General features: G+C 48.6%; 7 protein-coding genes and 1 pseudogene across 16 annotated transcripts in view; 4 read left to right on the top strand and 4 right to left on the bottom strand.

The window, feature by feature from the left end:
* Positions 1-11592, top strand: part of LOC101764808 (ABC transporter C family member 2) — a 13140-nt gene extending 1548 nt beyond the window's left edge. For all 5 annotated transcript variants that reach the window (XM_004976787.2, XM_022828432.1, XM_012847668.2 and 2 more), the window contains 27 exons: positions 603-784; positions 898-937; positions 1022-1181; positions 1280-1394; positions 1465-1545; positions 1625-1649; positions 1773-1829; positions 2040-2105; positions 2237-2311; positions 2751-2858; positions 2990-3124; positions 3792-3898; positions 3986-4079; positions 4213-4380; positions 4672-4812; positions 5477-5683; positions 5761-5859; positions 6061-6213; positions 6778-7172; positions 7320-7500; positions 7586-7909; positions 8207-8963; positions 9062-9183; positions 9523-9768; positions 10229-10330; positions 10503-10824; positions 11093-11592. In XM_004976787.2, the coding sequence (XP_004976844.1) occupies positions 603-784; positions 898-937; positions 1022-1181; positions 1280-1394; positions 1465-1545; positions 1625-1649; positions 1773-1829; positions 2040-2105; positions 2237-2311; positions 2751-2858; positions 2990-3124; positions 3792-3898; positions 3986-4079; positions 4213-4380; positions 4672-4812; positions 5477-5683; positions 5761-5859; positions 6061-6213; positions 6778-7172; positions 7320-7500; positions 7586-7909; positions 8207-8963; positions 9062-9183; positions 9523-9768; positions 10229-10330; positions 10503-10824; positions 11093-11187 (4557 nt within the window). In that variant the 3' untranslated portion in view covers positions 11188-11592. The remainder of the gene's footprint in view (positions 1-602; positions 785-897; positions 938-1021; positions 1182-1279; positions 1395-1464; positions 1546-1624; positions 1650-1772; positions 1830-2039; positions 2106-2236; positions 2312-2750; positions 2859-2989; positions 3125-3791; positions 3899-3985; positions 4080-4212; positions 4381-4671; positions 4813-5476; positions 5684-5760; positions 5860-6060; positions 6214-6777; positions 7173-7319; positions 7501-7585; positions 7910-8206; positions 8964-9061; positions 9184-9522; positions 9769-10228; positions 10331-10502; positions 10825-11092) is intronic.
* A 3255-nt stretch (positions 11593-14847) lies between these two features.
* LOC101764409 (BAG family molecular chaperone regulator 1) lies at positions 14848-19258 on the bottom strand. The gene is made up of 4 exons (XM_004976784.2): positions 18728-19258; positions 16612-16868; positions 15989-16135; positions 14848-15227 (listed from the first exon to the last, which is right to left on the bottom strand). Exons 1-4 carry the CDS (start codon positions 18981-18983, stop codon positions 15090-15092), a joined length of 798 nt encoding a protein of 265 aa, XP_004976841.1. The 5' UTR covers positions 18984-19258; the 3' UTR covers positions 14848-15089.
* Positions 19259-24906: 5648 nt separating this feature from the next.
* On the bottom strand, positions 24907-26480 carry LOC101763596. The gene is made up of 2 exons (XM_022827911.1): positions 26172-26480; positions 24907-25807 (listed from the first exon to the last, which is right to left on the bottom strand). Exon 2 carries the CDS (start codon positions 25795-25797, stop codon positions 25363-25365), a length of 435 nt encoding a protein of 144 aa, XP_022683646.1. The 5' UTR covers positions 25798-25807; positions 26172-26480; the 3' UTR covers positions 24907-25362.
* Positions 26481-33732: 7252 nt separating this feature from the next.
* On the top strand, positions 33733-37198 carry LOC101763996 (probable receptor-like protein kinase At1g30570). The gene is made up of 2 exons (XM_004976783.3): positions 33733-34115; positions 34262-37198. The coding sequence occupies exon 2, from the start codon at positions 34298-34300 to the stop codon at positions 36848-36850; it is 2553 nt and encodes an 850-aa protein (XP_004976840.1). The 5' UTR covers positions 33733-34115; positions 34262-34297; the 3' UTR covers positions 36851-37198.
* Positions 37199-42988: 5790 nt separating this feature from the next.
* LOC101763188 lies at positions 42989-45153 on the top strand (annotated as a pseudogene).
* Positions 45154-53822: 8669 nt separating this feature from the next.
* LOC101762518 (cold-responsive protein kinase 1) lies at positions 53823-57164 on the top strand. 3 transcript variants are annotated; one of them, XM_012847926.3, is made up of 7 exons: positions 53823-53854; positions 55282-55393; positions 55484-55590; positions 55683-55893; positions 55982-56219; positions 56304-56454; positions 56562-57164. In XM_012847926.3, the coding sequence occupies exons 2-7, from the start codon at positions 55342-55344 to the stop codon at positions 56916-56918; spliced, it is 1116 nt and encodes a 371-aa protein (XP_012703380.1). In that variant the 5' UTR covers positions 53823-53854; positions 55282-55341; the 3' UTR covers positions 56919-57164. The 3 variants fall into 3 exon arrangements, with proteins under 3 accessions (XP_012703380.1, XP_004976838.1, XP_022684396.1); XM_004976781.3 differs by lacking the exon at positions 53823-53854 and adding an exon at positions 53871-54173; XM_022828661.1 differs by lacking the exon at positions 53823-53854 and adding an exon at positions 54249-55176.
* A 944-nt stretch (positions 57165-58108) lies between these two features.
* Positions 58109-61234, bottom strand: LOC101761559 (F-box/kelch-repeat protein At5g60570). 3 transcript variants are annotated; one of them, XM_004976779.4, is made up of 3 exons: positions 61105-61234; positions 60876-60976; positions 58109-59782 (listed from the first exon to the last, which is right to left on the bottom strand). In XM_004976779.4, the coding sequence occupies exon 3, from the start codon at positions 59718-59720 to the stop codon at positions 58368-58370; it is 1353 nt and encodes a 450-aa protein (XP_004976836.1). In that variant the 5' UTR covers positions 59721-59782; positions 60876-60976; positions 61105-61234; the 3' UTR covers positions 58109-58367. The 3 variants fall into 3 exon arrangements, with proteins under 3 accessions (XP_004976836.1, XP_004976834.1, XP_004976835.1); XM_004976777.4 differs by having other exon boundaries at positions 58109-59727; XM_004976778.3 differs by lacking the exons at positions 60876-60976; positions 61105-61234 and adding an exon at positions 60568-60855.
* Positions 61235-66162: 4928 nt separating this feature from the next.
* Positions 66163-68179, bottom strand: part of LOC101761035 (SART-1 family protein DOT2) — a 6265-nt gene continuing 4248 nt past the window's right edge. The window contains exons 10-14 of one of the 2 annotated variants that reach the window (XR_215571.4): positions 68153-68179; positions 67662-67882; positions 66993-67074; positions 66651-66893; positions 66163-66575 (exon numbers count right to left, since the gene is read on the bottom strand). The exon at positions 68153-68179 is cut by the window's right edge and continues 329 nt beyond it. Coding sequence is in view for 1 of the 2 variants with exons in the window: in XM_004976776.4 (XP_004976833.1) it covers positions 66813-66893; positions 66993-67074; positions 67662-67882; positions 68153-68179 (411 nt within the window). In the remaining variant the exon portion in view is untranslated. Of the gene's footprint in view, positions 66894-66992; positions 67075-67661; positions 67883-68152 lie in introns of both variants that reach the window. The other variant, XM_004976776.4, reaches the window with a different exon arrangement.

Genomic DNA, 68179 nt, shown 5'->3' with positions numbered 1-68179 from the left:
TTACAAGTATATTTACTGAGTGCTATTATGTAGTACTTTGTAGGACCTACTTTCTGCTGAGTTATAGAAAGTCAGTGTTTGTAGGCGCATCTCACAAGTACTGGTAGTATACATTTTTGGGGTACTACTGCTCAGTTCCATTGCAAAGATCACCAAGTAGGAAAATACCATCCAAGTAACTAAATGTGGCCCCTTGAATCCTCGCACTAGATGGAGCTTTCCCATTTATACTTATTGATGGCAGCAAGCTAATTTTCTCTTCTACTTTTGTGTTGCCAGTGAATGATAGTAATAAGAGTTAACTGCGATATACAGAAAATGCGGATACATAGATAACCATAACTCAAGTTTGAACGCAGTTCCTCAGTTGTTATGGAATTATGTATACCACAGTGTAACTTTACTTATGTATTCTTGTTGAAGAGGATTGGGAAAAGTCTGGAAGTCTATTGCTTCTTTGTGTCTCTTGATACATATACTATACACTCACCGACATAGCTCTTGGGCTCTAACCCATGGGCCTAACAAAGCACTACACAGTCACTTGCACAGTTGTACATTAATGGCCTTTTGGGGCATTTAAAAATCTGCATTTTCTACAGATCGTCTCATTGATCATTGAGTCTGCTGCTTGGTGCTGTATGCTTGTAATGATTCTTCTGGAGACAAGAATTTATATCTATGAGTTCAGATGGTACATCCGGTTTGTGGTCATTTATGTGTTGATTGGGGAAGCTGCTATGTTTAATCTTGTGCTCTCAGTGAGGCAGTACTACAGTTCGAGGTACAGTACATTTGTAACATCTATTTTGTTGATGAAACTATTTTTGCAATGACTCAGTTTTTATCACACTAAGAAATTTACATATAGGCTAACTTGGTGTTTTCCCTATGCAGTTCAATCTTTTACTTATACTGCAGTGAGATTGTATGCCAGGTCTGCATCTTCATTTCCATAGTTGTCCTATAACCATATTTTGGTGTTATCTCTGCCATATACTGAACCTTTTTTTTTGTACAGTTCTTGTTTGGAATTCTCATGGTGGTTTATCTGCCTAGCTTGGATCCTTATCCGGGTTATACCCCTATCAGGAATGAGGAGCTGGTCGACAATACTGATTATGAACCTCTTCCTAGTGGAGAGCAGATTTGCCCTGAGAGACATGCCAACATATTTTCCAGTAAGTGATTATAAATTCTTCCACATTATCCGATACATACATAATTAAATTTCTATCCCTGTTTGATTTCAGATTTTGATATCGTGTTACTTTGCTAGGAATATTCTTTTCATGGATGACTCCTCTAATGCAACAAGGATATAAAAGGCCCATCACAGATAAGGATATTTGGAAACTAGACACCTGGGATGAGACTGAAACTTTGTATAGCCGGTATGTTTTCCCTTTCTACTTGTTGAAATGACTGTTACCTGCAAATCCTAACAAGGTGATCCTATACCAGATTCCAGAAATGCTGGAATGATGAGCTTCGAAAACCAAAACCTTGGCTGTTACGAGCTCTTCACAGCAGCCTTTGGGGAAGGTATGAACAATTGTACACTGATACCTATATGTCTGATTTGATTTTTGTGCATGTAGTGATTAATCATTTTCACTTTCAGATTCTGGCTGGGAGGGTTTTTTAAGGTCAGCATTTTGTCCATATCATTTCATTAGACGATTTTCCCTGTTTTTTCTTTTTCATATTTTTTCCATTATAAACATTATGTGTTATTCTCAGCAGCTCATATGTTTCCCTCAATTTTGTAGATTGGCAATGATGCTTCTCAATTTGTTGGTCCACTCATATTGAACCTGTTGTTAGAGGTATTGCTTCTCATTTTGTGACATTCCAATGTCAATAACATGGAAATGCTCATTTTATCCTAATATGTTCCATTTCATTAATCACCTGTAACTGTCGATAACAGACTAGTAAGTGCATTGATTCTAGAATAGACCATGCGATTGTGCAAATCTTACACTATGTTTCTTTTTTTTCCCTTTTCACCACTAAACTCTTTTTTTCCCTGATAGTCTATGCAAAAGGGTGATCCATCTTGGAGCGGGTACATCTACGCTTTCTCAATCTTTGCCGGAGTGGTACGGATCATTTTCGTTTCTTGCATGTTGTGCACTGCATTTCTTCGTTGTTTCAGTGTGTTTGAACTTCTAAGCAACAATTGTGGTACTTGTGATTCAAAATTGAATAATCCTTTTGCTTCATTTTTCAGTCACTGGGAGTTCTTGCTGAGGCACAGTACTTCCAGAATGTCATGCGTGTCGGTTTCAGGTTGAGGTCCACATTGGTACGTGTTTCTTGCATATCAAGAACTTTATTTCCCTTCTGTTAAGAGGTTATGCAATCAGCAGGCATCCATGGAATCTCTTGTTCCCTTCTTGAGATCACTCTTCTACTTATGAACCTATGGTTGGCTTGGGATTACAATTCCTGATATGTCAGATAATAAGCAAGTTGAATAGGCAACTGGGCCATGTATACCATATTAAGCAAAGTAGCCCTAACAGATAGTTGTAGGGAATTTAGTGAGAGAATGGGGAATATTTGTTGCAAAATTTCCTTTTACATTATCTGGTTTTGTTGGTTATTGTTTTACTTTTATATGAAATTTGCTTTAGCATCTAGAAGATGGACCCTTCTATAAGGTCTCCACCTTGTTTTCTATTATTCCTCTATGTATGGTCATCAAAGTTTTTAACAAAGTTTAGCTTCTTGTTGTCACACAGATTGCAGCTGTTTTCCGCAAGTCCTTGCGACTGACTAATGATAGTCGTAGGAAGTTTGCTTCTGGGAGGATTACCAATTTGATTTCGACTGACGCGGAGTCCCTTCAGGTACCCGCATTTGTGTTATTAGATTGGCTCACTGTTAGGAAGGAGGGAGAAGTGTGTGTCGATACTATGCATCCTGTTCATTCGTGTGTGTTTGTTTTCAATCCTTCTAATTTATATTTGCACCTTTGCAGCAAGTGTGCCAGCAGCTTCACAGCCTATGGTCTGCGCCTTTCCGCATAGTTATCTCCATGATCCTTCTATATGCACAGCTTGGTCCTGCAGCATTAGTTGGTGCGCTCATGTTGGTTCTTTTGTTTCCAATTCAGGTACATTTCTCTTTGTGAACTTGCAATCCTGAAATTTCTTATGTTGCATGTCTATATGTGCCTATGCTGTCTGTTTTAGTGACAGTTCCATTGTTACTAGTGAATTGGCTGCTGCATTATTAGAGAAAAGATGTTCATCATATACGCATTCTTCTAATTCCTGTAATTATGCTGTGAGCTTTTGATTTATTTGTTGGTGTGGTAGACTCTTATGGATTGCACATGTTCGTTGGGGCTTCCATATGACTTTGTTCAGCTCCTATTTAGAAAAAAAAATCAATTAGTATTTATTTGTTATCACGTTGAGATTTCTATGGAAAAACCATTGGTTATGGTTCCTGTACTTGTTCTATCCAGTATTCTACAATTACCAAAAATTAATAACCTGAAGCTGTGGTTGTTCAGTAGTTATTTCACATTATATATAGATGAACTGGTCTTGGAACTAAAATTTTACGATGGATCTATTCAGTTGACTCCCTATATTTTTCCCAATTAAGGTCATAACTCAGTTTTAGCTGTATCATCTTTATCACATTCTATTTGTAAACTTGACACATCTCTGCCAAATAAACTGTGACTGTTGAAGTTTCTGTAAGTTCACTGCTTTCAGAGTTCAACAGTGACTTTTATGGTTTATCGTTTCTGTATTTGTTTTCTTTTTCAGACAGTCATCATCAGCAAAATGCAAAAACTTACCAAGGAGGGGTTGCAAAGGACCGACAAGCGAATCAGTCTCATGAATGAAGTGTTAGCTGCTATGGATACAGTCAAGTATGTTATATTCATTCTTTATTTCTTTATTACTAACACCTAGCTTTGGTTATAACTCTTTTAATTTTCAAAAACTTATTTTGTTAGGTGTTATGCTTGGGAGCAAAGCTTCCAGTCGAAGGTGCAGGACATCCGCGATGATGAGCTTTCTTGGTTCCGCAGGGCTCAGTTGCTTGCTGCGGTATATTCCTTATATTTTTGCACTAGTTTAAAAATTGAAATTTTTGTACATAACTTGACTCGTGAGAAGTTTTATTTTGCACCATATTTTTGCCTTTGCGCTTACTCTTTATCATTTTTCTTGCTTGTTGCAGCTGAATAGCTTTATCCTGAACAGTATCCCGGTTATTGTCACTGTTGTTTCATTTGGTGTATATTCTCTACTGGGAGGTGACTTGACACCAGCAAAGGCGTTTACTTCTCTTTCATTATTTGCAGTCTTAAGGTTTCCACTTTTCATGTTGCCGAATCTGATAACTCAGGTGTGTAGGATAATGTTTTTTCCCCCCTTTTATAAGTTATTTGTAAAGCTACTTGGAAATTACAAAGTATCCCAATTTCTGAATATAATTACTAGATTCTTAGATAGCTGGTCATTCATTTTCCCCTTATTGTCTGTTCATATGGCTTCGAAAAATTATCTAGCTAAATTGTTTTGGCTTAGAAAATTTATCTAACTAAATAGTTGGAATGGAATTTTGATTCATTCCAATGATGGCTTGATTTACTGCACAGTTGTCTTACCATTGTTGTTTTTCATGTAAATTCAACAGGTGGTTAATTGCAAGGTATCATTGAAGCGCCTGGAAGATCTCCTGTTGGCTGAAGAGAGATTGCTTCTGCCAAATCCACCTATTGATCCTGAGCTTCCGGCCATTTCTATCAAGAATGGGTATTTTTCATGGGAATCACAGGTAAATTCATGTTTCACATATTTTTTACTTGCCACTTGCATTTGCTTATTTTTCACTCTTGCAACTGCAGCCCTAGGATTTATAGTAGTCGACTTCTTTTCTTCTGAAATCAAGTCATTAGCACAACTCTCTTCTTGTTGGGTCTGCAGTGGTCAGTGAATCGAAGGATTTGTTGGCTAGCTGCTTCATGGGTATGGGTGAGTGATCAGGACAAGAGATAGAAATTTGTTACCTGTATAGCCCACTGGTTTCATAAGATAGCTAAAAGTAGATGACTTCTGTAGATATATTCCTAGTACATAATAGGACTCTGTTATCTCTTTTTTTTTTCTGGAACGACGCAGGAGAATTGCGTGTTATTTCATTGAGAGAAAAAAAACGAAAGTACAGAAAGGTTAGAAAAAGCTCCCAACCTTAGCACACAGCACACCCCCACACACAGGAAACAAACAAAAACTAAAAACACGCCACAAACCAAAACTAAAACATGACCAAGACCTCCAGGCCTAATAGGCCTGGGTTAGCGACCTAGTGAGCAGCTTCTTGCGTGTTTGAAGGATCTCTATTATCTCTTATAGTCTTATGTCGAGATATCCTTCTTTTTTCAAGATGAGTATAAAGATGTTAACATTACCTTTTTCCATCTGATTTTAAATGTTGGCAGGCTGAGAGACCAACTTTATCAAATGTCAATCTGGATGTACCTGTTGGAAGTTTAGTTGCAATAGTAGGAAGTACTGGGGAGGGTAAAACTTCTCTCATATCTGCCATGCTTGGAGAAATACCACCAGTGTCGGGATCAGATACCTCAGTGGTCATTCGTGGATCGGTGGCTTATGTTCCTCAAGTTTCGTGGATCTTCAATGCCACCGTGAGTTTCTCCATTGTTTAGTTCTGCTGAGCTGAACCTCCTATAACTAATGCAGATATCTAACTGTGACCTCACAGGTCCGGGACAACATATTGTTTGGGTCTCCTTTTCAAGCCCCACGCTATGAGAAAGCAATAGATGTAACTTCATTGCGCCATGACCTTCACCTACTCCCAGTAAGTACAAGTATTCAAATTTCACTGTGCAGATGAAAATTTTGGAACTATAGGTTTCATTTGATAAAGAGGGAGCTTCCTTGGGAACATGTTCCTTTATTTGGCATGTTGTAATCTAGTTGCACCTTTCTTGTTTCCTAATATTGGTGCATGGTGCTTTAATTTTCTGCTGCAAATTAATGAATAATGGATTGCTATCAGGGAGGCGATCTCACAGAGATTGGTGAAAGAGGAGTTAATATTAGTGGGGGACAGAAGCAAAGAGTTTCAATGGCAAGAGCTGTGTATTCGGATTCAGATGTATACATATTTGATGATCCACTCAGTGCATTAGATGCCCATGTTGGCCGTCAGGTGCATTCACTATCAATTATATTCCATCTTGTTTATACTACCTATTTTTATGATCTATGCTCACATACTGAAACAATGAGCTATTGATAGTTGGAAATGATGTTTCTACATGAGATGTCCCTGATCCTTATTTTTAGGTTCCATCTATCTAGGAAGCATAGTGAGTCTGGAAGACATTGACCCTTCCCCACAGAGCCTATAGACCAGACCCCAGATTTACTAATAATTCATGTCCCTTGACACATGGATTTGTGCAAAGTATAATTTGAAAATCAACAACCATCCAAAATTCATCGCAGCCTGACAATAGATTATAGTCAACCATTCACAGAGTTACTTGAAAAATAGTTATACAACTGATATCAAATGGGCTTCTGTGGATGTTCCATGTGTCACATCATATGGGTTAGTATTGACACATAGCACTGTCTGAGATTAGTGGCCGCAATTTGTGTTTCCACTGTTAGAAAATAATTAAGCTTTCTGCAGTGTTTTTTTCCTAAATTTTCCTTATTATACATGTGCTACTACAGAATCTTGTCACTGACTTGAGTACATGTGCAGGTATTTGACAAATGTATCAAAGAAGAACTACAGCATAAAACACGGGTTCTTGTTACCAATCAGCTGCATTTTCTGCCATATGTCGATAAAATAGTGCTGATTCATGATGGTGTAATTAAAGAGGAGGGCACTTTTGATGAACTTAGCAACAGCGGCGAACTCTTCAAGAAGCTTATGGAAAATGCTGGGAAAATGGAGGAACAAGTAGAAGAGAAGCAGGATGAAAGCAAATCACAGGATGTTGCAAAACAAACTGAGAATGGGGATGTTGTAATAGTTGATGGAGGTTCGCAGAAGAGCCAGGATGATTCTAATAAAACAAAACCGGGTAAATCTGTTCTTATTAAGCAAGAGGAAAGGGAAACAGGAGTTATCAGTGCGAAGGTCCTTTCACGGTAAAAGATAATATTTTATGTGATTGTAACTAGTGTTTAATATTTGAATATTCATTGATACTTTGAGGCATTCTTAATATTGTAAAGCGTCTTTACTGAGCATGGTGGTCTGCAATATATGCTTACTCAGTATCATTATCTTTGCAGTTACAAAAATGCACTGGGAGGGGTGTGGGTGGTATCCATACTCTTCTTTTGCTATGCACTGACTGAAGTTCTTCGTATTTCAAGTAGCACATGGTTGAGCGTTTGGACTGATCAGGGTTCTCTGAAAATTCATGGCCCTGGTTACTACAATTTGATCTATGGAATTCTTTCTTTCGGACAGGTATTTATACCCATTGTTTACTTCTTTAATATGTTGTGCTCTCTTTTGTGTCTGTTTGCTAATAAAGTGAAATCTTTTGCTTTAGGTTCTAGTCACTCTCTCAAACTCTTACTGGTTGATTATATCAAGTCTTCGGGCAGCAAAAAGGCTGCATGATGCCATGCTTCGGTCAATATTAAGAGCTCCCATGGTATTTTTTCATACCAACCCACTTGGACGGATCATCAACAGATTTTCAAAGGATTTGGGTGACGTTGACAGGAATGTTGCTGTCTTTGTCAATATGTTTATGGCACAAATATCTCAATTGCTCTCAACTTTTGTTCTCATCGGATTTGTCAGCACTATGTCTCTCTGGGCCATCATGCCGCTCCTGATTTTGTTTTATGCAGCTTACCTCTATTACCAGGTATGCCAACCAAACATTATATATGACTGAAATCAAAGTTTTATTGTGGAACACATGCTAAAAATAAGCACCAACATGACCCGAAGTTCCATCTCACCTAGAAATAAGCTCTGCCAGTCACCACTAAAGCAAACAATTTCAGCTCTCTACATTGCATGAAACTAGTAGCATGATTGCTTAGAACAGTCAGGCATGTATGAAAGGAAAAATTTTCAAATGATTTCTTTCCTCAATAGTATAGAGGAATCTATCGTTACCTTTTGCCTTGTTGACACTTTGTAAATGTATTCATCTCAGACAACATCTCGCGAGGTGAAGCGTCTGGATTCCATTACCAGGTCTCCCGTGTATGCTCAGTTCTCAGAGGCTCTGAATGGTCTGTCCACAATCCGTGCGTATAAAGCCTATGATAGAATGGCAAACATAAATGGGAGATCAATGGACAACAACATTAGGTTCACACTTGTGAACATGAGTTCAAATAGGTGGCTAGCTATTCGTCTGGAAACACTGGGTGGCATCATGATATGGTTCACAGCAACTTTTGCTGTTATGCAAAATCAACGAGCAGAGAATCAGAAGGCCTTTGCATCTACAATGGGTCTACTTCTTACTTACACTCTCAATATTACCAATTTGCTCACAGCTGTCCTTCGTCTTGCTAGTCTTGCTGAAAATAGTTTAAATGCTGTTGAACGGGTGGGAACATACATTGAGTTGCCTTCTGAAGCTCCCCCTGTCATTGAGGACCATAGGCCACCCCCTGGTTGGCCATCATCAGGTGTCATCAAGTTTGAAGATGTCGTTCTTCGATATCGACCAGAACTTCCTCCTGTTCTTCATGGCATATCTTTCATTATTAATGGAAGTGAGAAAGTAGGAATAGTTGGCAGAACAGGTGCTGGTAAATCTAGCATGCTCAATGCTTTGTTTCGTATCGTGGAGCTTGAAAGAGGGAGGATATTGATCGATGATTGTGACACTTCCAAGTTTGGAATTTGGGACCTGCGCAAAGTTCTAGGAATAATACCACAAGCACCAGTTCTATTTTCAGGTATGATACTGAAAAATAAATGTTGGCACTGTAGGTGCTGTATGTAAATTTGTTATTTCTAGCTTTTATGTGGCAAATGTTTACGTTTGTCCTTTCAGGTTCTGTTCGATTTAATCTGGATCCTTTTAATGAGCACAACGATGCGGATCTCTGGGAGGCTCTGGAAAGGGCTCATCTAAAGGATGTTATCAGGAGGAATGCTCTTGGACTAGATGCTGAGGTACGCAGCATGCATACTTTTGTTTATGCCAAAAGTTCATGGCCATTAATTTATTCTCGCTTGTGTTTTCTTTTACAAATGATGTATGCTTGTACAGATGCCATAGTTGGCATGTGATAGCATTTGGTACTCTAACCTTCCTTAATTACTTGTGAATGGATATTTGATGTCAAAGAAACTTTGTTTTATAGAAGGAATTACTAAACAATATAATTGTGTTGCGCTCTAGAAAGTAATCCTGAATAAAATTATTTGCATATGTATTAAAGATCTTCGTTTTTCCAGAATGAGCAATGCGGAAAGTTTTCACTAGTTTGAGCTTTTTTTTTATTGGCACAGGTTTCTGAAGCTGGTGAAAATTTTAGTGTTGGACAACGGCAGCTGTTGAGCTTAGCTCGTGCGCTGCTGAGAAGAGCAAAGATACTTGTTCTTGATGAGGCGACAGCAGCAGTTGATGTACGGACTGATGCTCTTATTCAGAAAACCATCCGAGAAGAATTCAAGAGTTGCACAATGCTCATAATTGCTCACCGTTTGAACACTGTCATTGACTGTGACAGGTTGCTTATTCTAAGTGCTGGGCAGGTATGTTCTGCAGTAAACCTTTTGTCTTTTTGTTGTTGTGCTTGATTCTTATAGTGTCAGTATGTATAGTATTTTCATATCATGTGCTGATTATTGCAACTTTTAAAGTTACCAGTACTTGCAGATTTTGGATAGATACTAATTGTTAGACCATTTTAGTTTCATTTCTTTATCAATCCGAACAACTACTAAATTTAATCACAGTGAATTTAGTTATTAGGTTTTCAAAAGACTAAAATCAGGACTAAAGAAGCTTAAGTAGCTCTCATAATTTGGATGTCGCTGTTTGTAGTTGGTAATGTGCTTCCTTCGTCATATATTGTCCGTGATGTACAGGTCTTTATTTGCTGTGTAAGCATCAATCATTTCTTTTCTCATCAGTGAGATACCTAAAAACTGGAGCACACTTCGTCCCATCACTATATTTGTTGGCATTCAGTTTCATAATGTTGTGTTTCAGGTTCTGGAATTTGACTCACCTGAGAATCTTCTGAGCAATGAGGACAGTGCTTTCTCCAAGATGGTGCAGAGTACAGGACCTAGCAACGCAGAATATCTCAAGGTACTTTGCATCTAATATTGTATTCATTTTGCTAATCTTGCCATGTTGTGTCAGTGACAAGAACTAACATGTGTGCATGCAATCCTGTACGTGCCCTTTTGTGCTAATCTACATCACTGGCTTCAGAGGTGTGCTAACTCATCTTTCTTTGTGAATAAAAAATGATCAACAGAGTCTTGTATTCGGAAGTGGAGAGGAGAGATCACGGAGAGAAGAAATCAAGCTGCAAGATATTCAAAGGAGATGGGTGGCTTCTAATCGATGGGCAGAAGCTGCCCAATTTGCGCTTGCTAGAAGCCTCACATCATCACACAGTGACCTCCTCGCCCTAGAAGCTGCTGAGGGAAATAATATCCTCAGGAGAACAAAGGATGCTGTAATCACTCTGCAAAGTGTTCTAGAAGGGAAGCACAATTCTGAAATTGATGAATCCCTAAATCAGTATCAGGTCCCAGCTGACCGGTGGTGGTCATCGCTTTACAAAGTCATCGAAGGTATGGTTGTTTCTATACTCTTACATGTCTGACACAGTCATGCTCATTGGAACTAAATAACAGATGAAAATTAGTAAAAACCAATTAGTAGTTATCAAAGACATGTCTTGCCAAAATTATATGAAATGTCTTCTATCTGCCATGCCAATTTTACTCGGGTATCAGCTGTATATGCTCAGAACTAGCCTTCAATTAGAAGAAAAGAAATTGCTCTGCTTATCAACTGCTACTAATTTTTTCTGACGCAATTTATATGCATTGCTTTCAGGCCTCGCCACGATGAGCAGATTGGGCCGCAACCGCCTGCAGCAACCTTCCTACAATTTTGAGAACAACGGTTCTATTGACTGGGACCAAATGTAGATGTAGAATTCTGGAGTAGAAACACTGATCCCTGAAGTTGCATTGTGGAGTAGGTTGGAGGTGCTGTTATTTCTTCTAGCGGATTTGATTCCTACTGTGTAGATGCTGCCACGGACATATGACGTGCAAGCTTTAAGTAGTAGATTCACGGCCCTGACGCCGCTCTGAAAATGAATAACGAGCAAGTTTTGGCACAGAAAGACGTTGCCGTACCGTCGTCCGCGAGGATTGTAATTTCTCAACTCACGACATCAGTATATGCTAGATTTCTGTAACTTGTGTCAATGCAAGTCTTTTCGTGAGGGGACGATTGCGTGCAAAGGTTAATTTCTGCTGATCAGTTATAGCCCAATGTTGTAATAACGATATGGTTCCTAATTCAAAATAAGTGCTAAAGTCAGTGCAGACTGCAGAGCATACCTCTAAACTGTTATTTGGCCCAGATACAGAATCGTTGCCTCTACCAAAGCGCCAAACCATCTTTTGCTGCCAAGGACCATGCTCTCGCCGCTGTACTGTCGATTCAGTCGGAGTGCTCGCGTCGAACGATCTCCCGTAGTCCGCTTTCGTGGCCAAGACGACGGCCCACAGCCGTGCATTGGAGACCTTGAACACGTCCAGCGTCTCCACTCCACGTATTTCTGCAGCCTCTTCGCCTGCAAAAGCCAGTCAGATTTAGGAGGCACCATTGCAACAAGGCCATGAATCAATGCTCCAAAAGTCCAAATGTAACCACGCCGGAGTATGCCCTCTTCCCATCATTTCCACAAGCAAATCGATGCAGCACATGTGGTTCGCCTCATAATTGTCCGAAAAGAATAACCTAATCGCGCTTATAAAGCTCGGCGCAGCGTACAGAGAAACATGCATTTTGTTCGCCAAATGTAATCGCATAAGAGGAACTGCATCTCCTCGGAGTTCTTGCCAGAAACACAGCCCACAAGATGGAGGCATGGATTCACCAGGTTGGGCTTGCCGACGACACCGGCAGGGCTCAAGAAAGAGATCGATGAGAACGGGAGGCGGAGGTAGGGGTGGTAATGGATCATGATCATTATACTTCCTTCACAATCTAATTCAACCCTATATATATTTAATTCAAAGTTACTATATATATTTAATTTAAAATTATATAGTATTTAAGCTCGATGAGTTTAGGAGAGGCTCGCTCTTCTTCCTCTTCCTTTCCTCCCTTCTCTTCTCCCTTCTTCCTCGAAAATCATGGAGGGGCTAAGGGGAGCTCCATTGTCCAAGCCGGCGGGTAGGGGGGTGGGGGGCGCTGCTTGAGCCCCACGGCCCCACCCACCCCACTAGATCCGCCCTTAGTAGGTTAAATTAGAGTGCTCTATACCCCTAGGTGGAGGTGGCGGTGGACGCTCTCGATCATTTCAAGTCACTGCTCAATGACGCCGAGATGATATTGTCGACGAGCTCGACTACTTCAGGCTCCAGCACCAAGTCAAGGGAGGTATGTATATGTTGCGACCAAGGACGGAGCTGGGATTACAGCATTAGAGGGGCCAAGCAAGTTATAGCTTACAAACTATTGAATGCAAGGGACCAAATACTACAAATTTGAGCAATTTTATACAGCCATATAGTGCAAATGTTTTGAGCATAGGGGGGCCATGGCCCCTGCCAGCCCCTCCCTAACTCCGTCCCTGGTTGCGACTCTCTGTGTTATGCACATCGATGCTTTACGATGGAAGTAAAATAAAGCTCCTCGCGCGACACCATTAATTTTCCTGTTCTAGCTAGTCCGCATTTTGTTTTGGCACAGGTACGATTGCTAGGGATATTCATGTAGAAAGTGAAGCAGATGCATCGAGGAACACCACTGGCATATCCAAAAGAAGTAAGGCATGGGTGATTTCACGATAACGGAGGAAGGCGCTGACGGAAAGCCTTTGAAACCACAATGTAATTACTCCGGGAAGGTGCTTGGATGCGAGACTAGTAAAGGAACATCAGTTCTGCACAATCATCTCAAGAGTGGGAATTGCAAGAGAAGTCGTGCAGCAAATGAACAACGGCCACATCCTACAAGGTCAATATAACATTTGTTTTTCAAATATTTCATTTTAATGCTCTATGCGTGGTTGTTCACAAAATTATTTTTTTGAACTTGTACATTATTGCAATACTTTTGGTGTAGAGATTCTTGGATATCAATTTATAGGAAAAGTGAGTTTGGTATTGGATGTTGTGCTATTAAAGAGATATGAAAGTAAATGAGTCTTAAATTATGTGAATAATTTCTAAGATATGAAAACATTTTGATCCATAACTCTATGCCTATCTATTCAAAGATTCATGAACATCATCTGGTTTGTTTTATGACTTAAATTTAATGCAAGTGTTACCAATTTGTTCAAGGATGTATAAACATTTATTTTTCTTTATAACTTCAATTTTAATGATATTGTATCGGTATGAAGATTCTTGAACATTAATTTGTGTTCATAATTGGCTTGTGATATGCTATAAAAGGGAGCATGCTAACATAGAAGCCATACTAACATCAATATCATACTAGTACACATGGTGACTACAAAAGTAACCATTCAGCTTTTGATCTTTGTTTCAGTTTTTGCTGCTTTTACCATGCACTAAACTCGAGGTGATCAGGATTGTTACGAGCAAAAAATTGAGTTTTTGCAAGAAAACCATAAAAAGGGCTCCCGAACCTATCCATATAGAGGCTGATTGTCGTAAGACTGTGGAAAAAGATGACGTGGACATGGCTTGTATCTGTCGTCTCATCACCCCTAAGGACGAGGAGAAAATAGATGTGGAGAAAATTGTTTTTATTGCGCACATTTGCCACAAGCGGGTGCCAAAGGGAGAGAAATGCGTAAGTAAGTATCTAACACTGTGATGTTTCTTTGAAGCACGCTCCATACCAATATTTATTTGTCCTCATCAAGTAAGAAATGCACAAGTTGTTTTTTAGATTTTCATGAGCTAATATAATGATATATATATATAACCTTTATTTTTCAAGGCTTTACTGTTCCGCTGACCGAGTTTGATGGTGGTGTCGCTGCTGCAAGGGCTCATCTCAAGAGTTCTTAAGGGGTTGGACAACAATAAAAGAATAAAGCTATGCTTACCTTGATGTCGCATCTGTTCTTTTTTATCTTAACAATGTATTCCCTCTATTCCAAATTGTAGGTCGTTTTAATATTTTTAAATTTATAAATTTTGTTATGCATCTGGATATATATTTATATTTAAATATATATTAAAAGTTATGAATCTACAAATGCTAAAATAACCTACAATTTGAACAGAGGAAGTAGTAATCATTACCATTGCTTGTAGATAAATTCCCCTTTTATATTGCCGCATTCATACATCCTCACCATGCAAATTAACAGTCGGGTTCTTGTTACTATGCGATGCGTTGTAAACAGAAGCTGACCTCCGCATCTCGCGCACTCGGGAGAGCCACCGTGAGGTAGGCTTTCAATGTCTGGACTCTTAAATTCTAAAATAAATTTAGAAAAATGCGAGCACCAGTGCTAAGTTGAAGACTCGAATGTTGATGGCAGCTGAACTGTGCTCAGTTTGCCGTTCACCGTTTCTTCTCATGCAAATCTTTAGAGTTTTTTTTTTCCGCACGCACTCTCTGCCGTCAGCGGATGACTCTGTACGATATAAAAAAAGAACGGTGATGCTTTCCTTTATTATGCCGACCAATCGACTACAGCCGGCGGGGAGGAATGGTGCTGTGATTACAAACAGTTAATAAGTGGGGTTTGGTTCTCCTAACATTCTAACCTAGCGGCTCACCACGATCACAACGAATGGGCAGTTGGGCACCAAAAATGAAACAACACGGAAAGAACACACACATCGCACGTATACACGTATCCTCTTAATTTACTGATCGACGAATTTCAGTCGAAGAGCTCCCACTGTGTGGTGGCCGGCGCGTCGAACGTCTCCCATTTCGTCGTCACGACGACGGCCTGCAGCCGCGCGTTGGAGACCTTGAGCACGTCCAGCGTCTCCACGCACTTCTGCACCCGTTTCGCCTGCAAAAACACATACTATGCATGTCAGAATTAGGAGGCATTGCGTATTTACGCAAGAGATCATTCATTTGTAGTAGTATAAGTGTTCCTGAATGAGATCTTTTTTTATTATGCCATCGTTTCAGTTTCAGAGAGAAAAGGAGTAAAGAAACTGCTGTCCCCTCCTAATCTTGAGGTGGCATGAAGACACTATCACAATCACAACCATGATAAAAGTCTTTGCACTTTTTATATCTCTAATCATCTATGCCCACGAGGCACCAGCTTGTAGCTATCTTGCCGTGGCAATTTGCGTTTCTTGCCATACACTCTTTGTATGTAAACCTAAAAGGCACATCCTTTATTCATAAAGCCATTGCTCAGGACCTGAATTCTTGACAGAACAGCCTAGGAGCAAAGTTTGCTGGCGGTGGCGCCGAGGGGCAATGCCTGACTGACATTACACTTGCAGCAGGGAAAAGGTTGTGGGTGGAATTCTTGCGCCTGGACCAGTTGTTCTCTAGAAAGAAGCTGATGAAACCTGTGACGCTTCCACTCACCATCCGGCGACAGGTGACAGGCAGCTAGCTGCAGTCCCATCTCATGAACACTTGCACTGCTTGTCGTGACACTGCTTGCATTGGCCACTCGCAGGCCAGATCATTTTCTATTGATACCAATGGTACACTGCTACTGTAACCAATAGAACGGTGCCCCTGAAACTGAGGTCTGGATGCTCATGCCAGTCTGTAGCCTGATCCCTGCAGTGAGTGTGGGTGTACCTGGATGTTCCTCTGCGAAGAGGAGTCCCCGACTGCTGGTATGCTCTCCAGCTTCACCGCGTGCCGCATCAGCAGCTCGATCAGCGTCGTGATCTGCACCTCTGCAACCTTGTTCCCTCTGGAAATCGATTTCTCGATGCTGGTTACCTACGAACAAGAAAGAGAAGCGTTTCTCCTGATCAGCATTACCAGAATGACGTCACCGTTCATCAGAGAAACAGCAACATAATGAATGATACCCTGCAGGAGCGCATCGTTGTCAGGGATTCAAGCTGTGTCCCTGTTGGAACGGATGGCTATTCTAGTTAAATGGGCTCGGGGACCATGTGGGAAATTCACTGCTCGGCTCTACATGACCACATCGGCAGGACATCCATTCATGCAAAATCAATTTGCTCACCTAATTCCTTGGACAGGATACTCAACTCACCATTCAATGCACCATCCCAACCCCCATGCTTACATGTCCGAAGCAGCACGGATTCGGCACTGACTCCCACAAAAACAACAACCATTCTCTATTTTCTTTATATGAAAAGGCCATTATCTTAGCAGCCTGCAAAGCTCATGATCTCGCACTGACACATTGCCATCGGTGATGGAAGTGAAACGGCGATGCTAACCTGATCGGCGAGCTTGTCGACCTCGAGCGCGATGGCGCCGATGGCGCGGTTGGCGCTCTCGATCTTGGCGTTCTTCTGGCGCTCGATGTACCGCCGCTCAAGGCTGGCGGGATCCTCGGCCAGCACCATCTTCGACTTGTTCTTCACGCCGCAGGCGTCCAGGTACTCGGTGTTGCCCCGCGCCCGGCCCTTGTAGGTCAGCTGCTGGTCCGCCGGCTGCAGCCCCGTCCTCGCCGCGAGAAGCTTCTTCAGCTGCCCTGCACGCACGGACGGTACGGATGGCGCAATTGGTTAGCACAGTGCCCTACACCTGATTGTTCCTGACCTGCAACCACTGCCTACTGCTCATCACCAACATTTTGGTGCTAATATTATAACGCGTGCGATCAATGTTCGAGCGGCAGGCATTGCTCGGTACTTGTTGCTCTGCTGGTGATGGTTAACACCCACGATGGATTCTGTGGCACATGGTAGCAGATCCCAGCGACCAGCAGGACTGACACTGTATGAGCCAAAATTTTGCAAAAATATCTGCAATTTCTTTTTTGCATAAATCACAAAAAAATAGCCATAGACAGCATATGTTTTGGGGACGTCATTTTCTTGAGCTTTTTAGCAACATGGCAGCACTATAGAAGCACTGCAAATTTGCAAGACCATTTCCACTCCCCTCCACCAAAAAATAAAGGTTGCACTGATTTTAAAAGGATAACACACATGGGTTCAAGTTCAACGAGAGAGGATGCTAGAACGTGCAGCGCATACGACTCCCAACACCCACAGCAATTCTACCCCCATTCTCTGCAGGACACAACAGTCTACGCGGTGAACGAAGCAGCGTGGCGTTCACTTGCGGCCAAAGGTGTCGGTGCAACGGGACAAACCAGTCAAAAAAAAACCTCCAACGTGCCGGTGTCATGGCTCGACTCCAGAGTACCTCACCACCGTCCGATATGGCCGGTCCGTACACGTGGGAGCCCATCCTGCCCCTGGATTCCCCGCATCCAGCACTGGCAGCGCCCCCGTCGCTTTGTCGGGGAGAGGAAAGGCGCCTCTTCGTCCGTCACTGCCGGTGCCGAATAATGCTGTGCTTCCAGCGAAGTGAGGGCAAAGCAAGCCTCACTGATCACTAAACTGATCGATTAATTAGCCTCGTGATCTGCGACTAAGTACCCCGCACTTGCATCGGCGTTGAAGCAGGCAATGCCGGGATTCCACGGAAGGAATCGTTCCGGTACGGCTCCGGTGAGTAAACTCAGATTTGTTTTACCACTTCCATAAGCACGGATTTATGGAAGTTTCAGAATCCAACGGTTTGCAAATTTTCAGGCACGCTCGTGAATTACTCGGGCTGCGTGATGGGCACTGAAGACGGTGGTCAAGGACAGAAAAGGATTTGGATTTTGGAGCAGAGAATTTTTCGCCTCACGAAGCAAATTCTCGGCAGATCATGTGGCACGCATGTACGAGATATTCCTGGCGTTTTTGTTTCTTTCCTGTTGAATAAGAAGAGAGATGCTGCGAAGAAAATGATACAGGTAGGAAAAGGGGATGATGATGTCTCTGCCCTAATATCGCGGCGGCGCTAATTCCTCCACGCGGCACCGCCGGAGCTCATGGCGATCTTTTTAAAAGCCATTTGAAAATCAAGAGCCCAGATTTTTGTCATAAAATATCTCGTGCAAGCCACGATTCTACACCAGCAGGAGTTTTAAGCTATCATGAGGCCAACTTTTACAACAAATAAAATGGGGAGTTTGAAAAACAGGAAAATCAAAGTTTTCTCAACTACTTGATTAGGTTAGGTTTTAATTAATCGCCACGATTAGCGAAGAAGCAAACGGCTCTACCTTCCGGTTTCACCCGCCCTAGCGAGGAAGGGAAAAACATCACGCGCTAAAAGATGCAGTTAAAGTCTGATGAAAAGAAGACGAGCGAATTTTCAGTTTCTGTCTCATCTACAGCGAAAGCAAAGCATCGATCGACGACGACGACAGGGAACCAAGTTAATGGAGCATCAACTAGGCACAAGCGCGGTTACTACTCTAGATAGAGAAAGCGGCTTTAGCGAAAGCCAATGCAAGACGAGCCAGGACAAGCTGTCACGAAAACTCACCGAACGTGGCAATGGGGGAGACGGAGACCTCGTGCCGCGCGCCGCCGTACTTGACGCGCACCCTGATCTCCGGCGGCGGCGGCCTCGGCGGCGCCCCGCCGCCCGGCCCGTCCTCCCGCGCCTGCACGACCATCCCGCTCGGCCGCACCTCCCACCCGGCCCGCTCCTCCGCGGCCGCCGCCACCGCCGCCGCCGCGTCCGACCACCCGCTGCTCGACCCGCCGTCCGAGCTCGACCGGTGCATCACCGACGCCATGGAGCGTGAGAGCGACACGCTTCTTCCGATAGTGTCCCAGGGAAGAAAGGAAGCTTCGGCGCGCGGCGAGGGGAGGGGCAATTGATGCGAAGTGCGCGCGGTTGGTGCAGTGCCGTGGAGTGTGGGTGGTGGTGGTGGTGGTGGCGTGGGGGAGGGAGAGAGAGGAGGAGGACGGCGGAGGAGACCCGCGGGGAGAGGGAGAGGAGGCACGGCACGAGACGGGTGGGGGACGCGCTTCTTCGATTGTTCCCCGCCCTCTTCTCTTCTTCTTTTTTTCTTTTTAGCCGGTTTCGTATATAGGCGCACGTATCCAAATGGGCCTCTGGGTTTTCTTGGACGGATTTGCCCCTGCGGCGTCCGGGAACATGTCGATTCTGTTTCCGTATTTGCCAGCGGGTATGTTCGATGGTTTTGGTAAACTTTCTGGTTTCGTTGTGGGAAGTTCCAGTTTTTCAGAGGAGAATCATGGTCAGGAATGGGGGGAGAGAGACGTCAATTGCCGTTTCATATTGCTATTTGTGAACATTGTCTGCTTCGATGCGGGATCAATTTGGAGATCATGTTAGGTTGGTTTGGTTCTATATGTTTCTCGCATTTTAATGCTAGATCAATGGATAGCACAGTTAGATGATTTTCTTCTATGTATAAACAAGTAAACGTGAGCAGGATGGGACCAAAGAGATGGGAAAATCGTATCATCCTACGACAGATTTCCAATAACTAGCCTCCAATATTTCAAAACATGCTAACTCTTAAGCTCTTGGCGGCCGCCGCCCGTAGCTGTGGGGCGATTGGGGAGGAGAAGGCTCAGAAAAATTTGCAGAGCGACGGATCCAGGATTCGCATCGCTGTATTTTTCCGTTGTCTTTAGGGGAGCTGTTGAAGGGTTTTTTTTTCCTATTTCTCCCTAATTAAGTATTATGGGTAATTTAAGGAGCTTTTGGAGTTGACGAGGTCATTGATCCTGGATGTTAGTTCATGAACTACAAAGGTGAATTCCAGGAGTATTCAGCTTTTGTGATTGATGATGTTGTAGCCATTCTTTGGGGGTAAAATCATGAACTACAATGTTGCTTCCCCGGTCTTTTCTCAACATCACAAACTATAGAGGTGAATAATACTCCCTTTGTTCTTAAGTATCCGACATTTAGGAGAAATTAATTAATTAATTTTTAGATTAGTTAGGTTGTTAGTACGGAGGAAGCAACCACAACCTCGTGACCGGAATTGCAATATATGTAGGTTGGTAGCTACCTGTGTACTGTTGTCCATCAGCACTATCAAAATTATGGACCAACCTCATATTGTTGGAGAGAGCTTGTGTACCAACGTCATTTTAAGTCCTGTTAATTGACCTTCCGGCATTTTCCATTTTCCGCTATATATAACATCAACACATGTCTCTATCCTGGTCCTGCTCTCTACCGGTTCTCTCCGGTACTTCTTTATGAAGGAAATGGTGGCACGACAGGACTGTCCCTCTTACCATCTTCATAGCATGACGAAGATTAGAGCAAAGCAACAAACTAAATCCCACCCAGATGCATACGGAGAAAATCAGGTAACCCCAGTACCCCACTACTCCGGTAAGCTAGGAGCTACCTGCAGCAGGAGGCAGGCAATGGCTGCTCGCCAAGTAGGCTCCATCCGCTGAAGACAGCTCAAGGTGGGCCCACGCCAGGCTGCATGGGCACTGCCGATCTCCTGATCCGAAGCGGGCTTTCCTGGCCCCACCTGTCTGTGGGATGAGCCCACGCACTGTACCGACGACTTGTGGCCCCACCTACGCGTGTGCCGGGAAACTTGGTGGGCCGTCGTGCGGCCTCATGTTACTTGCTTTATCTTTTTTGTATTTCCCCCCTTAAGAATACGCTAGCAGCGGCTAATGTTTAAGTATGATAGGTTGACCTTGACCATCTACGAGTTGGTCGGGTCTAACAAACTTTATCCTCATCGAACATACTTTTCTAACTCATCTTGATTTGGTATTGAGCATGAGCTATATAAAAATGCTATAGTAGTTCACTAGTCAGATCATGGATTTTTTACATATACACATGACCACATAAGCTATCGAAGTTATTTATTTTTGAATTAATGGTGAGATGGATTGTAGGTAGGTAAGAAGTACATGGAATAGATAGTGAATTAAAGGTTGGTTGGAGATAAATCGTCAGTCGAGATAAGCCATATGATCACATATACACGTGGTTTTCCATTTTCCCACTAGTCACTCCTCTAGTCCTCCTTGCGGCCCTGTATGTGTAACATTGTATTTGTATACCTGGCCTGCAAAACATCCTGGACAGAAGCACGTGCTCCAAGAGTGACACTGATATCAAGGAGGATATAGACTTGGACGTCTGGACGAGCAGCCTGTTCCGGCCCCAACCAATGGCATGTCACTCCCCCCGGCCGCATCGCCTCACAATGTCACCACCATACCGTGCAACAGAGCGAGCGCTGATAGTACAGTGCATGGATTCCATGCAAATAGAAGATCCGCACATGCCATGCTCCGCGATCAGAGCGCGTCATGCACCGCACGCCGCGCGGCCGGCCAAGAGCCCAGACGCCGCGGAACACGGCGCTCGGCATCGGGCAACTCTGGCACGGCCGGAACCGAGGAAACACCCGTGCTCCGCCGGCGCGCGAGCGCGGGCCGTCGTTGCTAGTGGCCGTGGGCACGCACGCGGGCGCATCATCCCTGCCCCTTTTCCCCCCGGTCCCTCTTGTCCGCGCCGCGCCAAGGTAACTGGTTGGCTGGCCGCGCCCTCGCGATGAGGATTGAGCCAAGGAGTGGAGGGGGGAGCCGGGCGGCGGCACGCACCATCGAGTACGGGCAAAAGGGGGAGGGAAAGGCTGCCTCTGCGCGTAAATGGCAGGGGCGGGCGGGCGGCCTCCTCCGCGCTGCGTCCATTTTCAGGCAAGAATCTCCGAGCTAGCTATTGGTGCCGCTCATCATGCTCTCCCGGCTCCAAGTAAAGAGGCCTTTTGTGTTGTGCTTGTGCTAGTTGATGTCGCTGACACCATCATTAGCCATGGAAATATCGCAGATTTTCCCGTCACCGTTTCATTCGCGTACCCTTTTTTTCATTCGCATACCAACTGCAACGGACACTGTAAAACTGATGCATAGTAGATCGGCCATCGACGAGACTGGCACTGATGATGCCGACGGCATCCATGCACGCATGATTGTTTTACTCTTCTGTGTTTCAGTTGGGAGTGACCCGAGGGCCCCGCGTGCTCACGATCGATGATCATGTGAGGAGACTAGTCTACACTACCGGGTGACCCAACAGAAACGACCTCACATCATAGCTCGTCGTCGCTGCAGTTGGGGCGTGAGATCACAGATCAGTACTGCACTGAGTCGCTACCCACTGTTTAATGATGCCAGCTTGCTTGGAGCATGAGGAACCGTGTGAGATGGGTGTCCTCGATCGATTACATCGTCCATGCCAAATTTAAGCTCTCGTCGCATGATTACGCATCTGCGATTTGTTTAAGCTAGGCGCTGATCGATTGCTGCGACCAGACAAAGATTTAGTTTAGTGCGGCATGTATATGTAGATCAATCACCGGCCGGCGCCCGGCGGGGCTAGATTCCGGGCGTGGTCCAGCTGATGGGAGGTGGTTTTCTGATCCAATCCCATGCAAACAAGCGTTCTCTTCTTTTCTCGCAACACACTGTAAACAGAATAACATTCACGGATGCACGCTCACCCTTATGAGATGGGAACAGAGTACAGTAGTTTTTTTTGGAGATCGATTCATGAGGGGGTTTTCCCTTGTGAAGGTTGGACGTTATGGGCCATTTTCATTGATGTTTTAGCTTCTTTTTTTTTTACTGTTTTGGGTTCTTACGAAATTTCGCTATTTTCATGGCAATTTTGGCTATTTCAGTGGCTGTTTTGGGCTCTCACGAAATTTCCGTTATGTGCTAGTGACTACTACTACATATGTAGATACATTCCACAACCACGGACATGGCTTTGAAAGGGCCGGCCAAGCTTAAAGGTCAGTACACTGTGGTACGTGCGTGCCCCTTGTCTAGAGCACAAGGCATCCACCAGTGGACCTTCCAATGCAACGACACCAAATTGGGGGTCAACCGTTTTAGGTATGGTGCCCTGACATCTTGATGCATCCATGATGGAATGGAAAACCGCCCAGTAGAGAAGGCTTGACTCTGGTACAGCAAAACAGCTCATGGACCGGACATTTCTCGTGGGAATTAGAGCTGGATCGATCGCTTAATTCATGGACAAGGAAGGGAAGCACACACTCGCAGGGAGATCGAGAGCATGCACGATGCCCGATCCGTTCCTGTGCTGTAGTAGTTGGGAGTGGGACTGGGTCTCGTCACTGTGCCAGTACTGAACTGCCTCTAGCTGGATGAAAGCCTTCTGGAAGGGGAATGATGATTGCCACGCACATCCAGGCAGCACGAGCTCCTCATGATCATCATCCATCCGAGCAGGAGCACACGGAGGCCCCACCATTTGCGCGACGACGCTAGGCATCTGCATCAGTGTCACACGCACATCATCTTATCATCGGCCGAGACGGAGAGAGGCTCACGATGGTTTGTCGTCGCAACAAATAAACACAGCATGGTGTGTGCTAAATGTGATGAGAGCGAATGGGAACTCAGGATTCAGGAGAACATGCAGGCATTACAAAGCAGAGGGAGAAGTAAATCCGTGCGTACTTGGTGTTGACAGAGAAGAGACATCTGCTGCATGCGTCTTTAGTTGTTCACCCGGGAGCGAGCCCCAGGCCCACGGTGTAGCTAGTGGTGCCGTCGGTGGTGGTAGGCACCACAAAGGGACCGCCGAACCGAGGTAGATTCGCCTGCCCAGGCAGCCTGTACGCATATCTACACCTCTGCTCTAGAAAGTGCTGGCAGGTAAAGTCAGCTGGTTGGGCGAGGTCCCGCAGAGGCAACGAGACGCGGAAGGTGGGTCAGGTGGCCCGCTCGCGTTCCAGGGCTACTTCTGTTTGGGCCTTTCTTTGCTTTTACGGCTTTCGAGAAGTAAAAGGAACTGATGGGCCTTTGTCGTATCTTGGGCCGGACGGGTTTGCAAATTGCAACCTTCTCAAATCTCAAATTACAAATTTTGCACCAGTACTACGGTTTTTCTCCGATTAAAAAGAAGGGTACAAATTTACTATCTGCAGCGATCATTTGATTATCCATTTATCCTCTTCGTACGATACTACGATTGCCGTGTGCATTTTCGAACCCAGAACACACGGACCGTCGACGCGAACGCGACGGCGTCGGTCACGCACCAGCCCCCGCGTGCGCGCGCGCGCGCGGCGTTCTCGGGTCCGGCGTGCCGCTCTCCGAGTTCCCGGCCGTTCAGACCCGGCGGCCCCGGGGCGGTGGATCACCGACAGCGCACGAGCGACAGGCGCTGGTGGTAACTTGGTGCCTTGGTTGTAGCAACAGCTGGGCGCCTGGGCCAGCGGACTGGGGGCACGGCGCCGCACGCGCCTGTGCCCTGTGGAGCGCCCTTTGCCCCAGGGAAAGTGAGAACGCCGGGATCACCACGTCGCCGCGAGCAGCGGGAGTGCAGCCGTGCAGGACCGCGGAAGCTGCAATCACGGATCTACTACGGCTCCGCAGGCTGCCCCAGAGCTCCCCTGTCGGTTTCACTGACGCCGGAGAAAGCCCCTGCCACCCTCGCGCTCGAGCACTCGCCGCCATGTTCCACGGAAAGCTAGATCGCCTGCACGCGACCCCTGCCTGCCACGCATGGTCCATGGCGAGATCGCGATGGCAGAGGCGCCACGGCGTTGTCCTGTTGCTCCCACATCCGGACAACACGGGCGCTGTGGCAAGCCTGGCAGGTACCACCTATAATCATGAAGAAGTCACTTGGCTCCTTCTCTGGGACGTATGAATTCAGAGTTTCAGAAGGATTTACAGGGTAGGTTCGCATGAATTTAACGCTGCAACTACAAGAAGGTACAGGCTACAGAGTTCAGGCGTTCCGGAGCCCGTCAGCTAGTACTCCTAAACGCGCCAACATCTGAACAGCACAAATCCTGAAATCCTGATGCAGGAATATATAGCAAGGTCTGAACTCCGAAGCCTGAACACACCACACCACACATCACGCTACCGCCAGCATTATTTATGTTACCCACGCGCCGTGCTGATCGGTAGCTTCGGCGTCTTCACCGACACCCCACAGCCGCAGCCACCACCCCGGGATGAATTAAACTACTAACCCAAAAGCAAACCAAATCAATAGTACAAAAGCAAAGCTAAATTGACGCTAGCTCGTAACCAGCTAATGATGATGGCCTATCATATCAAAGCGGCCGGGTGGGTCCCGCACACTCCCGCTAGTAGGGCCGCGGCTCACAGGGCGGAGGAGCCGAGCTGGACCTCCGTGCCGCGCCGCGCGCCGCGCCTGCCGCGCACCACGTACGCCACGGCCGCCGCGATGCCGACCACGGCCACGGCCGCGATGCCGCAGGCCACGCCGGCGGCCACGGACACGGACCTGCGCGGCGAGGCGGACGCCGTGCTGGTGGGGGTGGCGGTGGCGGTGGCCGTGGTGGTGGTGGTGGTGGTGGTCGGGATCGCCGAGGCCTCCGGCTTGGCGGCCATGGTGGCGGGCATGGAGGCGTCGAGGGCCTCCGGGAGCGCCGCGGCCTCCGGCTTGAAGAAGGTCTGCATCGCCGGCGTCGCCGTGCTGCTTCCGCCGTTGAAGTCCTCCAGGCCGTGGGACTCGGACCTCACGGCGAGCAGCGCCACCACGCAGAGCGCGACGAGAAGCCTCTTGGACGCCATTGCTTCAAGCCCTGCGAGATGTCGTTGCCAAACAAGTATCAGTAACAGCTCAATTCTATATTGGTGACTTGTGGCACTACTACATTTCCTTCCCCTTTCATCAAGATCCAAATCTTTCAATTTCTTGCATTTGATTTGACTAAGGATGAAAGCCAACGCGCACCATGCGTATTTCAAGAAATACAGACAGATTACTTCAATTGGTTCACCGAATTGCAGGGCAAGAATTAGACTCGTCAATTTTGTAAACGAGATATGAGGTCCCACCGATAGATCTGAGTATATGAAACAAACATGCCCAGTGTCCCAATTCCCAATTCCACGAAGCTAGAGCTCAGACGAAAAGGTTGCTTTCTTTGAGTAACACGACGTACCTTTGCAGCTGAGGGAAAGCCTAACGCTTGTGATGGAGAAAGGGCTAGTGAGGACTGAGGAGACAGCTGCACGGGGCACTTGAAGGTTCAGACCTCAGAGGACCGGGCCCTTTTATACACACTCTGATTCCCGGTAACCCTTCTCTCTATCTCTCTATCTCTTAACCAAAGGGTATATTTTGGGAGATGCGATGTGCGTGAGAGAGAGAAAATGGTGAGGATCTATCTGCCTGCGGCTCTGTAGGGGCTCACTCTTTTTTTCGTGGTGGAGTCTGGCGTGAGAACGAAGATAGAATGACCACGGTTGGGACTTGGGAGTTTGAGAAGAACAGGGCTGAAGAGAGATAGAGAGACGGAGACCCAGGTTAGGTGAGCATGTGAGCCATTACCAACCTCTGTCGGCTTGCTTCGATCTACTATTACCACGTACGCCACCTGTGTTGAGATTCTCTCAGTCTCTCTAGCTCTCGCCTCCATTCATCGGTGTTCACAAGGCGATCGAGATGCCGGAATTCACGGACAAGCCACCGCTCCGACGGAGACGACGACGACGGCGTGCATGGGAAGGGAAGCCATTAATATTGCCTCTCCAGGGCCTAGATTCTCGCTTAATGAGACCACGGGAGCGTTAACTCGATTGATTAGCTCATGCGTCGCCTGCTTGCTCTTGGCAGGCAGTCACGAGCTCACGCTTTCTTGGCGTTTGCCCGTCCAATCACGGAGCCCTCGTCACCCCGTCCTTGCCGCCCGATGGGACGATGAGATTGAGATCCACACGGACGCACAGGGCAACAGTGCTCGGTTTTGTTGGATTAACCAGCAGATGCCTGCGTCGTCGTCGACTCGTCGTAGTCTGCAGCTACGGATGCCCATGAGAATCCTTTTACTGACTGACTAGTGACTAACCATAACCAGTCAAGACCGTGAGGTTGACGATGCAAGGGCATGGGAAATGGCCTGCTGGGCACTGGCTACCGCTATAACCAGGACAGTTAGCTAGCCAGTCTAGTAAAGTGCAAGTGTCTGCTAACAACTTTCATTTGCTTTTAGGTGAGTGAACGGTAATAAGGGTGTGAGTGCATTGGATCTACGTGCACAGGCAGAGGAATCTTTTACTCCATAACCAGAGTAGCAGGTCCGCGCGTCTGGTCCAGCGCTGAGGAGGGATGAGCACAAAACGTTGGCCTAGGCACGGGCCAGACGATTATACTATATATTAGTTGGCAGCTTTTGGACACTGCATGCTCCTACCTAACCCCAATAAATCCATAAAGCCAAAAAGGGTTACCTTACCACCACATCATCATATGGATCACGACAGAGATTGTGGCAACTGCTAAGGGGTAACCAGCCGGATACTCTGATGACTGAGCGGTCATGGCTCCTGCTATTTTCAGAGACTCTTCAGACATGGTCGAACAAAATCTACTGCCTGCTCAATTGCTCAGTCTCTGAATGAACTCTTCACTGATGGAACTAACCATGAACTCCGGAGGAAATCTGATCTACCCGGAGGCCGGAGGCCGACAGAGTTTCACTCTGGACCTTCGGCCGTGCATGTTCCTTCGATGACGGGACAACACCTGTCTGTACGGGAATCTGGCTCGTTGCGGGGTGACGTTAAATCGGTGCGGTGTGGTAGCTGGGGCCGGGACCTTAGTCCCGGCGTGTTCAGTGGTGACAGTGCTTTATTTTTTATTTTTTTGCTTTCGATGCATTATTATGCATGGTTTGGATTAATTAATGTCAGGGTTTCGGTTGTCTAATGCGAGATGAAACACACGTGCTGTAGCCTGTACGCTTGTACTTGACTGCATGGTGTTGAGCCTCTTGTGGCTGCAACTAGGTTGCCGTTCCTGCTCCGTTTTCAGTTGCCGCTCTGCTTTGCCACCATGCCTCGCATCACTGCATGCAGTAAATAGCTGGTTGGAGATTAGTAAAATGCATACGCGGTCCCTAAACTTATGTGAGTATGTCACTTAAGCACATCAACTCTGAAAGTGCATCAACTCTAAAAGTGCATTTTTAGGTAAATTTAAAATTATTCACCGCAAGTCCACACCCATCCGCAAGCTGATGTGGCTTGGCTTTGTGAGGCATAGCTTTGTCGAGCAAGTTATGAGTATCGCTGGCGTCATTCTCAAGCTCACTGGAAATTTGGAACGGAGCTGCGTAGCCACGGGGATGGGCAAGCGCCTCGATAAGCTCGCAATTGTCCTCGAGGTCCTGCAGTTTCTCCTACGCGTGCTCGTAGGCCGGGAGGTGCGAATCGGCGCTGCGCAGCCCATCGACCGCGCATTTGAGTTGGAGATACGAATTGAATCTTTAATGTGCAATAAACTACAAGAAGTACGTACCAAGATTGAGTAGTAAGAGCTGAAGATGCGAATTGAAACTTCAATCCGAGAAGCTCAAGCAGGAAGGAGCCATAATCATAACTGACGGCACTGGCAGTGGCAGGCAGCGAGGCCGTGACAACCTCGGCATGTGTCTCCTATTGCTGGCACCGTCCGCCATGCGCCGCTGCTGATGACAAGGAGGCTGATCTCATGGTCCTCGGCCCCTTTTGGTGTGAGCTCCAGTGCGCCGTCAACAAGTGGCTGAGGCAGCTGTCGCCGCTCGCCGCCGCTGTTCATGCTGCGCGCCTGCATCCTGCGTCCAAGTTGTCGCCATGATCATCATCGTCATGAGTGAGCAGGGGCGGAGCTAGATAAAAATACTAGAAAAAAAATACGGGGGTGTGCCGCTTCACAGCATATGTAGAGAATTTATGCTAACATGGTAAAAATTTAAATGTGATAAGTGGTCGTGGATTTTTTTTTTCTGGTGCGACCGCACCCAGGACCAACAACGTAGCTCTGCCCCTGTCCGTGAGAGGTAGGGCGGCTAGTACCTCGGCTGGACCTCGAGGTGCATGACGATTCCAAAGCCAAGGTCGCGGCTCATGTCAAGCGTGCACTCACGCAACCGTCCGCGGCCCCGACTCCGGCACCAGCGGCTCTAGGCACTGTGGTACACCTATGATGACGGCCAGCTACATGATGTGCTCTGTCTTGCCACAGGTCCCGACTTCAGCGCCTCTGTATTGCCGCTGGAGGTTCCGGGCGACGTCGGTGAAGAGTGTGGCCACCTTTTAGACGAGCACGTCGAAGGCGCATGAGCTCGAGCTTGCCCTTCCCCAATGACACCCATGACTTGCTAGACAAAATGCCTCAACCGGGAGATGCCTCGCAAAGCCGCATCAGCATGCCTTGTCAGCAATAGGGTACGTGGAATAGTGGGAATCTACCGTACCAAGTGTGAATTTTCAATTTTGCCCTGCCCACCTTCCGATATGGAAAACTTGGATTGGAACCATACCCACCTTATTAAGAAGCTTATTGTGTGAAACGAAATGAGCGTGCTAATATTTGCGCCCTCAGAGAAAGAAGCAGCGATAAACTAGAAACCATTTCTTCATCAGCCCGCAAGGTTGTGCTTTCACAAGAAAAGATCATGGTGGACATTCATTTGATTTTGTGTCCTCAAGCTAGTGACAATGGCCTGAGCCTTTCTTTGTGAATTGTGATGCCTACGGTCTGCGGCGGGCTTTGGTAGATGCAGTTCAGAAGTCCATCAGCCCAGCCAAAACGCAAAAGCCACTAACGGCCCAGCAGGCCCCCAGCCCACAGACATCCACAGGCCTTATGTTGTTGCCTGTGTGTTATCATGCTGCTGATTCACTCACCAGAGGCCAGTCTAGCTTTCCCAACATATAAACGTCATCTTCATCGATCACTTTCGCCTTTATCAACCAGAATAGCTGACGGGACTCCCAAGTCCCATCCCATGACCCGAGGCAGGCACCACGTTGAATTTGTAACCATGTACGTGGTCGTGCTGTGACTGTGGGAACTGGGAAGGGCTCCCTCATCGTGAAAATCAAGATACGACAGATACGTGTACGCATGCATCTCCAAACAACACTAGGTGCATGAGAAGGGAGTTTCTTGTTTGTTACAGCCGTCGAACGATCTGTACGTGCCACGGAATTGCGAGCGAGGGCCCACCCTAGCAATGTGGCCGCGCGTCTCCAACCACGTGGACCTTCAGCCCAACCTGAACGGAGGTGTTGCCTCCATCCAAACAAGTCTCCCAACCGATTTTTTTTATTTAAATATTTTTTTTTGATTTTGCAGAAATATATAGTCGGATGAAAAAATTGCAAAATTAGGCTATTGTCGCCGGCCCAGCTGGCGGAAGGACCGCGGGCAGCTGTTGGGCCAGCAGAAGGGCCTTACCGCCGGCCCCGCTGGCGACAAGGATACACCCCTCCGCATCATACTTTCAAAAAATCATAACTAATTCATATCAATTAAATAGCTCCAAATGAAAACAGTTTAAACTAAAAAGTTGTAAATCTCGAGGGCTACAATTTTCATATAAATTTTATTTCTATCTGAGCTTATATAAATTAGTTATCATTTTTTGGAAGTGTGCTGCTCAATTTCAGATCTAAAAATTGAATTTTAGATCTGAAACTTGTGTCGATTATTTGAGCACTAATATGACATTAAATGAAAAAGAATTTTAACTACAAAGTTGCAGATCTTGTCGAGGTCTACAAGTTTCATATAAAGTTTATCTCCATCCGAGTTGATATGAATTAGTTATGATTTTTTGAATGTGTGGTGCGGAGAGGTGTACCCCTTGTCGCCGGCCAGCCGGCGGTAAGGCCCTTCCGCTGGCCCATCCGCCGCCTGGGCGGGTGGTAAGGCACTTCTGCCGGCTGGGCTGGCGACAATAGTCTAGTTTTGCAATTTTTTCATCCGACTATATATTTCTGCAAAATTGAAAAAAAATATATAAAAATAAAAAAGTTCTCTCCCAACCACACGCACGTGGGTGGTGGACCGCATGAGGTCTTTGAACAAGCCCAAATAAGGTCAGCTAAATTCAGCCCAACCTGAACGGAGGTGACCTCCATATCAACCAGCGGCCTAGCTTCCGCGTGATAGATAACATAGCTTTAAAGCCTATTAATTCAACATTTTAGAAGATTAAATTCAACATTTTCTTAAAAAATAGAATACTACATTCAACATTTTGAAAAAATACCATTTTTAACATTTTGAAAAAATAGATTCAACATTTATCGATAACTACATCGACATTTGAAAGAAATGGATTCAACATTTTTTTCGAACAAACATCAACATTTTCATATCTTGGTTGTTTTCTTCTCCGACGACGGGCAACGTCAACGTGGGACACAGCGGAACAATGGGCCGCGGTGTAGCACGGGATGCGGCGGGCCATGAGGCTGCGGGCGGCGGCGCCAGGGGCCGCGGGTGCCGGAGCTCAACATGTAGGAGGCGACGGCGCCAGGGGCCGTGGGCGCCGGAGCTCAGGGTCGCGGCCGGCTGCCGGCAGCGCATGGGAGGCGACGAGGCTCGGGGCTGCAGGAGGCGGCGGCGCGATGGGAGGTCCAGCGGTCGACGGGGAGGTGCAGGATGCCGGGACCCGAAGCGAGCACGGCAGGTAGCGGTGGTGGCAGCTTGAGCAGGGAAGAAGGTAGGGTTAGGGACGGTGGTTTATATCCAACGGATGAGGATTCACCGCACTTATCTCAAATAATGGATGGAAAGCCTTCTATGATTGGCGGCCGAAACCCCACACACCTGTGACCCAAGTTAATTCACGACGGGTGGGTGGACCGCGTGATGTCTTTGAACAAGCCCAATTAAGGTCACCTAAATTCAGCCCAACCTGAACAGCGAGGGTGTGGTAGCAGGAATTGCAAGACTATAAAACTGATGGCGCAGAGTCGAAGCCTCAAAACGAATTTGATGCTGCCTTTTGTTTCATTTCTTCGGTGGTGTTATTTTCATGAATCCGGAGCACTCACTCTAATGACTCGACTGTTGGACAGTATGCTCTGCCGCTCTGGGCAGCAACCCAACCCAACGTTGAATCATTGGCGATGTCAGGACGCACAGTTTTCAATGCCTGTCAAGTGATGCGTTGTCTGAATGATTGCTATTATTTTAGCAGTAGCCATAAAGCAATTCTGCACCCTACATCTCCATTGTTTGTGTTATAAACAAATGTTTGCATCTGTCAGGCCATGCAGTGGCCACATGCTACAGGTTTTTTTTTTTTAAAAAAATCAGGAACTGGGAATTTGCAGGGCAAGGAGTTTTGTTCTCGCGCAGGAAGCTTCCTGGATGCTTCCCTCCCAAATTGACCTCAGAATTTTCCTTTTTTCCTTTGCTGATTTCTGATCGTTTGAACAGTGGGATCATGATCTGACAAGGAAGCCGGGGCTCGGGTTGTGATTGGGTGCGCCTGTTTATTTTCTTCTCATGGGTCAAATCAGACCTCTTGGCACAACTTGAAAAACCAATGCATGCAGCTATTGCCTTTTCTTGAAGATGAAAGTGCAGGGTTGATGTGAGAGGTTGGCAAATCTTGTTCCCTACGCGTCGGCGCCCCCTCCTCTTTCTTAATTCAATCTGAAATTCATGCGTCGGCGCTTGTGATCTAGACGTCGTTTGTTTTCTTCTTGTGATATAAGTATATATAGCAGTATATTATTTAAGTGTCGGCCAACAATTGGCACCACCATGACTTATTTGCCGTTAAGAATCAGAGCTAACACATCCAGTCTCTCGAGGAAAGTGAAGCAGTGAGGAGGGCATCTCGTAATGGCGATCACAGGCCAGTGATCTTGCCTGCTGTTCATGTGAACATGACGAGGAGCAAGGGCATCAGGACAGTGTCATCATCTGCATCTGCTTGCAGGCACGGCGCGAGAGGAAGGAAGGAACAGGACCATGTGTTGCGGCACCCTCCATCCATGTGACCCACCACCACCCTCCCATCCAATGGAATGTGATTGGATTCTCACTCACTCCCCCAGTCACCCTCTCCCAAGTATGGCTGCATTCCCAACTTTTCAGGAGGGAAAAGGAAAGAACAATACTGTATAGCTGAACCAGGGAGGGTCCACTGCCCAGAAAGTAGAGCAAGAGCAGCAGGGAGGATGAGAAAAACATTTTCTTCATTTTTGTCAGTGGATAACTGCTGAACTTTTCGTAGACCTAACTTTGCTTTCGATGTCATGAGCCGTGACAAATCTGTGCTAATATGTAAATGCTACAGAAATCATTGCTCTAGAAATGGTTCTACTTCACCCATCTCCTCATCAGTGATAACCTATTTCCGAGCAGTACCAAACGTCCAAACATGGTCATATTGCTTTTTTTTTTTAACATCTGCATGCTTACCTTCAAAGTTTGTTGGTTGTTTTGGTCGGATTAGACTCGATCTTTCCTGTATTAACAGTGAATTTTCTTGGGACAGTTTGCTTTTAGCTGTCAGTGTGGTTGCTTGCCATTTTGCTGCTACTTTTACACATCTGAAATGAAGCTCTGAACTAATCAGAGGACTTGGGTTGGCTTTGCATTTGAACTATCGTTTATTAAACGCATCACATCAGCTGCATGATACTGCTAGATAAAAAAATCCACATCATTCATCAACACACATGACACTGCTTCTCGTGCACACGTCAGCGAGCGAGCACGGGTGAGGGGACAGGGGAGTGCTGTGCTTCAGTGGCGCTTGCTCCACCCCAGTTGCTCTAGCAATTTTTTTCCCTTGGTTTCCCTCCTCTTTCTGGCTGCGCTTTTGTCTCTCTTGTGCTCTCCAAGAAACCAATCCATCCATCCGGCGCATCCGCCCGTCCGGAAATCGATCCCGACTCGCCGCCGGCTCGATCCCCGCTCTCACGTCGCCTTTCGCCCGGAGGGCCGCCGCCGCCGAGGGCGACGCGTGGCGGGCACCGCACCCGTGCGCCGCTTCGCCGACGTCTGCGCCGCCTGGCCTGGGGCGGAATGCGTCAGCTGTAGAGGACGGCCACGGCACCTCCCCCGGAAGACGGTGAATTCTGCTTCGCTTTCGGTAAGAGTCTTTGATTCCTTGGTGATTTGGATCTTTGTTTCGACGAACTGGTGATTTGGATCTGAAGGGGAAATGATGAGCCCTTTTCATACGTAGTAGCTCTGCCTCTCGTAGTTGCTGCATTTAACTTTTTTGTTTATTTTTAGGTTGTTCGTAAACTAGATGAGACCTGCAAGAGCTAAATGGTGGCAGTGACTGACGTTCAGATGAGTTCAGTTGTGCTAGCAGTAGTAAGCATTGCATTTTTCAGCTTGCAGTTCCTGCGAGCTCATGGAAGCGAACTGCTTCTGAGCTGTGGCTCGAACGGCACTGTTGATGCTGATGGGCGGAGATGGATTGGCGACATGGCCCCTGGGGGGAATTTTACCTTGAGCAGCCCTGGGCTTGCCGCACCACTGGCCGGAAAGAGAAATTCCGATGAAATCTTCGGGCCGGTTTACAGTTCTGCCCGCTTCTTCAGCACAACAACTTGGTATACCATTAGTTTGCTGCCAGGAAGTTACTGCATCAGACTGCATTTCTTCCCTACCACATATGGGAATTTCAGTGCAAACAATTCTGAGTTTGATGTCACTGCAAATTATTTCAAGCTTGTTTCAAAGTTCAATGTATCAGAGGAGATTGTTTGGAGAAACTCTGCGAGCAATTCAGTCATCAATGCAGTTGTCAAGGAGTACTTTCTTGTGGTTGATGCTAATGGCCTGAAGATTGAGTTTGATCCAAGCCCTGGGTCATTTGCATTTGTAAATGCAATTGAGGTCATGCTCACCCCAGATAATTTGTTCAATGATTCGGTGAGCAAAGTTGGTGGTGCAGGTGTGCAGCTTCCTCTTGGCTTGAGTGACAGAGGTGTCGAGACAATGTACCGGCTGAACATTGGAGGCCCTGCACTTAAATCGGCCAGTGATGAGTATCTCCATAGGCCATGGTACACTGATGAAGCATTCATGTTTTCTACAAATGCTGCTCAGACCGTTTCCAATGCTTCAAGCATAATGTATGTCTCAAGCAATGACTCCTCAATTGCCCCAATCGATGTCTACGAGACTGCAAGAATTATGGGCAACAACATGGTTGTGGACAAGAGGTTCAACGTATCGTGGCGATTCTATGTCCACCCAAACTTTGATTACTTAGTCCGTCTTCATTTCTGCGAGCTTGTCTATGACAAGCCCAGCCAGAGGATCTTCAAGATCTACATCAATAACAAGACTGCTGCGGAGAACTATGATGTGTATGCCAGGGCTGGGGGAATTAACAAAGCGTATCATGAGGACTTCTTTGACAACTTGACACAGCAGGCAGACTCACTTTGGCTTCAACTAGGCGCCGATTCCATGACCAGCGCTTCAGGTACTGATGCACTTCTGAATGGTTTGGAAATATTCAAGCTCAGCAGGAATGGTAACCTCGATTATGTGCTTGGTCATATTGACATGGGCAACCAGAGGGATTCTTCAAAGGGGGGGAAGAGGAAAGAATTATGGGAAGAAGTTGGTATTGGCTCAGCTTCTGTAGTGGCACTTACAAGTGTTGTTCTGGCCTCATGGTGTTATATAAGAAAGAAACGAAAAGCTATCAAGAAGGAGGCCCCTCCCGGTTGGCATCCGCTGGTCCTTCACGAGGCTATGAAAAGCACTACAGATGCCCGTGCAGCCAGTAAATCATCCTTGACACGAAATGCCTCTTCCATTGGTCATAGGATGGGAAGAAGATTCAGCATTGCAGAGATTAGGGCTGCCACAAAGAACTTTGACGAATCCTTGGTCATTGGTTCTGGAGGATTTGGCAAGGTCTACAAAGGTGAGATCGATGAGGGCACTACTGTGGCGATCAAACGTGCTAACACATTATGTGGCCAGGGTCTGAAAGAATTTGAAACGGAGATTGCGATGCTTTCCAAGCTTCGGCACCGGCACCTTGTTGCAATGATTGGCTATTGTGAAGAGCAGAAGGAGATGATTCTGGTCTACGAATACATGGCTAAGGGGACACTGAGAAGCCACCTCTACGGGAGTGGCCTCCCTCCTCTTACATGGAAGCAAAGGATTGATGCATGCATCGGTGCAGCCCGTGGGCTTCACTACCTCCACACAGGAGCAGACCGAGGTATAATCCACCGGGATGTAAAGACTACCAACATTCTGTTGGATGACAACTTTGTTGCCAAAATAGCAGATTTTGGGTTGTCAAAAACTGGACCAACACTTGACCAGACCCATGTTAGTACTGCAGTCAGGGGAAGCTTCGGATACCTAGATCCTGAGTACTTTCGGAGGCAACAACTCACACAAAAATCCGATGTGTATTCTTTTGGAGTGGTGCTCTTTGAAGTTGCTTGTGCAAGGCCAGTGATAGACCCCACGTTGCCAAAGGATCAAATCAACTTGGCAGAATGGGCGATGAGATGGCAGCGCCAGCGTTCGCTGGAAGCAATCATGGATCCTCGGCTTGATGGTGATTTTTCATCAGAATCCTTGAAGAAGTTTGGTGAGATCGCAGAGAAATGTCTCGCTGATGATGGGAGAAGCAGGCCATCAATGGGCGAGGTCCTGTGGCATCTTGAGTATGTGCTGCAGCTTCATGAAGCTTACAAGCGACATGTAGATTCTGAATCATTTGGAAGCGGTGAATTGGGTTTTGATGACATATCCTTTAGCCTTCCTCACATCAGAGAGGGAGAAGAGGAACATCACTCAAAACCATCAAGTATCAGGGAGGAACCGGACACTTGAGGTTTTCTAACTCCTGAGGACCCACCACAAATCTTGCTTTATAGCCATGGTCTTGATGTAAAGTTGTGTTATATTGTTCTCTTAGGTTTTCTTTAGCTGTCAGTTGCTTCGTATTCTTTTGGGCGTTCACCTGCTTGACAAGTGTAGAATAATAGGATTTTTTTTGTGTAGATTACCAAACTGGGGAAAAAGGACACAGAAGTGTCAAATTTTTCCTTGACATCTGTATGATGCAATTTGCATAACCACCGTCCATGTACTTCTGTCTGTGACCTGTATAAATGGCACTGATAATTATAGCTTTATCTTTGAACTTGCTGAATACATTGTTGACATGGCTTCTATGTATCAAGTGTTGTGTGGTAAACTCTGATCTAGTGTCATTTTATTTGGGTTTTCTTCCTCACATGATTTCAGTGGCATCACTTGGATGGTATAACCTGTTGTGTTTTTTCAGTTGGAGCCTGGGGACTGGCCGAGTTGCAACGGCCGTTGGACTATGTGAAGCGAAGCTGTTAGAAAGATGAATGTTTGTTCTTGTGAAACAACAAAATCGCCTCCGTTTAGCCCACTTAACGGTATGCGCGTGTGACATCTGTTTTGCCATCAGTTTTGGAATGAACTGACGCTGACCAGTGACCAGCCCCCAGCGGCCTAGCGCTGTGTTCCGTCCCCGCGTTGCCATTCCAGCTTACAATGGAATATGGATCTGTGAAGTGTTCGAGCGCCAGCATGAGATCAGTTGAGAGGTATTAGATATTAATATACCGCGTTGCAACGTATTAGATGTTAGTATATTTTCCTCTAAACTCAATCAAAGTTAGACAAACTTGACTTATTACAAAACTAAAGCATCTTACGTTTTCGAACGGAGGGAGTACATGTCCAAGAAACTGGCTAAGCCAACTCAATAAAAATTCAACTATGGATTCTTCGATGATATCTCATGGTGCTCAGCTAAGTAGTTGCAACGATTTGCCGGCTCTTTAGCTTCAGCACGTAGTTTAGTGTAGAGCAGGGAGCAAACTTTAACACACATTTTTCACAAATATCACTATATGTCTCCTGTCTCGACAGTACATTGACGTCCCTCTCAAGAGTAACCACCTGTACCCTAAATTCAAGTTCTTCCATGACCACATTTTTCACATAACAAGTTAAGCAACGTACCACCACGTACGCGATCTAGGACCCAAGCTCCTGACTTGGGAAAAGGATAAACCAGTCTGGTTGGACCCTTGGATTGCAACTCGACTAGCACTATGTCAGATTTGATTTATGCTGTCACAGAAAATTTAGCATGCTAGCGGGCAAAATTAGCACCCGCAAGCACAAAACTTCCTTGACCGGCGGGGGAGCACCCACCAACACAGATGCCACTGTACTGGCGGGCGACCTAAGCACCCGCCAACACAGATGACCCATCTGTGCTGGCGGGTGGCTTATATCGTCCGTCAGCACAGATAAGGCCGCGAGCAGCTTCTTCCCCAGCCAACCTTCCATTTGGAGCTTGTCCAAGAGAAGCTCGGGAAAAACTCCAAAAACACCAAATCTAAGGGGGAAGGTTTTGCTCTTGATTTCTTTGGAGGAGCTGGCTATATAAGGTGAGTTTGTGCCATTCCAACCTTTTTTTTCAACTTCTATCCATCATTTCTAGCTTCATTAGGTTGTCATCTAGATCTAGATCTAGACCTAGAAGAGAGAAGAGGGAAGAGAGAGAAAATAAATAGAGATGGATTATTTTGGTAAATAAAATTATATGGTCATATTATAACTATTACAATGCTATGTTTGTCATTTCAATGTAACGTAGAATTGAGTTTGATTATATTTTTCCTACTTATTAATTATTACATCCATAGTTTTAATTAATGAAGTTGATTGAATTAATATATAATTGAGTTTGATTTTGTTTCCTTCTTCTTATTAATTATTACATCCATGGTTTAATTGAGTTTCATTTAGAGTAATATAGAATTATCCTACTTATTAGTTACTACATCCATAATTTAATTGAGTTTATAGAATTGCGACCCATAGCTTATTAAATTAGTTAATATAACATAGAATTGTTGGCATAGGTTGTTAAAGATGGATCATAGAGCATGGATGTATGGCATACGAAGATATTCGTATACTTTCATGTTAGAGGTATCAAAGTCTATGGAGGCTGCGAAGAAGCACGCTCGCATTTGCAAGATAAAGCAAATACGTTGTTCGTGTTTTGACTGTAGCAACAATATTGTATGGGAGGATACTGATGTTATCAAGAGGCATTTGATAAAGTGAGGTTTTATGGATGGATACACAATTTGGTCCCACCATGGTAAGGCAGGAGGTACTTTCAACAACACAAATATCGATACCGGCTCTGATGAAATGGGTGGTGATGATGCAAACAAAAATGATCATGTTGTGATGGATGATGATTATGACCGTGGAGATCAAAATGGTGATCACAGGTGGACGAGGAACGTGATGTGGATATGGAGGACATGTTGCACCACATTGAAACGGAAGTGTTGCTAGGGAGTGCTAAAGGGTTAGAGAATTTTGAGACACTCAAGGCAGCAAAGGACCGTTTGTATGAGGGATGTGGGAAGGAGTGGATAGTCTTGTGGTTCGTCCTTCATCTTCTGATCCTAAAGGCTAAATTCGGCTGGTCAGACAATAGTTTCAATGATCTCCTTACTCTGCTAGGTAATTTGCTCTCGAAGCCTAACTTTGTGTCAAAAAACACATACGAAGCAAAGAAGAATATCAATCCATTTAAGATGTGTGTGCAAAGAATACACGTGTGCAGTAACCACTACATATTGTATCGCAGTGAATACGCAATATTGAAAAAGTGTCCAAATTGCGATGCTAGCCGTTACAAAAGTAATGTGAATTTTTGTGAGGACCGTGCCGGTTCTTCCATCAAGAATAAGAGGAAGAAGGGTGCAAAGACAAGTGTTGGTGCTTAAGTGGAGGACGAGTCCTGCATAGGTACTGACATGACGACTCAACGTAGAGTCCCTGTCTTAGTGATGTGGTACTTGTCGGTGGTGGACCGTCTGAAGTGTTTGTTCTCAAACCCAAAGACCGCTGAAATGATGATTTGGCATGCTGATTGCCCAGTAAAAGCTGACGAAAAGCTTCGACATTCTTCTGATGCTCGCTAGTAAAGAACTTTCAATGCCAATCATCCAGAGTTTTCAGATGAAAAAAATATACGGTTCGTGTTGAGTACAGATGACATGAATCTGTTTGGTGAAAGAAGGAGCACGCACAGCACATAGCTATGTCACAAGATAAAATTCCTTTTGCTAACCATTCTGAGACAAGGCTCGAAGCAACCTGGCATCAACATAGATGTTTTCCTTAAGTCATTGATGGAAGATATGCAGAAGTTTTGGGAAGACGGGGTTCGGATGTGGGATGAGTACAGACAGGAGCACTTCACACTAAGGGTCATTATCTTTGTTACCATCAATGATTATCCCATCCTATTTGTCCTGTCAGACAACATGCGTAGTTTGCTTAGATGATACATACCTTAAGGGATCTATTAAGACAATGTTCATGCGACACATGCACTTCTTATTGAAGACGCACAAATACCGTAGGATGAAAGACTTTTTCGATGGCACCAATGAGAATGATTTTGCTCCAAAACTGGCTACGGGTAAAATAGTATTTAAAATATGTGAGAAGGTCAAGTTCAAACTCGGTAAGAAGTCATTAGGTGGTGCTGATAATTTGAAAAGAGGAAGAAAGCAGGCTGAAACTACAGACGTCGCAGACATGCCGTTTAAGAAGATGTCCATCTTCTTTAAGTATTTGCAAAAGTAATGGTGAGAGCTGGCGATGCGCCATGCCATTGATGGGATGCATCTTCAAGAAGAATATGTTCGATAGCACCATCGGATTCTTGGGCTTATCAGGTAAGGCAATGGACGGACTAAAATCACGTAAGGATCTGGTTGACCTTCAAATCATGCCAGAGCTCCACCTGCAAGAACTTTCTAATGGTAAGCAATACCTTCCCCTAACTAGCTACAACTTAATACTAGATAAGAGATTGGCTATGTGCAAGTGCTTGCGCGGGTTGAAAGTGCTAACCGGATTCTCATTCAACATCCGGTCACTAGTCTCATTGAAGGAATGACGCTTGCCAGCTATAACTCTCATGATTGCCATGTGATGATCACAGTTTTTCTCGCTATTGCGATCCGGGCTATCAAACCAGTATTCATAAAGATGGTTATACTTCTTCAACGTGATTTCGTAGAAAGTGATCGATTGTGTCGAGTTGGCTAGGCTTCAACTGTTTATGTCGAAGACAAACAAATCGAGGTTCATCCTACACAAGATTTGTCATGAGGATGGAGCATTCTTTGATAAAGATGGCGTGTTGATGGTGGACGGGTACACAAATCTTCGTAGATGGGCGTAGTAGTTTTAATATTAGTGTGGCAAAGAATAGCTCTATTACGAACATTGGATTTTAAATAATGTGAATTATATATTTTTTATGATGTAGTTTTGAATAATGTGAATTATTTATTATTAAAGTTTGTTGTTATGTGGTTGGAGATACATATTTCAATTTGATGGTTAAAAACTAGCGGGAAATAGAAATTATAAATAACTCATGGGAAATAATATATATAATGGGAAAATACATATTTCTGACGGGCGGCACAAGTACGCGTCAGCATAGAAACCATCTGTGCTGGCGGGAAGCATCTGTGCTGACAGGTGGCTAACGTCACCCGCTAGTAGGTATTTGTGCTGACTCAACGTTGCTGGTGGGTGCAATACCCGTTAGCACAAATCTGTTCTAGCCGCCAGCATAAAACTTCCTGCCCTAGCGTAGCCAGTAGGTGGCTCGATCGTCAGCTCGGTGCCGCGCCCTTCGTCAGTCGTCGCTGTCGAGCTGCCGAATGTAGACGAAGGCCAGCTGAAGCCGGAAGGCGCCGTCCATGGCAAGAATTGGTGGGCTGGAGGGGCACCCGTGTACAACCTAGCATTCCTCGTTCGTGCAAGGCGGTGGGTCGCACTCGCACCGTAAGAACAAACCGCGCAGGAGACCTCGATAGAGCATCGCCCACCTAATCGGCCGCGCGCCCGTCTCTAAAGCTCTCGGCAGAAGCAGTCATGATCGATCTGGCTCGACGTCGTTCAATCCCTTTCTTTTACCCCCCTCTAGTGCAGATGCTCTCCAAAGTAGGTGGCTCTGTGCCACGCCCTTTGTCCGTCGTCGTCGTCGTCGCCGTCGATCTGCCCAATGTAGAAGAAGGAAGGCAGCTGAACCCGGAAAGCCACACGATCTGCGCCACCCATGGCGAGAATTGGTGGGCAAGGCGGTCATCTATCGGTGCATGTGCGGCTGGCGGCACACCCGTGTCGTAGAACCTGGCCACCTAATCGTCCGCCCGTACGTCCAAGCTATCGACTTGCAGCTCGTAGTAGCAGATAGACATGGATCGATCTGGTTCGACACCGTCCCAACCCTTTTGCTTTTACCTCTACTGCGATTCGGCAAATGCTCTGTATCTGCCTCGACTGTTACGTGTAGGATGACGCAATGCAAAGAGAGCAGCTAGAGTACGGAGTAGTTGCTAAGAAAGAGACCTTACGGTCGGGAGGTTACCGCACGGATCAGGAAAAAGGAAAGTGTTGTCGCCACCACTTACCTGTCGTATTTACAGCAGCTTTGACATGGAGCTAACCTTTTGCTTTACCTCTACTGCATGATGCACGTTAAGTGTGTCGAATTCTCTCTGGGTATCTGATATGACAGTTAAGCGTGTCGTCACGGTCTGCTTGGTGTGTGCATCCAGTGAACTTCTTTCAAGTCAAACAGCTTACATTACTCGACCAGCGGAACGTCACGATCTACCCCGTTTTTGTACCTGGTTTTGTTCGGTTTACAGCACGTACCGTGCATCGCATTACTTATTCTTTGTCCTACACAGGAGCAAGACGTACGTACGTGCTTGCCAACGAACCATGCATCGACACGACGACGCATATCACGTAACAAACAGTCAAACCAAACAGCCAGCCACCATGCCCACACGCCGGCACGCTCTACATATATCGTACCCTTGAACCATGGCACGGTACCCATCACAAGTGCACGCAGCACAAGCACGTTCACCTAGAGCAGAGCCATGGAGAGCGCCACCATGCCACCGCGAGGTGTCGCCGCACCTCGCACGCCGTCCAGCCTCCAGACGCTCCGGTGCAGCCACGTCCTCCTCGCAACCAACGACGCGAGCAAGCTGCAGCGCCTCTCCTGCAAGGCGACCAACGGTGGCGGCCGCGTCGACCGGCGCGACGTGCTCCTCGGCCTCGGCGGGGCCGTGGCGGGCGGCCTCGCGACGTCGCACGGCGGCGGCGCGCTCGCGGCGCCGATCCAGGCGCCGGACCTCCAGGACTGCCACCCGCCCAACATCCCCGACTCGGCGCCCGACCTCAGCTGCTGCCTCACGTCCCGCACGGGCACGGAGATCGTCGACTTCAAGCCGCCGCCGGCCTCCGCGCCGCTCCGCGTGCGCCCGGCCGCGCACCTGGTGGACCAGGAGCACCTGGCCAAGTACGAGCGGGCGGTGTCGCTGATGAAGCAGCTGCCGGACGACGACCCCCGCAGCTTCGGGCAGCAGTGGCGCGTGCACTGCGCCTACTGCGACGCCGCGTACGACCAGGTCGGGTTCCCGAACCTGGATCTCTAGATACACAACTGCTGGCTCTTCTTCCCGTGGCACAGGTACATGCTGCTGCACGAATCCATGCGTGCGCAGTTCTTTTTGTGAATGTGTTCGTGTGTTAGCAATGTGTTCTAAAAGTGAGAGAAGCACATTGATTAATGATTTGACAAAATCGGACGCAGGTTCTACCTGTACTTCCACGAGAGGATCCTCGGCAAGCTCATCAACGACGACACGTTCGCACTGCCGTTCTGGAACTGGGACGCGCCCGACGGCATGGCACTGCCGGCGATCTACGCCAACATGTCCTCGCCGCTGTACGACGAGAGGCGAAACCCTGCTCACCAGCCACCGTTCACGCTGGACCTCGACTACAGTGGGACCGACTCCACCATCCCAAGAGAACAGCAGATCGATCAGAACCTGAGGATCATGTACCGTCAGGTCGTCTAAACAGCTGCGCACAATTACAACGCAAACTCATGCATGTACACCCAAGTTAACTAGGACGTACAAATCGTAATCCAAAATTGATCTAACACACAAATGAACATATACTACATCAGATGATCTCCAGTGCCAAGAAGACGGAACTCTTCTTCGGGCAGCCCTACCGCCAGGGCGACCAGCCGGACCCGGGCGCGGGCTCCGTCGAGAACGTGCCGCACGGGCCGGTGCACGTGTGGACCGGCAACCCGAGCCTGCCGAACGGCGAGGACATGGGCAACTTCTACTCGGCGGCGCGCGACCCCGCGTTCTTCGCGCACCACGGCAACGTCGACCGCATGTGGTACATCTGGAACGGCCTCCGCCCCGGCAACACCGGCTTCACCGACGCCGACTGGCTGGACGCCGCCTTCCTCTTCTACGACGAGGACGCCCGCCTCGTCCGCGTCCGCGTCCGCGACTGCCTCGACCCCTCCGCGCTCCGCTTCACCTACCAGGACGTCGGCCTCCCGTGGCTGAACGCCAAGCCGCCCTCGGAGACCGGGTCCCCGGCGCCCGCCACGGGCGCGCTCCCGGCGACGCTGAGCCAGACCGTGCGGGTGGCCGTGACGCGGCCGAGGACGTCGAGGAGCCGCAGGGAGAAGGAGGAGGAGGAGGAGGTGCTGTGCGTGGAGGGGATCGAGGTCGCGGACCACCTCAAGTTCGTCAAGTTCGACGTGTTCGTGAACGTGCCGTCCCAGAGCGGGGCGGCCACCCCGGCGGCGGCGGAGTGCGCGGGGAGCGTCGCGCTGACGCCGCACGCGGTCCGGCCCGGGGAGGGCGGGCGCGCCGTGAGGACCGCGGCGAGGTTCGGCATCTGCGACCTGCTGGACGACATCGGCGCCGACGGGGAGAAGACGATCGTCGTGTCGCTGGTGCCGAGGTGCGCCGGGGACACGGTCACCGTCGGCGGCGTCAGGATCCAGTACGTGAAGTGAGGCCCTCCTCCCTGCCTCCGATCCTACGAGTATCTACGTGCTAGCGGCAGCTGCTCTGTGAAATACGGTTACGAGAAATAAGAGTGATGGAGCCATGGAGGCGTGTTTCTGTCGACACGACTCCCCAAAACCACGTAGGGGACTATCTGGATTTGTGCTTGCTTTGTACGGTCGTGCTTATATTTGGGTAATGCGAGATTTATCGTTAAATAACAACGTTGATGCAACATGTTACTGCCCATAGACCCACATATATAGAACAGGGTGCTCCGTGTGACACTGTATGTCAGTATGTGAAGGCACTCGAACAGGCTGCCAGTGCCAGCCGTCTCCTCAACGGGGATGGCGGTTGCCACTTGCCAGTGCGGTGCTGGATGGATCCGCATCTACCAACGTCTGCGTACGGGGATCGCCAATCTATTACTGATGTTATTGTCATGATGCTACTTTACGTACTCTCGGCGATGCAGCATTGCAATTCTGATTTGATTAGTCCCTTGCTCCTTTGCTAGAAGGTCAGTTTCTGAACACGAATGGAACAGGCGAGGTCAGGCCCATGCCTGCAATGGTCGGAGAACGGATTACGGGCGTCCCCCGGCAGCTGGTCACTATGACAGATAGACAGCTTCCAGGATTCAGACTTTGCACAAAAACCTGCAACGCTGGACTGCAAAGCTGCAGCCTTCTGAGATCAAAATCTTGCATGCCGATTAAGGCATTCCGATCAACCTTAACTTGTTCCGGCATGGTCGCCCGGCGGGAAGGTGGCGGCGCCCGGGGGACCAGGGAGACGGGAAGCGGGAGTTGATGACGCTAACGGAGACGATATATGACCGCCGTCAGGACTAAGGATAATGCGATGCTCTGGTCGGGCCTACATGGGCCGTGCAACGTAGTTGGACCGCTCGAGAGGGCCGAACGACCAGCCAGAATCTTAATTAAGGTGGAGCTTGTGCGCGGCGGCGGTGGCAGGCAACGAACGACCTCGACCGCAGCGCCGCGGATCAGGCACGCAAAAGATCTGCCCAACGTGGGCCGTGGGCGCCGGGTCCGGGTGCAATGTTTTTTTAAGAAAAAAAACAACGGGGGGCGGAGCATGCCCACCTAAGCGACGTTCACATGCGGAGCCGGAGCCGGCGAGTTTCAGTTCTTACAGCCCATTCGAGGGCAAGGATCGGGGCAATCCTGTGCCTGTTCCCGAGCGAGTCAGTCCCATTTCGATGACGAACGACACGATCCTCCATAGAGCTTTCCATTTGACGTGTGTTATATTAGGCAAACTGTGGCCTAGCTAGGATTTCAGACTAGGGTGGTCCAACTTAGCATAATTTTTTGTAAGACTATAAATTTAATATGTCAATTTACCAAACACAATTCAATCAAATAAAAGAGTCATATGAACATATTAGAATAATGAAGTATGAAATATTGCAAACGTGCATCCTCGTAGGGAAATGATTACGGTACTTGAGCCCTTTCTTTTGTCACCAATTTGTGGCGCTACGCGAACCGTCGCCATCGGCAAGGCGGTTCGTCCTGCATAGGGTTTAGTGGGGAGAGAGTCAGAGGCACCCGGCAAATGGCAATACAAGGGAGCGAGGGGCAGAGGGGGAGACAAACGGAGAGACGTGGATGAGAGATACTGCCCGCCGGTCGTTGTTAGCTGTTGTTCGCCGACGCCTGCCATCTCTAGTTTGCACCTTGCATAACACTGCCAGGGGCGAGCTAGGAGGCAAGGGCACTCTCTCCGCGAATCGGCACAGCGACGAACCGACGAATGATGCGAACAGAAGAGACGCCGACCAAAATTCTTCAAACGTAATAGGCCTTGTCCAAAATTCTAGGGTGGTCCATGGCCCACCCGAACCACCCCGTGGCTCCGCCCCTATACACAAAGGTCAGAACAAGTGTGGGACATAGTGCAGCCAAAGGTCAAGGTGCTCCCTGGTAGGTTGGGCAATGGCGGCGACGGGTTGGTCAACAAAGTCGAAGACCATCCTATTACGGCTTTTCCAAATCACCCACAAGAACAGGAGTGTGGCGGTGTGGAGGAGCGCTCTTGGCGGAAGTGGCAGCACTTGGAGCGCCCCCGCGAGACAGGCGATAGAGGCGTGGGGACACGCCGTGTGCCAGAAGCGAGCAATGCAGGGGCAGGTGAAGAAGAGGTGGGCGGCATCTTCAGTGGCGGTGTAGTAGGGGGCAAGTGGAGCTGCCCATGGCGATGGAGGAACTCACGCGTACGCGTGTTCCCCTAACAGAAGATCCAAAAGAAGACCCGAACCTTGATCGAGGCAAAGATCCCCCAGTTGACGTCAGAGTGCGGCACCGTGCACCCTGTCTGCTTCAGCATGGAGTACATGGCGCCGGAACGCACCTGATCCTCGCTCCCTAAGGCCAGGGGACGGGCATCCGGGGCGGCACCAAGGCGTAAGCCGCTCAGCCGGGCGGCAAGGCCCGCAAGTTCCTCGCCAGCCACGGGAGAGAGGCGTGCTGCCGGTGGTGAAGGCGGCACCGACCGTGATGTTGGGCGCGAGGCAATGGGAGAACAGGCTCGACAGTTCTCGGGCGAGGGGACCAAGCGAGGTCCAGTTGTCATGCCAGAAGGAGGTTGTCTCGCCACTGATGAGGACGACGGTGGTGACCCTCACCCCTCTGTAGATGGGCAGGAGGTGTTGGAATGTCTGCCATGGCGTGGGGTGCACCGCGGATTCTGGCGTATACCAGAACTGGACCTAGTTGGCTCAGGGGTCGTCATCACCCTGCCAGAGCTTGTCCACCATCTTGAGGAGGATGCAGGTGTTCTGCACTTCAATGTCGACGACACCAAGGTCGCCTTCCTCCTTGAGTCGGGACACCATGGGCCATGTGACCTAGGAGTCGCCGCCGGAGCACGAAGCCGCGCCCTTCCAAAGCATCCCGCGGCGGGGCTTGTCGATTTTTCTCCACCGTGGACTTGGGTAGCTGCAGCGTGGTGGCAGCATAAGTTATATGGGTGGACAGGACGGAGTTTACCAGTGTGAGACGACCTCCACGGTTGAGGAGGTGCACCCGACAGGAAGGGATGCAGTGCTCGACCCTGACGGCGAGGGAGTCGAGGATGGACGCAGGGAGCTTCTTATCGGAGGGGGGAAGCTCGAGGTAGCTCTAAGGAAATGTTGAGACGGGGCAGTCGAGGATGGCGGCGAGGGTGTCGGCGTGAGCGGCCCCCGCCAGGTGCACCTCGTTGGATGCATGAAAAGCACATTTGAAGCTTGAGAACAGTGAGAAAAACCATTATCTAGGTGGAATTGGATCATAGATGTCAGGGGGAAACTAACATCTCCAGATTTTTATTGGGGAAGGTTCCTCAAGAGTGTCGTGCCTTAACGGTGGATATTACCGTACGTGCTATCCACAGTATTCGGTAATGCGACATCCTCCAAACGTGCACGACAGTGCTTGAAACAGTTAGGAGTCTCGTCAAATATTTCAACATGAAGAATATATAGCCAATCCACAAAGGAAATTTGACTAGACAATTGGGGGCAGGAAGCACGGGCCAAACACCTCCCGATAGTCCAAGAACACCGTTTGCCATGGCAAGGTTACCTGAACTTTTGTCGACCGTTCAGGCTTTCAGCTCAGTAATTACCCAAGGGCCTGCGTGCATAAGCATATGCGACCGGAACACTCGACGCGTGCACTCCCCAGCCGGCGCCGCCGAGCCGCCGTCCCGCTCGAGTTGCGCTGCAACCAAAGACCTGAGACACGCGCCGGCGCGGTTGGACGGAACGCAAACGCTGCTGCTGCACAACTTGCGGTAGATCCCCAGCTGCGGCAGCCGGCACGGGCGCACGGCTCGTCTAACGGACGGCACGACGAGGCGGCGGCGACACCAACGCGCGGACGGGCGCTTCGGTGGCTGCCGACAGGTGTGAAAGGCCGCGGCGACTTCATCTTTCCATGGCGCTAGCGTCAGGTCGCCGGCTTCCACTTCCACGGTCCACCAGGTCACCACCAAGCTAAGGCGGCAGTGCACGCAGTCGCGGCCACGCGGTTGCTCTTACCGCGACGCCGGCGACGAGGCGCTCTCTCGCACGCGCGCCTTTTGATCTTGGTGTCCAGTCGCCGCCGCGATTAGTGTCAATTTACCGACGGGTAAGGATGACCAGAGCATAGGGTTATTTGAAAGAAAAAACAGGGGTCCCGTCAGTTTAATCGCTTTCAACACATAAAATATGTGGCTGCTCCATTTGGTTTTAGCATGGTTGATCTGAACGTTGTCGCGGGACAAGTCCAAGCTGGGTTCGATTGCATTGCACGGAAGGTCGAGAACTCCTAACTGAGCATCGCAAGCTCAACTGAACTACTTCCTATGTTCAGAGCTATTTCATCGCATTTGAAATTTCGCTGTTTGATTGATCACCGGGGATGATGAGCCGAGGAAGTCCCATCGCCCAGATCGAACGTTCTTCCAAAGGCCGGACACGCTGATTGCATGACGCGTTTGGCGTGAGGCAGTAGATTATTGAACGTTCGGCTCCAGGCCGGACCCGCTGGCCGCTGATCTGACACGAGCGACGCAGTTGGGACGACACGCGACCGCTGCTCGCGGATCCTGTCGTGTACGGCTGCGAGGAGGGACGGGCGGCGGCGACCTCGCGGAGTCGCGGTCGTCCACCACCATAAAAACCGGGGAGGCGGGGACAAGCAGCAGTGGCGCGCGACCTTGGTGTCAAGTCTTCGACGCGAGTGAGCGGCCACCTGTGGTGGGGGGGATTGGAGCATGGGCGCGTTGCCATCGGACTCAGCCAGGCGGAACGAAGGGTGCATATCGGACGTGCGTAAGCGACTAGGCAATGGCCGGGCCTGTATGGTGTAGGCTGTAGCCCTCGCCCGTTGCACTCATGTTACAGTGAAGCCATTTTTCCTTGCAACAAATGAACCTTGCAAAATGGATCCCCTTGATGTGAGCAAATTAGAAAACAGAGTTCTGGACAACAAGGGCTATATATTTTCCAATTTTAGGCTGCTGTTGTAAACCTGCGACCAAATGAATGAACAGTGCAAAAGATCTGCGACCGAGAGGGTCCAGGAACGCCGTCATGTCCGGAACAGTCGTCGTGCAGCTAGTGTGTGCTTACGCTCCATAGCCGCCGCGGTCCACCGGCAATCTAGATTCACCGACACCAGAAAGATAAAGCCAGCTCGTCATCCCACGAATCGAGTTCCACCTAACGTTCGTGCGGCGGCGACCGCCCACATCTGACATGCACGCACGGTTCGACAGAACGAAAGCGCTACTGCTTCCACAAACTTGTCGTGTCCGTCCCCGGCACTGCAACGCCCGAAACGCGCGCGCGCTTCGGTGTCTGACCCTCCGTGCGCGTGTGTGAAAGGCTGCGGCGACTTCACCGCGCCCGCGCGCCACCAGCCCGGCAGCCCCACTGCTTCCACGGTCAACCGGCACCGCGGCGCGCGCGTACACGGCAGCCGCGGTTGCATCTACCGCGACGCCGGCGCGCGCGCGTGCCTGCCTGGTCTCCGATCCCCGCGCGCGATCGAGCCGAGCGAGTCCAACTGCGGCCGGTGCGCCCACGTACGGGCGCTCGACGCGGGACGCGGCGCGGGGCCGTGAACTACTAGTCAAGCCAACCGCCAACGTACGTACGGCACGTACCGCACCGGGCGCTGCCCCCGAGCGGTATCGCCTGCTGCTCGGTGCTCGCCCAGGCCGGTGGGAACGCGCGCAGGCGCGCGTGCTAGCCGGGATCGATCAACCGGCGACCGCGGACTTTTCATTCCGCATCGTCCTTTCCAGCAAGCCCTTCTCCTTCCCCGCCTGGCCTCGCTCCTCGCTCGCGGTCCAGCGCGCCCACGTCACGGGTCCCCATCACGTCCACGTAACGTGACAGGCACCGGTCTCCTGTCTCCATCGCGTGGACGTGGCGCGATAATGCCGCTGCTCTGTCGCGCTACTGGACGACCGGTCCGGACTGGCGGTTTTGGACGAATTACTGCACGAGCGGAGAAGAAAAGCACATCTGCACATGCATGCATACTCGTTTCCATTGCCTATCAGCTAGCTGCTTTATTTTGTTGCGACCGTGGATCTTGTTTGCTTTTTTTTTTGGTTTAAAAAAAAGGGGAAGATCTAACCTAATGCTAGCTATCAGGTTTGATGGGCAAGTTTTGGCCGGAGACTGACCTAAACTGGATACTACTATTGACCGGGCCGGGATCAAATCGGACCTGCTTATTTTTATAGAGCAATCCTACATGCTCATGTTTACTGCATGTTGTTTGTGGAGTTCGTGGTGTATATATACAGATAGAGTATTACAGTGACTGAGACAGCGGGGCTCCAAATAAAACATGTGTATGTTGGACTACGCAGAGATGGTCTCCATGATGATTGGCAGTTAGCCTAACTATGAGCTGCAGTATTTTCGGCAGTGCCCCGCAGAGGTAATCAACGAGAAAGCTACAGATGAGTAAACAAATTTAGCCACACGTACGAGATCTCATGCCACTTGGCATAGCTTTATACTGCCCCTCGGCGACTTGGTTTAAACAAGATCTCATGCATGCATGACTGGAGAATGAGTGGGGATTAAAGTTCAGTACTACTGTTTCTCGCAAAAAGAAAAAAAAAATATATAGTAGTGCCGATGAGCCATGGTCATCATAGCTAGATACCAGCGGTAAGTCAATGTAGCAGTGCCGATGAGTAACATCCCTGCGTTGCTCCCCACAGTGCTGGATGTGTGGTAAAACCGAACTTTTTTTTATTTTTAACCTTTTTATTTATTTATTTTTAAAAATAACCTCACCCGGACTTTATTTGCGCGGCGTAACCCTTTTGGTCGCGCCAGACCGCCTGGTGCGGCAGGAACACGCTGCCGCGCCGCATGCGCTGGCGCAGCGAGTCGCGGCGCCAGGTGGGCGCTGACGTGGGCGGACGTTCGCCGCGCCAGCCCACCTGGCGCGGCAGCCTTGTCGTGCCAGCCTGCCTGGCGCGGCAGGACCTACACTAAGTCTACGCGCCGGCTCCCTTCCTCCTCCCTCCCTCCTTTCTTCCTCCTCCAGACTTGCCCGAGCCCGAGCTCCTTGCGCCGCCCCCCGCCGCCCCACCCCCAAATCCACCCAAAATCCGACGTTTTCGGTGGGGGAAAGTAGTGGAAATCGATCTCTGCTTCGTGTGGAAGGTATTCCCCTACTAACCTAACCCTAAGTCACCTAAACATCCTCTGATCTACCAAATGCAACGGTAAAACACGAGAAAAAGTCAGGGAATACCTTCCACACGAAGCAGGGATCGATTTCCACTACTTTCCCCCACCGAAAACGCCGGATTTTGGGTGGATTTAGGGGTGGGGTGGCGGGGGGCGGCGCAACAAACTAAGGGCGCTGGTGTGTCTGGAGGAGGAAGAAAGGAGGGAGGGAGGAGGAAGGGAGCCGGCGCGTGGACTTAGTGTAGGTCCTGCCGCGCCAGGCGGGCTAGCGCGGCGAACGCCCGCCCACGTCAGCGCCCACCTGGCGCCGCGACTCGCCGCGCCAGCGTGGCAGGGGCCGTCGCGCCAGTGCATGCGGCGCGGCAGCGTGTTCCTGCCGCGTCAGGCGGTCTGGCGCGGTCAAAAGGGTTACCCCGCGCAAATTAAAGTCCGGTGAGGTTATTTTTAAAAATAAATAAAAAAAGATTAAAAATAAAAAAAAAGTTCTGGTAAAAACCCGCGACCACTGCCACAAACCTCCCCACAGTGCAAGGGACGATGATGCACGCGTCCTGTCGCGTGTAGGTTGGTTCCGTGGTAAAACCGTTCTTCGTACCGGCGTGGAAGATCTGCCGGATGACTTTCCCATGTCCCATCCAACAAGGACAATCAGAGTGTGAGCATGAATAAAGGGGGTGTTTGGATACGAGGTGTTAAACTTTAACAGTGTCACATCGGATGTTCGGATGCTAATTAGGAGAACTAAATATGAGCTAATTATAAAACTAATTGCAGAACCCTGTGCTAATCCGCGAGACGAATCTATTAAGCCTAATTAATCCATCATTAGCAATTGGTTACTGTAGCACCACATTGTCAAATCATGGACTAATTAGGCTTAATAGATTCGTCTCGTGAATTACACTTCATCTGTGCAATTAGTTTTGTAATTAGCCTATATTTAATACTCCTAATTAGCATCCAAACATCCGATGTGACAGGTGTTAAATTTTAACACTTGGTTGCCAAACAGGCCCTTTGTGGCAATGTTTTTCAAGCCCCCTGATCAGACGCCGCACGTAACCCACAAATCACCCTCTCGTCCTTCGCCGGCGTCCAACGCAACGCTAGCTGCTGCTGATTTTTTTTCGCGCCGCAGATATTCAACAGGAAGGAAGCCAGAGACGCCACGCAGACGTTTTTAACCGCTCATTAGCAGCTAGCGTTGACCAGCCAGGGTCGCCTCCCGCACCACGTGTCCACGTCCGCATTGCTCAGGTGGGTCAAGCTGCGCCGTCGTACTCGGCAAACAGTGCCGGCGACGAGCTCCCGTCGTTCTCGCGCGCCACCGACCTGGGGCCGACGCGACGGGGGTGCGGACGTGGAGGCGCGGCCGATGATGACCGCCGGGCCGGGTCTGGCAGCTACCCGCGTTGGCTGGCGTCGCTGCGGCCATGGGGGCCATGCATGGCGTGCACGCGGGTAAAAAGACGTCGCCACCACGCACGGGCCCCCAACCCGGCCAATTTTTTTAAAAAACCGAGCTCCCTCGCCCACCCGCCATTTAAATTTATTATCTATTTATATAAGCCGCAACCGCCAAACCGAGCAGAAAAAGAAATCGGGAAGAGGACGAGGTGGGGACGAAGACTTCCGCGGCGGAGTCGCTGCTGCTGCTTGGGTTCACAGGTGAGGAGGAGCAGGAGGAGGAAGCGGGGGCGGAGAAAAGTCAAAGGCTCGCGCAAGCGCAATCGCCCGGCGCCTTCTCGCCGCCTTCGCCTTCCTCCCCGCCTACCCCGCACGTTTCGCTTCCCCCCTCATTTAACTGCGCCAACCAGCGCCGCCTCCTGTTCGTGCAGTCCGGCCGAGCGCCCCTAATCCGCTACCTCCCTCCCTCCCTCCCTCCCTCCCTCTCCGGTTACCCCCACCTGAGGGCGTCTCGCTGAATTGGTTGCGCGCGCGCCGTACCGGTCGGGGACCTGCGCTCCGCCTCCGCTGCTACCAGCAGGTGATTCTTGCGGCTTTTGTCTCTGAATTGGTGGTGCTGGGCATCCGGGGGTTTCTTCTCGGGTGGGTGGTTTGGCTTCACTCGGGGCGCTTGGTTGCGTGGAAACCGGCGGCTATTTGGGGGGGGTTTTGGAGGGATTTCGTGTTCCATTTTGTACTTGTGTCGTTTAATTCTCCATTGCATCTCTGAATATTGTCACGTAGAGGTCCATGAGATCGCCTCTGCAAAGTCCAACTAGCAAATCACCCTCGCATCACCGTTTCATCAGTTCTTTGCCTTGGATTTGCTGTCTCTCAGAGTGAATTCTCATCCTCCTCTGAATCCAGTTCTGAATTGGTCCTCAAAATCGCCTTAATCTCGGTTTTGGCGTTGCTTCATGTGCCGTGTGTGTTAGTTCCTCTTGCTACAAAAGTACAAATGCGATTTGCTACATAGAAACCACCCCAATTTGGTGCATCGACGACCAGCAAGTCATCAGCTTAGTTCCGTGGCGTCTTCAAACATTCAGGCATCCTCTTTTTCCTGGAACAAAAAAAAAAATCACCGTGGAACAGGGTGCAATTTACATCCATTCTGTCGGCGTCAGATGGTTATTACCGGCAACTAGTAATCGCCATCTGACTTGCTAATTTCCACACTCCGGTGGAGACGATTGGCCCGACGGCCGCGTTAGGTGCTGGTTCCTTTCGGAAGGATAGGGTCGCGACTCGCGAGTAATAGTGACACTCATTGTTTCGTTTCTTCAAATTGGGGGCTGACTTCTTCCTTGACTTGGCTAAAGCTTCCGTGCAGCTGAAGCCTGAAATATCTTAGTTTGGTGGTTTCACATTTTGATGTCTCCCTATCTTTACAGTACTAACCTGATTGAATTTGAATATGGTAAATGGTTAGGTAGCTAGAAAACGTGGCATCAATGTGTTTCCACATTGTTAGCGCTTTCCTCTCAAGTGACCCAATTGTCAGCTCTAAACACGCAAATTGTTGTTTACAATATAATTGCCATGTGAGTCCAACGGCTAACTGGCGATACCAGCTAGGTTGATTTACAAATCCCAATTGATCTATTGAACTCTTTGCTAATGGTCAACATATCTTTGTTCTGTTTCAGAAACTGCTTCTAGGTTTCCTGCTTTTTTCTGTGGGCACATCTGCAACCGAATTGGTAAAGATGGGTTGCTGCTTTGGAAAGAAAGCTGAACAAGCCGTTCAAGGCGATGGTGGTGAGCAATTTTTGCCTTATCGTCACTGCTACATGCATTTGACATTCATGCAATTTTCCATTCTTACATGTGCTTGCTTTGTTGTTCCAGATGTACATAGCGTGAAAGTCTTTTCTTACAGTGAGTTGAGAAAGGCTACACAAGATTTCAGTGGCGCAAATAAGATCGGCGAGGGTGGTTTTGGTTCCGTCTTCAGGGTAAATATGCACAGCATTTTCAGCATCTCATCAGGTGTCTTGTGCAGACAGTATGAGAATCCTTGGCTTACGTTTCAATTTTGGTTGATCAGGGAGTGCTTAAAGATGAGACAGTAGTTGCAGTGAAAGTTCTATCTGCTACTTCAAGGCAAGGCATCCGGGAGTTTTTGACTGAACTTACAGCAATATCTGACATTAAGCATGAAAACCTCGTCACTCTTATCGGTTGCTGCGCGGAAGGCTCTCACAGAATCCTTATTTACAATTACCTTGAGAACAACAGCCTTTCACAGACATTGCTAGGTGACACATCGTTCTGCTAACAACTGCTCCCATCGTCAATGTCTTCATAAGTTTCATACTTAAAAATGTTATGGCTACGCCGTTGCAGGAACCAGATATAGTAACATTCGGTTCAACTGGCGGGCACGTGTCAAAATTGCTGTGGGTGTCGCCCGTGGACTTGCATTTCTCCATGAGGAAATCCGGCCTCCCATTATCCACCGGGACATAAAGGCGAGCAACATTCTTCTTGACAAGGATCTCACCCCAAAAATTTCTGATTTTGGGTTGGCGAGGCTCCTACCACCCAATGCAACTCATGTGAGCACCCGAGTTGCAGGCACATTGTAAGCATACCCCTAAATACTCGTTATGAAGCTTCTTTCCCATAATTTTCTGTAGTTCTAACTTCTAATTCCATTTATGTTTAGAGGGTACTTGGCTCCTGAATATGCAATCCGAGGTCAAGTGACAAAGAAGTCCGACATCTATAGTTATGGAGTTCTTCTTTTAGAAATTGTTAGTGGCAGATGCAACACCAATACAAGATTACCTTCCGAAGATCAATTTCTTCTTGAGAGGGTAAGCACTTCTTGCCACATATCTGAGAAAGTAACCTACAAGTAGCAAATTTGGCAACGATGCAATAAATACCACTGAACTTGACAAGCATGCTGCTGCTCTTTCAGACATGGGGCCTCTATGAGGAAGAACGTTTGGAAGAGATCATCGATATCGACGTCGGTGATGACCTGGATGTCGAGGAGGCATGCCGTTTCATGAAGATAGGCCTGCTATGCACACAGGACGCGATGGCGCGTCGTCCCAACATGACCAATGTCGTCCGGATGCTCACAGGGGAGAAGAGAATCAACGTAGACAAGATCACTAGGCCCGCCATGATCACCGACTTTGCGGATCTCAAGGTCAGCAACAAGGGGCAAAGATCAAGCGAGACACGCTCTCCCGCGACGACTGCACCCACAACGTTCACCACTACAGAACCATTCTCATCGTCAGAAACGCCCACGCAGTCATCCATGTGAAATTCTGAACGTCAGAAGCGTCCTTTTTTTCTCTCCCTCAGTTTGTATATTGTGTGAATTGTGATAGAAGGGTCAGGTTACATGCAATTTTTGATGAGTTTCTTGTTTGATTTGTTATGAGGAAAGATCTCATAGGCAGCTTATTGCTTCTTTGTATGCTGTAAATATTTCGAAACGAAGATGATAAGCTTTGTGCCATTCGCATTCTGGGACTACCATGTTGGAATGCTGCAACTTTAATTGTTATGGCCTGGATGCGTTCGCCCTATATGGAATATTTTTTTATTTTTTTTAAAAAAAGATAATTAGTTGAACGCTGATCAACATCTCTAATCTAAGTTAAAAAAAATAAGAAGTAGATTCTAGGTCTGAAGATGTACCTCTGACGCTCATGGTACATCATGCTGATGTCAATAGGAAAGAAGATGTCCAAATGTCGCTCATCTCACCAGTACAGGCACGGTCAAGTGGCCTGGCTCCGAGTTTTTGCACGGATGCTTACAGGCAGTTGAGAAGCGAAGAACCGATCAAAGGCCGATTTCCGTGTACAGCATGGACAGCAATAGGACGAGATTTGTGACGAGAAACGCGTCGCCGTCGTCATTAATCGCCAAGAACGCTACAAATTTGCCCGGCATGAACATGTCAAAGATACATGCTGTCGGAATCGATGCGATGCTCCTTCAAACCGTTTTAAAGTGGGATTGACCCGATGCATTGTTCAGAGATCAAATATTAGCATTCACATCAGCGTGTTCTTTTAGCAGAGTTTCAGTTCAATTCAACGTCTGTCGCTAGCAAGTGACAACTGCTGCCAGCCACTCAGGAGGATGTTCTTTGTTTGCGGAGGGGGGCAAAACCATCAGCGAAGTAAACGAAGCTGACAATCTGAACTGACGAGTCACCAAAGTAAACGAAGTTGACAGACTCTTTATTTATTCTTATTCCGGGGAACACCGGTCAAACTCTCTCACTGAAAATATTGGGCATACCACTCACAATGATACTGGATGGACATTAGGCAGTGCAGAATAATCTGAAAGTAAGATACAGCAAGGTTCTGACTGGCATCCAGAAATGTCTGAGCAGACTGCAAGATATCTGAACATAGGTACGGAAGTACGGTACATTGAAAATCGAGGTCTGAGATTTTATCTCAGGGCAATAGACAGGAAACTTCGCAACAAGGATGATGAATAACGAATACTGCATAAAATTCATACTGGACAAGAACAAAGAATTCTGAACGAGTTTAACAGAAAAAAGAAGTTGTTCCAGGTAAACTGAACTGAATGCTCTAGGCTCTCTACCAAACATTCAATCAATCGAGAGCTCTGCGAAAAGGGGGTGTGTCATTTCTGAATTACAAGTCGTTATAAAGGGTAGCTAAAGGGCAGCAAGAAACAGTTGGCTTGCTAAACCAGCGGCATGTACTGAAGCGAAGGTAACTCAGCACCCCATTATTGCACAGTTGTAAACGAAGACGCCAGCACGCTCCTTCACCGAGAGCACCTCCCAGTCAGCACCATCTTCCCCACCTTCGGGGCACCAGGAATGCAGCAATATTACCTCACCACGAGGTCCTCTGTGGCCGCCAATTACCAGCAATCTGTCGCCGCAAGCCTTGAAAGCCAGGCCCCAACCATTGGATGAGTCAGCTCTAACAGGCAATGGCTTCAGTATGTTCCAGGTGTTATTTGCCTTGTCATACTTTTTGACCACATTTGTTGACTGGTCAGCGGCATAGAGCTGGTTATTTACAACAGCAACAAGAGGAGGTGACTGAGAAGCACTGGTTCCACCAGGGTACATATCAAGTATTCTCCTCCAGGTCCTTGTTTCAAGGTTGTATTCCTCTCCACAAGTCAATGAATCCCTCTGACTTGATACGCCCCCGATGACATAGAACTTGCCATCCATGAAGAAACCTGAAGAGAGCCTCCTGGCCAAGTTCATGTCTGGGATAGTCTCCCAGTGGCCAATCTCCGAGTTGTACAACTCAGCAGATCTCAACACCTGTCCATTCTTATCACACCCACCAGCAACAATAGCAATCTCACCTGAGCTTCCCGAGGCAAAAAGACAGCGGGGCAGATTCATTGGAGTGCATCGGGACCAACTGCGAGTCAGTAAGTTGTACATCCAAATAGCAAGGCCAGTATACTCACGGCCAAAGACAAGCAGCTGTGTCCCGACGGCAAGCGATTCCTTGTCTGCACAGGAGAAGCACTCGTCGCATGGCATTCTCGGGAGCCTCATCCACCGCTTTCGCGAGGGATCGAATGCTTCCCAGGGCATCAAGCTACAAGCGAGATACACCCAATGCTCAACAATGCCATATTTCCTTCGCAGTTTGTACAGATATCCACTGTTGATCAACAAATTGAATCTTTTATTCAGACAAGAAAGGGAAGGGTAATCTGATCTGCTTGACCAAGCAAGGCAGTCTTGAGACAGGTCATCATGAAGGCCTGGAAAGTAGCAATCATTTGATCTGCTGCTACTTGAATCACCTCCCGACTGAACCTTCAGGATAGGTTTCTGCTTCTTAAGTTCAAGTTCTTCACTGCCCAAATCTGTAGCATATGGAAAAACATCTAATTCTGAAATATCACAGAACTCATCTGAGTGTCCCTTTGACTCCCCAGAGAAGTATTCATTCCTGACCAACAGAAAGTAAGCTAGTATGTACTTCTGCCATGAACTCTGATCCTGCTGACCAAACAGCCTAAACAGATGCAGAACCAAAGAGCCTGGAAGGGCAACCAGGCTTTTCGAGTTGCAATCTTGTAAATCTTCCATTCTTTCTCTGATATATTACTCAAAATTGATGACACCAAAGTCGCAAAGTTCACAGGCCCCCTCTGGAAAAGACAAGAGACAAACTATCAGAAAATGAACAGCATTCTCGATAAGCGTCACATATACTCTGGATCAAAAACAGAGTATATAATAGATACTTCTATGGCATATACAAGACCACATCAAAATATTCATCTTCATAGTTGACCTCTTGATAAGAAAATCTTCATAGCTTATATCAGACTTTGTGGTATCATGAATCAAATAAAATTATAGGCTACAGCACTACTAATCTCAGAAGATACTCTCTCCCATAAAAACTTTCTGAGGTCTAACTCAGATACTCTTCTTTGGTTGTTGATACCAGTACCAGCAAGAATATTATTGCACCGTAGCCTCCTAACTCAGGCAGCCAAAAGATCGCATCATTCAACCAATAAATCACACAATAACAAGCACTTGATGACTCGTTTCAATCACTAAGCTACATTTTTAACAAAACCACAGCCGCAACAAAAGAAATATTCAATGCGTTTCTAACTCGGTTGATTCCTTGTTCAACAAAGATAATGTAAATTCAGTCCTAAACAAGTTTCACGAGAGAAACACAGCGAGGCATTTACCAGGCACATTTGCATTATCTGTTGTCACTAGACTGGAGGAAATAAAAAAAATATAGCTGTTCCCTCCTCTGATCCCTTTGGTCATTATTGTTCCAGACGCAAGACAGAACGCCCTCACTATACGAACACAGGGGAGACTAGCCAAGATTTCCCAGATGCCGGCTAAAATAACGGCCTCTTCTCACTGCAAATCGGTTCGTCAACAAGCAGAAATCAAAGTGTACCTGGTGGCCACTCGTACAACAAAATGCGCTAAAAATCAGAGTCTCTCGGGCTCCAACCCACTCCAGCCTCCCAAAGAAGAAAGGAAACAAACACCTTTCCCCAACCAATTCACCGCCATTTCCGCCACCAGAAGGAACTGAGTCAGTAGCAAAAGCAAAGTTTGTTTGGCATTTCACGACTACGGTTTGCGCACACTCTGAAACCGAAACGAGCAAAGGAAGAAAAATGGTAGAAAAAGAGCATCCCGCTTTGCAACGGAAAACGCAAGAGCTGGACACGAGAGAATTGAGCCGCCTCCTCCCCTCACCTCGCCGAGACGAGCCGCCGACGAGATCCGGGCCACCGGCGCGCGCCGGCCGCCTCCATCCCGGCGCCCAGCCCGCGCGGCTCGACGGCCTCCAAGCGAACCTGCGAGGCACGGGCCACGAAGAAAGCGGTTACACTCCGCGTCACCGCGCCCAAAGAAGAACAAAAAAACAAAAATGTGGCCGCTGCACGCTCGGCGGGCGCCGCGGCCGGGCGGCGAGAGGGCTCACCGGAGTCGGCCGGATCTCCTCGCCGGTGCGGTGGAGGGAGGGGGGAGGGCGGGGGTCGCCGACGAGCGGGGCCGGGCGGGCGTCGGGCGGTGGGGGCCACCGTCAGTGAGACGGGGAGGGCATGGGGGGCGAGGCTGGAGCGGTGGGGGGGAAGGCGTATATATATGCTGCCCATGTGCTTAACCCCGGACGGGGGGGGAGGTGGTGTTCAAGTGCCAAATGGCTCCCGAGTTACCTTTAACCTTTTTTACGCTTTTACTGTTACCTCGGCTACCATGCTTAATCCCACTGTTATCTCGAAATCAGCCAGTAGTGGCTTAAAAAATTGTCACCATCCCATTGGACGCCTCCTGCCTCGCATTTTGAGGTGAATAAAAATTCTAACCCGTTGGTTGGACCTGGACGGCGTCTACTGGCTGGCTCTAAGGGTCAGGCATGAGCATTTGCAACGACTGTTTCTCTCTCTCTGATTTTTGGTAATCGAAAACAAAAATGTATATATCCTGTGATGAGAGAAAATGGGAGAATCTTAAATGAACAGATGCACTGGCGCGCACGTACATGGATAGATCCAGCAGCTGAACACATCGCAGAGCTTGTACTTGGCTTGCCATCTCCACCCCCTTTTTTCTGTTGTTATAATGGAATGTTTTTTTCACAGTGTACTTGCCTCTGGTCTCTCTCGGATTCAGGGCGTGGTGGTGGGAGTGGAGGGCAGGGGGTGGGGGGCGGCGGAAAAGAATCTCCAAAGTGGTGACGACCGAAAGCCAAGGCGTGTAGGCCATGCACGACCATTTACCCCACGTTTAAACGCGACAGAAATGAAAAGCGACAACGCATCGCCCCCATCGACCTCTCCCTCCCTCTGTGCGTGTGTTTTTCCCCCCTTCCCCTAGCATGGCAGCATTATTGACATTATCTTTTCAATAATAATGCGGGACGCATACTCCGTAATCAAAGGTGATTTGACCGGAGAGAGTTATAGAGTAGCAGGCTGTGGTATTATAAAGCAAAAATATATTTCTTTTTTTTTTTTTGCAAATGCACTTGGGTCCTCGACACTGACACACTGTGCATATTTTACTCTGCTTTACTCCCACCCATGCCACTCATATCCAATCAGGTGCCAGGCTGTCCGCTGCGGATAAGGACTGCTGTCTTGTCAAGACGGTAAAGTTACCGCCCCGGTAAACGGGAAAGTGGTTTGCTTACACGTCGTCCCTAATCCAATCCCACTCGTTACGAATGCTTCATAATCCCGCGCGTTGGTCAAAGGAGGAGCAGTCGCCGGGCGATGTGATAGGGTGTCGCAAGTGGCCGGCGGCGACTGTTCGCGGAGCAGTAAAAATCTTGGAGTAGGAGTAGTTTAATGAAACGGCCACGTTTGATTTGAGCGCTTGACCCCCCCCGGCCGGCCGGGCTGGCCCCTGGCTGGAAGAGAAAGTTACAGCGGCCGCCGGCCGGCCAGCCAGGCGGCAGCGTTTGACCCTCCGGGTATTCTGGACTTTTTTCTGGTGGGCTAGGCGGCGACTAGTGCGCTTCGATGATGTCAGGCAGCCAGGCAGGGGAGGGAACGAGTGGCTGCGTGCGTGGTGGCAGTGGCACGAGGGCAGAGGAGGAGAAAAAGGGGGGAAGGGGATCGAGTTGGAGCCCCCGTCGTCTGTTACATCCATCCGTATGCGTACGCCCCCCGGATCGCTCACGTCAACAGCGTGGGCTTTGTTCGTTTCGTGACATCTCCGTCGCGCTCGTCGCACTGTGCACTCGATCGCTGTTAACCACGTTTTTCGTGGAAAGGGGAGGGGGCAGAGGATTTTATTGCACGGCACGGCCGGAATGAAACGGACGTTCTGTGGGCACACAGCACACTATCAAGGATGCATCGGCCGCGACCGCGACCTGTCTCGTCGCTTGGAAACGAAACGAACCCGTCGCCCAGACGCCCACCGACCCTGCGAGAGGTAGGCCGTGCGGGTGCGCGCGAGAGGGCACAGGACACGAACCCCGCCCCGCCCCGAACCATCGCGTCGAAATTATGGGGGCGATCGGGCGCGACCGACCGGCCGAAAAGCCCTCGCCATCCTCCGATGGATCTGCCAGTGGCAGCGACCGGCGGCCGGCCGGGGCAGGAGAGGCCGCCCGGCGATGGATGGAGGTGGCCCACGCGCGACGCGGGTGGAGTACACAGCTAAGCTAGCACAGTGCACTGTTGCGTGGAAATGCGCAGATCTGGTTGCCGCGAATGGGAGGCCGGAGCGCGCAACTGGCGGCCGCCGCCCGGGGCCCCAGCTAGCCTAGGCACCTCCTCCTGCTGCCGTTCCATTCCATTCCATTCCACCGCCTGCGCGCGTCACACAGCGTGCATGTGTGGGTGTGTGGGTGTGTGGGCATGTTCAGGGAAAGCCAGGCGTGGCTTTACGGCCCGGTTGGGGCTCAACCCAGCCTATACAGCCTAGCTGCTGAATCAGCTTGCTTCGCCACATCGAGTGAGGATGCTGGATGGACAAGAGACTTGCTTCATCGGGACGCATCTGTTCGCAGTACGACGCAGAGGCCGGGGCTGCTGCTTAACCTTTCTCATTTCCCAATCACGTCTCACATCTAGAGCAAAGCCAGCCAGCTACGCGAATACCAGCCCGGCACCACTACACACCGTCCATATGGAGGAGATGATACGCATGGTTGTGGTGGTGCCGTGGTGGTAGAGGAAGGAAGGGGGTGGTGCACTACCAGCGCCATGTGACGTGCCATAATGGAGATTTAAGGCCCCCCTCCTGGCACGGCTCGCTAACTAATAAAGCGATGGCGTTGAAACCTTTGTGTACTCCATTTCCAGTACTGGTACCGCCGGGCGTTCCCCGGCTCCCCGCTGAGGATGCAGAAAATACGTGTAGAGTACCAGTACCACTCCCCGGCCAGCAGTACCTAACTTTTCCGTCTCGCAGACGCCTGCCATAACTCCCGGGCACTGCTTGCTTAACCGGCTAATCGATCATTAAGTCTTCGGATCTGAATCAGCCATCCCTAATCCCTTTTGCTTTGCCGCAAGCGGAGCAGCAAGCAGTCCATGCGCAGATGGGTGTACGTGCGCGAGTGCTCGGCCGGCGTGAGCTAATTAATTAGTGGCGTGGCGGTGTGCGGGCGGCGCCTGCAGAGTGGCCGCCGCGCCGTGGCCGAGGGGCGAGGGAGGGAGGGAGGGAGGGCGGATACCACAAGTGGAAAAGAGCAAGGGTGCGTCCAAATGGAATGGAATTGTTCCATCACATGATGCTCACATGCGTGCATGCGCTGCGCGGGGCGGCTTGTCTTGATGGGGTGGTGGAGGTGTTGGTGGTGCTGGCGGTGACAGCGCCGGCCGGTGATGGGACGGGCCCCTCCTCCACACCCTTCTCTCTCTCTCGATAGGTGAGTGAGGTAGATCCACCCACCAACCCAACCCAGCGCAGCTGCCTCCCCCTTTCCTTCCGTTGCGCGCGGGGGGCCCTCCCTCCCCGTCTTTTTGGGGGGTTTGGCCTGTTTCTCGAGGAGAAGTATACTACTACACATGCATACGGATGCTCGACTACTACTACTGCTCGACGGTTTCTCGAGGAGGAGGGAATGGTGACTTGGTGAGGCGGTACGGGTACAGTGCTCCGTTGGAAGAACACACGAGCAGATCGGCTGCAGATGCCGCCCTCCTCATCAAGCTACTGCTCGTCTAGCAGTGACCACTGCTCGTGCCCGGTACCTCTCCGCTCGCGCGCGGAGCCCTCTCTTCCACAGGCCGGCCGATGCTGTCTCCGAGATTCCATCTAGATAAATTGGCAGACAGGGCAGTACCAGCGTGACTATTGACGCGTTACGCACAGGTTTTGGATGGATCCGAAGCACGAGTCATCAGTTTTCACATGAGAATATGAGATAGCCCAGTTGTCAGCGAGCAAAAGGGACTGAAAACTAGTAGAAACGTTTCGCCGGGGCACACGTGGTAAATCAACGGCACAGCGGCGTTTGCCTCTCGCGCACGAGACGGAGCGGACAAGTGAATTGAAGCGGCAGCGAGTCCAGGCGGCGAAGCGAGGAAACGGAAGGGGTGGGAGACGGGCGGCCGGGCCAGGTGGTGGTGGCGCGTGGCCTTAACTCGTGTAGGTGCGCGCGGGGGTGGCGGTGGCGAGGGGGGGCGGTGGTGCTGTGTGGTGGCCGATCCACGTTAATAATCCCGCCCATGTGAGCCTTGCCAGTGGCAGGTCGCGCTTAATTATTCACGGCCCCATGCGCTCCGTAGGCGTAGGAGACGAGAGAGGGGAGGGGGGCCCGTCATCCCCGTCGCCTTTTCCTCCTCCCCTTCTCGCTCGCTCGCTCTCTCTCTCGTCTGTCGCCTTCTTCGTCTCGGCGGCCTAGCAGCAACTGCAACAACCGCATTGCAGCAACGCATCCTGCTGTTGCTCGCCACCGCATCGCATCCACATGAGGGGACGGGCCAGCCCCAGCACGACGCCAAGCAGGCTGATGCGTCGTCGCCTCATCTCATCTCATCCCATCGCCTTTAATAATGCCGGTTACTGTAGGCTCCTCGCTATAATACATTATCTACGTGCAGATGACGCTTTCCCAAGCAACCGAAACCGTTAAGATGGCACTCATGGACACCTTTTGCGCCGGCCGGCCGGCCGCTATCAGGCTTTACTAATTAATTATAGGGGGTGTGCTTGCTCCGTCGCCTTTCTTCTCCCTCCCCTCAGATCCGCGCTAGATCTCCAACGACAACCGAGACGGCGTATTATAATGCCTGCACTGTAGAGACGAGAAAGAAAAGGATCTCAATCAAACCCCCTGAGGGTGAGGGGTGATCTAGCGGCAAAGATTCGGCGTTCGGTCGCCGCCATTAACCCAACCTAGCCCCGCCGGCCACTGTTTGCGTGTCTCATTTTTACCACGCCATGTGCTGCTGTTAACACACTGTGCCGTACAGGAAGAAGCTTTGGCTCGATTTGTGGTGAAACAAAGATTCCCACATTAAAAAACTATAAACAGAATGGTGCCCAAATTGCGAGCAGGGTAAGTGCTTGTTGCCGGAAAGGAATAGGATATTTCATCATACAGGAAAAGTCTAGACGGCTTGTGCTTGTGCCGCAGGTACATCGGTCTGGTTTGTTGGAAGCCTTCCTGGAGGCCACTGGCCACTGCTAGGGTAGGGAAACCAGGAAGGTAGGTTAGTTCAGCTCCATGCAGATCTACCAATCAGGATCATGATAAGTACTACTTGCCACATGCTTCTACTTTAAGTTGTCTTTGGGTACCCCTTGCTCACTACCTAAGTTTGTCAACCCTAATGCAGACACTTAAATGCTTCCCACAACAGTACACCGATAGCATCATAACTACAGTTTGTTCAAGCAAAAACGGTGTGCCGCGAGAACAATATTTAGATCCATCACCTCTCAGGTTCAATATCTGCATTTGGCAGACCAAAGCATGCGCACGTATCACTGAATTACAAAATGCCATCGAACGTGTCAGAATATTAGCGCGATCAGCTTGGAATGAAATGTACAGTCTCTTACATTTTCAGAGCCCTGGGCGCAGCTTCGGCATGTGGTGTTGGCGTCTGGCGCTGTTGTTGTCGGTGTCTCGAACAAAATCTGCTCCATGCCTGCAGCAGCAGATGAGCTAAAAAGGCTACCACTGATTGCTAGTAGTACTCGCAGTCTACGACCACTGCAGGTTCAGTTCTTCGGTTTCTTTGGGACTGGCGGAGGCAAGCCTCCAGGCTTGGCACTTCGTTTGATGCCCAGAAAGTGTTCGACCTGCAAAAGAACCAGTCGGCGGCAGAACTCTGATCAGATTACCCATCATCTATTACACAACCAAATTACAGAATACAACAGAGAATATCACATGCCAACCTTTTTGTCTCCAAGCATGGGCGTCAGGCTCCCAGGTTGCTCTTTCTCCACGGTAGCAAAGCCACTGGCGTCACTTGCTTGACTGAAACAACAAACAGAAACTAGATTAGCAACCTCACTGGGAAAACTTGGAGGGTATTACTCAAAACAAAATCACACCAAGTTAGCTAGCCACTTCAATACAAAAGGGACTAACTACCACGTATCTCGAGTGGTAACATGTAATCTCACGCAAGCCGTTTATGAGTAACTTGGGACCCCTCGCATTCAATTTCTAAACCCAAGAGGGTAACTAAAAGGTTGATAGATATGGCCATTAAGCTCGACCAAAGATTTAAATTTAAATCACTCAAAACCTTTTCAATGGTCTACATGATTGCACTGGAAGCTAGCATGCTCTAGCATTAAACACCAAATTATGGGCATGCACTTGATGCTCACTAGCCAGCATAAATGAGCACAGAACCTTTCCAAAATGACAGCTCAAGAGTAAAAACAAAAAAAGGAGAAATTAGGAAGGAAACAATTGTGTGCTACACAACACAAATCACGGGAGTAATATTTGTGTTAAAGGCGTATTCAAAACAATTAAGACAGTTGAGTATCATCAAGAAACAACTAGAACACAAGAACGACAGAAGTTCAAGTGTGATGCAAGCATCAGAATACCTTGTTTTTGCATTGCCACTTAAAATGAGGTATGGTGTTTGGTTGCGAGCTTGGGCCTCTCTCATCTTTTCCGCAGCCATTAAAGGTGTGTCAGATGATTTCATCCGCTTGGTTTTCATCTCATCCTGATACTTCTTCTGGCGCTTTTCTTGTTTCATTTTTCCTGGACCCTTGCCATGGAATTTGTGTGAAAGATCTCGGAATGCCTCCTTAGGTGTCATCTGAGGGAGGAAAAAACACAATAGTTCAGGATAAACATTGTCAATTTCACATCTGTTATTCATAGGCATTAAATAAATTGCAGGAAAACCAGTGATCAATAATTATCATGTTGATGAAGACAAGATAGTATTAAGAATCTATATAAAGAAGGCTAGTCAGTTCTTGCCAAAAAATCATAAAAACAACCAAAATGCAGTTTAGTAAACATTGCCTATTTTTTCTATTCGGAGGCCTAGGGTGGGAACTGAACAGGGTGGGTGAGTACTTACCACTCGGCCAAATTCATCCATTCTTTC

Source organism: Setaria italica, chromosome VII (genome assembly GCF_000263155.2).
Source record: "Setaria italica strain Yugu1 chromosome VII, Setaria_italica_v2.0, whole genome shotgun sequence".
NCBI lineage: Eukaryota > Viridiplantae > Streptophyta > Magnoliopsida > Poales > Poaceae > Setaria > Setaria italica.
Note: the sequence above shows the minus strand (reverse complement) of the source record. Positions and strands in the feature narration are given on the sequence as shown.

Coding starts and splice junctions, on each gene's coding strand:
- LOC101764409 (XM_004976784.2), bottom strand. CDS start 18,983: ATGGCGTCGGTGATGCACCGGTCGAGCTCGGACGGCGGGTCGAGCAGC. Junction 16,136..16,611: donor TCGACAAGCTCGCCGATCAG/GTTAGCATCGCC, acceptor TCTTGTTCGTAG/GTAACCAGCATCGAGAAATC. Junction 15,228..15,988: donor CTTCGCAGAGGAACATCCAG/GTACACCCACAC, acceptor GTGTTTTTGCAG/GCGAAACGGGTGCAGAAGTG.
- LOC101763596 (XM_022827911.1), bottom strand. CDS start 25,797: ATGGCGTCCAAGAGGCTTCTCGTCGCGCTCTGCGTGGTGGCGCTGCTC.
- LOC101763996 (XM_004976783.3), top strand. CDS start 34,298: ATGGTGGCAGTGACTGACGTTCAGATGAGTTCAGTTGTGCTAGCAGTA.
- LOC101762518 (XM_022828661.1), top strand. CDS start 55,087: ATGTGTTTCCACATTGTTAGCGCTTTCCTCTCAAGTGACCCAATTGTC. Junction 55,177..55,281: donor GTTTACAATATAATTGCCAT/GTGAGTCCAACG, acceptor GTTCTGTTTCAG/AAACTGCTTCTAGGTTTCCT. Junction 55,591..55,682: donor GTTTTGGTTCCGTCTTCAGG/GTAAATATGCAC, acceptor TTGGTTGATCAG/GGAGTGCTTAAAGATGAGAC.
- LOC101761559 (XM_004976777.4), bottom strand. CDS start 60,934: ATGGAGGCGGCCGGCGCGCGCCGGTGGCCCGGATCTCGTCGGCGGCTC. Junction 59,728..60,875: donor CGGCGGCTCGTCTCGGCGAG/GTGAGGGGAGGA, acceptor GTAATATATCAG/AGAAAGAATGGAAGATTTAC.